This window comes from Oncorhynchus tshawytscha, unplaced genomic scaffold (assembly GCF_018296145.1).
Source record: "Oncorhynchus tshawytscha isolate Ot180627B unplaced genomic scaffold, Otsh_v2.0 Un_contig_7103_pilon_pilon, whole genome shotgun sequence".
NCBI lineage: Eukaryota > Metazoa > Chordata > Actinopteri > Salmoniformes > Salmonidae > Oncorhynchus > Oncorhynchus tshawytscha.
Window position 1 is genome coordinate 881 of NW_024609137.1, and position 72,089 is coordinate 72,969.

At 46.1% G+C, this 72,089-nt stretch overlaps 3 protein-coding genes across 3 annotated transcripts in view; 2 read left to right on the forward strand and 1 right to left on the reverse strand.

Annotated features, from left to right (window-relative positions):
• Positions 1–1,035: 1,035 nt before the first annotated feature.
• On the forward strand, positions 1,036–8,675 carry scpep1 (serine carboxypeptidase 1; the record flags this gene model as incomplete). The annotated part of the gene is made up of 8 exons (XM_042314307.1): positions 1,036–1,108; positions 3,212–3,239; positions 3,728–3,791; positions 4,985–5,069; positions 5,315–5,428; positions 5,917–6,054; positions 7,604–7,767; positions 8,318–8,675. Coding segments are annotated over 8 exons (729 nt in total), but the record flags the coding sequence as incomplete, so codon positions are not given.
• Positions 8,676–12,249: 3,574 nt separating this feature from the next.
• On the reverse strand, positions 12,250–40,815 carry LOC121844325 (cytosolic endo-beta-N-acetylglucosaminidase-like). The gene is given in 15 exon segments (XM_042314305.1): positions 12,250–12,669; positions 12,672–12,852; positions 19,705–19,816; positions 20,225–20,324; positions 22,888–23,030; positions 24,807–24,991; positions 25,972–26,083; positions 28,368–28,474; positions 28,792–28,963; positions 30,120–30,268; positions 32,136–32,290; positions 34,203–34,351; positions 34,573–34,774; positions 36,048–36,127; positions 40,566–40,815. Coding segments are annotated over 15 exon segments (2,163 nt in total). The 5' UTR covers positions 40,682–40,815; the 3' UTR covers positions 12,250–12,469.
• Positions 40,816–56,549: 15,734 nt separating this feature from the next.
• The window catches only part of LOC121844326 (casein kinase I), a gene marked incomplete at its 3' end in the record, with an annotated part of 55,436 nt that continues 39,896 nt past the window's right edge, over positions 56,550–72,089 (forward strand). Inside the window, 1 exon segment of the mRNA XM_042314306.1 lies at positions 56,550–57,076. Within this exon segment, the coding sequence (XP_042170240.1) occupies positions 57,001–57,076 (76 nt within the window).

Here is a 72,089-nt window from a genome sequence, read left to right on the forward strand (position 1 = left end):
GCGTCTCTCTCTCTCTCTGTTGGTACGTCTCTCTCTCTCTCTCGTCTCTCTCTCTCTCTGTTGGTACGCGTCTCTCTCTCTCTCTCTCTCTCTCTGTTGGTACGCGTCTCTCTCTCTCTCTGTTGGTACGCGTCTCTCTCTCTGTTGGTACGCGTCTCTCTCTGTTGGTACGCGTCTCTCTCTCTCTGTTGGTACGCGCTCTCTCTCTCTCTCTCTGTTGGTACGCGTCTCTCTCTCTGTTGGTCTCTCTCTCTGTTGGTACGCGTCTCTCTCTCTGTTGGTACGCGTCTCTCTCTCTGTTGGTACGCGTCTCTCTCTCTCTGTTGGTACGCGTCTCTCTCTCTCTGTTGGTCTCTCTCTCTGTTGGTACGCGTCTCTCTCTCTCTGTTGGTACGCGTCTCTCTCTGTTGGTACGCGTCTCTCTCTGTTGGTACGCGTCTCTCTCTCTGTTGGTACGCGTCTCTCTCTCTCTCTGTTGGTACGCGTCTCTCTTGGCTCTCAAGCCTGGCTGGTGGTTTCCCCAGTAATGCCGATCACAAGGTGTACAGACTGTCTTCTGACCTCCTCAGGCCATTCAGTCGTAAAGGCAGAGCAGTTTATTCGTCTTGTGATGGCTTGAAAGGGGAGCCGTCAAACACAGACCTGTACATCTGGGATGTAGCAGTCTGTTCTCCATCAACCCCAACTGAGGGGGACTTCACTTCATCGGCTCTCGGCACCACAAAAGTAAAGCCTTTCCATTGTCAAAGTCAACGTGTAACAACGATGGTCAAATAAGACTTGGAATATACTCTGCTGTTAGTGATGAATAATAATAATTACCTTTTATGGTGGTAATAATATTAACAGCAATTACAATACATAATGAGAATTTTCTGGTACCCGTTGTAAAATGACTGTTAGTAATGGCATGTTAAAGACTAGTAATTGTGTGTTTGTCTCTCTCACTCACCAATTGTCTACTGTTCTAACACCTCTCTCTCTCTCTCTCTCTCTCTATTGTTCTAACACCTCTCTCTCTCTATCTCTCTCTAGGCTGTAGAAAAAGGAACCCTGAAGTGTAACTTTGCCGGAGTGGCTCTGGGAGACTCTTGGATCTCTCCACTGGGTCAGTATTTACCTCTCTGTCACGGAACCTCCGGACTCCCTCTGTCTACTGTTCTAACATCTTTCTGTCTCTCTCTGTCTACTGTTCTAACATCCGGACGCCCTCTGTCTACTGTTCTAACACATCCTCTCGCCCTCTCTGTCTACGGACTCCCTCTCTGTCTACTGTTCTAACACCTCTCTCTCTCCCTCTCTGTCTACTGTTCTAACACTCCTCTCTCTGTCTACTGTTCTAACACCTCTCTCTCTCTCTGGTCTCTCACGCCCTGTCTCTCTCTGTCTACTGTTCTAACACCTCTTTCAGGTCTCTCCTGTCTACTGTTCTAACACCTCTTTCGTCCCACTGTCTACTGTTCTAACACCTCAGGACGCCCTCTGTCTAGTTCTAACACCTCAGGACGCCCTGTCTACTGTTCTAACACCTTTTCCTCTGTCTGTCAGTTCTAACACCTCTTTCTGATAGCCTCTCTAGGCTGTAAAAAAGAACCGTCAGTGTAACTTTGCCTGAGTGGCTCAGGAGACTCTTGGACGCTCCACTCAGTATTTACCTCAGAGCGAACCTCCGGACGCCCACTCAGAAGAGCATCCGGACGCCCACTCAGAGCGCCCGGACGCCCACTTAGAGCGTCCGGACGCCCACTCAGAGCGTCCGGACGCCCACTCAGAAGAGCGTCAGGACGCCCACTCAGAAGAGCGTCAGGACGCCCACTCAGAAGAGCGTCAGGACGCCCACTCAGAAGAGCGTCAGGACGCCCACTCAGAAGAGCGTCAGGACGCCCACTCAGAAGAGCGTCAGGACGCCCACTCAGAAGAGCGTCAGGACGCCCACTCAGAAGAGCGTCAGGACGCCCACTCAGAAGAGCGTCAGGACGCCCACTCAGAAGAGCGTCAGGACGCCCACTCAGAAGAGCGTCAGGACGCCCACTCAGAAGAGCGTCAGGACGCCCACTCAGAAGAGCGTCAGGACGCCCACTCAGAAGAGCGTCAGGACGCCCACTCAGAAGAGCGTCAGGACGCCCACTCAGAAGAGCGTCAGGACGCCCACTCAGAAGAGCGTCAGGACATGACTTTTCCCTTGTGAATATCAGATAATGTCAGAACATGTCTGATAGAACCTTCAGCAGACAGCTGTTTTAAAAGTCAGACCAGTCTTTACAACACTGTATTGGCCAGAAAGGTCTACTCTTAAAAAACGCCTGAGATTTACCACTAGTGTCCAGTTCAGGCTCACTAACCACACGTGAACACGCTGCGTACCAAATACCACACTATTCCCTATATAGTGTACTACTTACGCCAAGAGCCCTATGGGCCCTGGTGAACCGTAGTGGCCCAACAGGAAACAAGGTGTAATTTGGTACTCCGCTGTTCCCTGTTTGGTCATGTGACTGACTGAACAAACGGTTAATCTACTGCTGCAGGTTTCTCCTTTTGTAAAACCCTGGTCTGGATGGCTCAGTACAGCTTCATGCATGAGGGGGTTGTTGTACTGTTCCGGTCAAAGTCACCAGGGGTGTGTTCATAAGTGCACACCCGTAGCAAACTGTTTTTTGCAATGTGACCAGTGTGTAACCAGTGTGTTCCCTACTGACGGTATAATCCGGGGTAGTGTTCAGGTAGGTCCCCTTTCGGTTTCAGCCCTCGTTCTGCGTTGTTCCACCCCCTGGCTAGCTAACCAGTGTGTTCCCTACTGACAGTATAATCCGGGGTAGTGTTCAGGTAGGTCCCCTTTCGGTTTCAGCCCTCGTTCTGCGTTGTTAGCTAGCCGGGGGGTGGAACCAGTGAGTTCCCTACTGACAGTATAACCCGGGGTAGTGTTCAGTATGGCACCACTGTATTGGATGAGTCCAGGTAGCCCCCTTCCATTTCAGCCCTGGTTGCTTCTGCGTTGTTAGCTAGCCGGGGGGTGGAACCAGTGTGTTCCCTACTGACGGTATAACCCAGGGTAGTGTTCAGGTAGGCACCCCCTGTTTGGTTTCAGCCAGGTAGCCCCCTTCTGCGTTGTTAGCTAGCCGGGGGTGGAACCAGTTTTTGTTCCCACTGACGGTATAACCCGGGGTAGTGTTCTAGGTCCCCTTCCGTTTCTTCTCCTCTTCATCTGCAGACTCTGTTATGACCTGGGGTCCTTATCTGTAACCACGGTGAGTTCCCTACACACACGGTATAACCAGGGGTAGTGTTCATGTTTTTTTTTTAGGTCATTTTGATGTGTTTTACAGCAGTTCTTTCTGCAGACTGGGTTGTTGCACCCCCTACAAAACCAGCTGTGTTTTGGTATAACCTGGGTTCTGTTCAGGTAGGTTTTTCCGGTTTCAGCACGGCCAGAGGTGAACAGTGATGTATGTTGTAATGTAGTTCTTGACCCCCAGTCTCCCCATTTAGCTAACCATGTGTTTTCCCTTCTAGATGACTGCAGACTGGGTTGTTTTAAAGTCTGGAGAGTACAAAATGCAGCTTGTTTTGGTACCTGGGTATTGTAGTTTCAGTGGAACAGGTCCCTCGACTGTCTGCGTTGTTTCCACCCTGGCTCCACAGTACCTAACCAGTGTCTCTGGTATAACCTGGGGTAGTGTTCAGGTCAGGTCCCCTGAAGGTTTCAGCCCTCTGGTCTGTCACTGAGCTGTCGTGGAACAGGGGTGGAAGGCCCAGAGCTCTGGTCTGTCACTGAGAGTGTCGTGGAACAGGTCAGTGTGTTGGTAGGTCACAGAGTGGTGGAACAGTCAGTGGTGTTGGCGTTGTCACACCCCCTGGTGGAACCAGTGGTGTTCCTGAATCACAGAGTGTGGAACAGGTCAGTGGTGTTGGGGTGAATGGCACCACTGTATTGGGAGGTCAGTGGTCCCCTTCAGTGAATCCCATTTTGTTTTGTGTCAGGTCAGTTGTGGTGCCTGAATCAGAACTGCACTGCAAAGCAAACTTCAGTTCTGTGTCTGTCATCTGCAGTGTCGTGGAACAGGTCAGTGGGGGTCCTGTATCAGAGTGTCGTGGAACAGGTCAGTGGGTGAGCTCTGTGTGAATCTGTGTGTGTGTGTGAATCAGTGTCGTGGAACACAGTGGTGTGGTGTGCAGCAATAGTGAAACAGAGTGTCGTTTTCCATGTGTTTGTCAGTTTTTTGAACAGGCACATTTACAGGTCAGTGGTTTGATGTGTTTGAATCACATTCTGGAACAGGTCAGTTCTTGTCTGTGAGACTGTCGTGGAACAGGTGGTGTTTTAAAGTGAATGGAACAGGTCAGCTTGTTTGGTGTTGGTGTGAATCAGTGTCGTGGAACAGGTCAGTGGTGTCAGTGTGTGGGTGTGTGTGTCGTGGAACAGGTCAGTGGTGTGTGATGGTGTGAATCGGGAGTGTGAGAACAGGTCAGCAGCAGTGTGTGTGTGAATCAGGCGGTGGAACAGGTCAGTACCTGAAGGCCACAGAACAGGTCAGTGGTGTGTGTGTGTGAATCACAGTGTCGTGGAACAGGTCAGTCGTGTTGGTGTGAATCACAGAGTGTCGTGGAACAGGTCAGTCGTGTTGGTGTGAATCACAGAGTGTCGTGGAACAGGTCAGTGGTGTGTGTGTGAATCACAGAGTGTCGTGGAACAGGTCAGTGGTGTGTGTGTGAATCACAGAGTGTCGTGGAACAGGTCAGTGGTGTGTGTGTGTGTGTGAATCACAGAGTGTCGTGGAACAGGTCAGTGGTGTGTGTGTTGGTGTGAATCACAGAGTGTCGTGGAACAGGGTCAGTGGTGTGTGTGTTGGTGTGAATCACAGAGTGTCGTGGAACGGGTCAGTGGTGTGTGTGTTGTGTGTGAATCACAGAGTGTCGTGGAACAGGTCAGTGGTGTGTGTGTGTGTGTGAACGCCATGGTCATTCAGCTCCCGTCTGATTTCAGAACACAAACGGAGTCAACTTCTACAACATCCTCACCCAGGAACCTGATGAGGAGATGTCCTCCGTGGCTGGAGAAGGATTCCTCTGTAAGATGCCTTTTCAGTTCCGTCTTAAACGAGAGAATAACAAACAAAAAAAAGGGTTTATTTGAACATCCTGGTACATATATGCAGAAACATACATGAAATATGATGTCATACAATATTTAAAACACAAGTTAAAAAAGTTTTGATACAAATGATACTGTCTGTGAGAAGATGGTCCTTACTAGATTACACCGTCACTTCCTGTTTTTTTAAAATTGGTTTACTTTCCGTGGTCCCTCCCACAGCCCTGCTGATGCGGCACCACATTAGCCCCCTCCACCGCCAATCACTGAGCCAGTTGATGAACGGGCCAATCAGGAAGAAGCTGGGAATCATCCCTCAGAACGTCACCTGGGGAGGTAAGACACTGCTACTGGGTCAAAAAATAGATTCATTTTAAAAAGTGCTTATATTTAATTTAACTTTTTTGGTAACCGACCAAATTCACATAGACGTATGTTTTATAAATCTGTCATTCTACTTGAAAGGAAGTCTAAGAAGTGGTAGATCTATTCTATGTGTGCTATTTCTATGCTTCACATTCTTAAGTTACATTTTGTGCGTCTTGTACACCAGCTTCAAACAGCTCAAATACAGTATTTTTGGTTATGGAAAGCTATTGCACCGTAATTTAGATGTTACAGTGATTATCTACACAATGACTGTTTTGTCACAAACTGAAATTAGGCAAACTATTTAAAAAATATATATATAAATATATATATAAATGTAACCAGGAAATGGTTGCATATTGCACCTTTCTTTAGAAATAAATGTGCCCTCTCTGACCTCTGTCTCCTGCTCCACTTCTCAATCTCTCACCCTCCTTCCCTCTTTCCCCCTCTAGGTCAGGCTGAGGCAGTGTTCAGCAGCATGTCAGGTGACTTCATGAAGTCAGTGGTGGACGTGGTGGATCAGCTGTTGGATGCTGGGGTCAACGTCACCGTCTACAACGGACAGCTGGACCTCATAGTGGACACCATGGGTCAGTGATTCCCCTAGCTAGAGTTGTTTACAGGTCGGAGGGGCACAGAATCATCATGCAACACTTACATTTTGTAGTGAAATCCGTGGAAGCATAAACAGTGGAGGCCGGGGAGGTGTCGTCAGGGCCGGGGAGGTGTCGTCAGGGCCGGGGAGGTGTCGTCAGGGCCGGGGAGGTTACTTTCTGAATGGAATCAGTTAGTAGCAGCTTGACAGGGGCTGATGTGGATCTGGACGGGGGCTGATGTGGATCTGGACATATTATTTTTCATCAGCAGGAATCCGATTGTGGTCTTAATTAAAGTGGTATTGACAGGATGGACTGGAGCACATTAGGAGGAGGAGTTTAGAACAGGAACTCAGGCTGTTATTCCACAGGCTGCGATCCGCCACAGACTGTTATATTCCACAGGCTGGGATCCGCCACAGGCTGTTATATTCCACAGGCTGGGATCCGCCACAGGCTGTTATATTCCACAGGCTGTTATATTCCACAGGCTGTTATATTCCACAGGCTGTTATATTCCACAGGCTGTTATATTCCACAGGCTGTTATATTCCACAGGCTGGGATCCGCCACAGGCTGTTATTCCACAGGCTGGGATCCGCACTATGCATCTGTTGCAAGATCACATTTTTTTTACTGGTTGTCCACTGGTCTCAAAAACAATGATTGACAGGCAGTTTAAACATGTTGAATTCAACCATTATCGGGTTACAATACACATTTGTGAACAGCCATCCACAACAACCACAATCCTTATGGCGCATAGCTAAATGAGAGAGCAGCAGTGTGATTCACATCAATACGCTATGTAGATCTCATAAATGGTATCCGTGTTGCCGTAGACTACACCACTGCTGTCATCCTGACCTCCGTTTATTCAGGTTGGATAACCTTTGGATGCCGACAGCAGTCGCACCATTGGAAGACATAGCTTGGACTGTAGCCTACAAAAGCCCATTCCTGCTCTTTTCTCGCAAATCCATCAAACACATCTGGTGTGTCATCGTGGTTTCTGATTGGTGGTCATCATTTGGCGTGTCATCGTGGTTTCTGATTGGTGGTCATCATTTGGCGGGTCATCATAGTGGTTTCTGATTGGTGGTCATCATTTGGCGTGTCATCGTGGTTTCTGATTGGTGGTCATCATTTGGCGATGGTCATCATAGTGGTTTCTGATTGGTGGTCATTAGGATAGTCATCATAGTGGTTTCTGATTGGTGGTTAGTCTGTCTCAAGTGGAACAAACTTAAACTTACGCCTTTTTTCAATGTTGAAGATTTTTACGCAAACATTATTTCTGAATTTAAAAGTAATCTGAGTGATCTAGTTTTTCAAAAGTATCTGTAGTCATCTGATTATATTTTAGCTGGTAACAGATTATTTTTTATAATCTGTTACACTCCAACCCTGGCTATAGTGAGGTCAACCATTAATCAATATTACCATTAATACATTGACTATTGGTCCCTGATAGACTTTCATACATGAGGATTGTTGATTGGATACAGATGATCAATTGATCACTGATTTTGTCCAATCACAGGTCAGGAGCAATGGGTGAAGCAGCTGAAGTGGGTGGGGCTCCAGAGCTTCAGCCAAATGAAATGGACTGCCCTCAATGACCCTGCCTTCCCGGGGGTGACCGGCGCCTTCTACAAGACCTACAAGAACTTCTCCTTCTACTGGATCCTCAAGGCTGGTCACATGGTGAGGAAACCGAAACATGTGTCCGAAAATCTCTTTTCTTTTCAACATTATATTTATTAGCTTTTCAAACGGGGTCAAGCATCAGAGTTGGTACAGTAATATTGATCTCTCCTTTTCTCACAAAGTGCAACCTTGTTTTACTTCCCTTCATGGGTTTTGAAACAAAATGACTGGTATATGGAAACATCCTCTATAGCCCATGCCTACATAAATCCATTGTTTTTACAATGGTGGAGAGTAGTGAATGAGTGTACACTTCAGGAGGGAGAGATTATTGGGACGTGACCCTAGTGTCGGAGTAGGAAGGTGATGCAGAAGATTGAACCCCAGTATTCAGTCATTATAGCCTTTCATTGGGAATATCTCAATTGCGTCCTCTCTCCTTCTCAAAGCCTGTTGGAGGAGAAGATGAGAGGGGAAGGGCCTCTGGCGTTCTCATCCAATGGGTTTTGAGAAGGAGACAAGGAGAAAGGTTATGCAATTGAGATCCTCCCCTAGTTTCATTTTTGTCTTGCACTCCCATGATTCATTGCTCTCTCTCTGTTACCAGATCCCCTCGGACCAGGGACCCATGGCACTGCAGATGCTGAAGATGATCACACAGCAGGACTAACACACTCACACACTCTCTCACTTAATAACACACACACACGCATACCGCACACACTAGAGCTGGACGATATGGAGACAAACAAATCCAGATTATGATATATTTCCTTTTTTATTTGTTGCAATATTGTTAAATCAGTTATTTTGGGGGGAGGTGTGCTAAAGCCGGACCACATGGACTAAAAGTCCGATCGTGATGAATGTAACTATAGTGTTTAATGGTTAGTTACTTTACATTAGCGAAGAGCTGGCTATCGGGATGAATGGAACTATAGTGTTTTTAATGGTTAGTTACTTTACATTAGCGAAGAGCTAGCTATCGGGATGAATGTAACTATAGTGTTTAATGGTTAGTTACTTTACATTAGCGAAGAGCTAGCTATCGGGATGAATGGAACTATAGTGTTTTTAATGGTTAGTTACTTTACATTAGCGAAGAGCTAATAAGAGCATCTTCTGTAAGATGAGGCAATAAGAGCGTCTGTTAAATGACACATTTTTAAAAGGTCATTCCTTCATCTGCAGGAACCCCTTTTTTTTTATAGTTCTATTGGTCCATTATTAAGTTAGGACTGTGATCGGGAGGCGGGGGTGAGCCAGTTCAGGAAATGAACCATAACGTTGGAGGCCAACCGCCGATAAACCCCACCTTCGCCCTGTCGGACTTTGCTTTCCTGCAGTTCTGTTAACGACGTGTTTGGCAGGCGGGAGAGAAGGACACTGCTAGCTAGGACTCCGTTACACAAGGTGGGAGGCAGCGGTAACTGGTTGGTTGGTAGCTAGCTAGGACTCCGTTACACAAGGCGGGAGGCAGCGGTAACTGGTTGGTTGGTAGCTAGCTAGGACTCCGTTACACAAGGCGGGAGGCAGCGGTAACTGGTTGGTTGGTAGCTAGCTAGGACTCCGTTACACAAGGCGGGAGGCAGGGGTAACTGGTTGGTTGGTAGCTAGCTAGGACTCCGTTACACAAGGCGGGAGGCAGCGGTAACTGGTTGGTTGGTAGCTAGCTAGGACTCCGTTACACAAGGCGGGAGGCAGCGGTAACTGGTTGGTTGGTAGCTAGCTAGGACTCCGTTACACAAGGCGGGAGGCAGGGGTAACTGGTTGGTTGGTAGCTAGCTAGGACTCCGTTACACAAGGCGGGAGGCAGCGGTAACTGGTTGGTTGGTAGCTAGCTAGGACTCCGTTACACAAGGCGGGAGGCAGCGGTAACTGGTTGGTTGGTAGCTAGCTAGCTAGGACACAGAGTTTCGTTCGCCCCTCATCATAATTTTATTTCCCTTTTGACCAACATTTAAATCTCTAGATTAGAATATCATGTGGCCCTCAAGCATGAAGATCAAGGCTAACCTACTTCATGGAGTGATTTGTTTGACAATCAGATGAAAACCAGTCATGATGTTGTGTTCATGGCACATTAAAAGGTCATACATTTTCACAGTTAAATGACATGTCTTCACACAGAAGAGGTCCCATGAAGAAAACATGTCTCCTTATGGAAATCAAATGCCAGTCCAACTGATTCATCCTGGTGCCAGCCCGGAGGGACAGGTAGAGAGTTTTCATAGCAGGAATCAACAACAATGCATAGACTATTACTGTTGACCAGGTAATGGTTCTAGAACAATCCACAGGAACGTTGTGTAGCAAAATTCCCCCAAAGAATGGTTCTAGAACAATCCACAGGAACGTTGTGTAGCAAAATTTCCCCAAAGAATGGTTCTAGAACAATCCACAGGAACGTTGTGTAGCAAAATAACCCAAAACGATTTGGTATGAGGAAGATGTTGTCTGTAATTTTTGTTTTATCGTCCCAGCTCTAGTACATGCACTCACACACACTCTCTGATGCCAGCTGGAATGGCTCCGTCGGATTTAAGGCAATCAGGAAGAATCACCAAATATAACCGACTGCTCAGTCCAGCATCATAGATTGATCTCTATCCCGTACCATTACTGATGACCAACTGCTCAGTCCCTCATCCATACTGTACCATTATCCACCACAAAATCTGCTTCCATACTGGTGCACTGAATAGGGTGCCATTTCAGATGGTGCACTATATCAGTGTTCAGCTCGTCTCTTGCAGCAGTAGCTCTGGTCCAGGGTGTTTTTTTCCCCCCGGCTTCACTCTTCACTATTGGAAGACAAAGATGAGAGAGCAGCTGAAAGACACCCTGCACCAGAGCTACTACAGAGAATACGGACTGGTACTCAAGATCTGTTGATTTAACTGATTGATTTTCTTTGTAAATTTGAGGTGTGAGAACAATAAATACAAGTTTTTTTTTTTCTAAATAGTGTGCCTGTTTCAATGCTTTGGTGGAGATTTGTTGACTAAAATATGAAACTAAGTCTTTAATTCTGTCATACATTTCTAAAATGTCCTTCATGTTGTTTTGTTAAACAGAACTCTGTCAGACCTTCAGTAACCAACATGGAACGCTGCAGTGGGAATGTTATGACTCCAACATGGAACGCTGCAGTGGGAATGTTATGACTCCAACATGGAACGCTGCAGTGGGAATGTTATGACTCCAACATGGAACGCTGCAGTGGGAATGTTATCCAACATGGAACGCTGCAGTGGGAATGTTATGACTCCAACATGGAACGCTGCAGTGGGAATGTTATGACTCCAACATGGAACGCTGCAGTGGGAATGTTATGACTCCAACATGGAACGCTGCAGTGGGAATGTTATGACTCCAACATGGAACGCTGCAGTGGGAATGTTATGACTCCAACATGGAACGCTGCAGTGGGAATGTTATGACTCCAACATGGAACGCTGCAGTGGAAATGTTATGACTCCAACATGGAACGCTGCAGTGGGAATGTTATGACTCCAACAACGCTGCAGTGGGAATGTTATGACTCCAACATGGAACGCTGCAGTGGGAATGTTATGACTCCAACATGGAACGCTGCAGTGGGAATGTTATGACTCCAACATGGAACGCTGCAGTGGGAATGTTATGACTCCAACATGGAACGCTGCAGTGGGAATGTTATGACTCCAACATGGAACGCTGCAGTGGGAATGTTATGACTCCAACATGGAACGCTGCAGTGGGAATGTTATGACTCCAACATGGAACGCTGCAGTGGGAATGTTATGACTCCAACATGGAACGCTGCAGTGGGAATGTTATGACTCCAACATGGAACGCTGCAGTGGGAATGTTATGACTCCAACATGGAACGCTGCAGTGGGAATGTTATGACTCCAACAACATTCAGAACGTTTTTTTAAATAGTATCTTTATTGATGCTTCAATTCATTTAGCATGTGGTGAATAATCTTTTTCTAGATGAAAGGATGCGTAGCGTGCAGTTTAAACGTGTGCTTGCTTTTCTCCTTAGAAAAAATAAAAGGGTGTGTGTCACTTCCTGTCGCGAGGAGACTGGTGCATCCTCTGGAAATCCGTAATGGGAGGGGCCACCGCCTCCTTCGTTCTCCGATTAACGTATTGACACGCTCCTTGACCACTTGGTTTCTGGGTCACGGAGGAGTCGCAGAGGGGAAGGTCTTTTGCCCAAATGGGGTCTCTATGTATCGGAATCTCTATGTTCTGTTTGAAGTATCCTTCCCTTGCTCTGCACCCAGAGCAAGACAATGGACTGCGTTCTGGCTTACTCTCACCTGTCCAGTCCTGCTTGCTCTCCGAGGATTGAACCTGGGGGCACGTTGTAGAGAGCTCAACAATGCACCTTTTTAAAGGCAATGTCCCTGCATCTACTCAGATTGCATTCACAGTAAGGGCTGCAGATGTCTGCTCAATCAGGAATTACCTACAGCGTGCTTCATGTTGGATTCTGGCCTTAATTGCGTTCCCCTAATTGTTCTGGGAAGATAATTATATTTTTTAATACTTTCTTGACTAGAAAAACATGGTTAACTCTATAGGTGACTAGGAGGATCACATCACTACAAACTAGCTTACTGAATCAGGTTATCACTGACTGGACAGGAAGTGGAGTAGCAAGTCCAGTAGTACATCCCAAATGGCACCCTATTCCCTATATAGTGCACTATAGGGAATAGGGTTCCATTTGGGACAGCCAGTACATTGCTACCCTTTCAGTGTCTTATGATTGGTCCGTCCTCTCCTCAGTATAACTGAGACTCCTCCTCCCCCATTGGGACTCAGGAACACGGAACCCCTCCCGGGACACGGGTTCCACCACCAGTTCTAGAAGACCTGGAGGTTCTGGAACCGTCAGCTCAGTCACACGGAATAAGGGGCAGTAGGCTCGGCCAATCAGGGACAGCTTGCCAGATGGGATCCGGGGTCTGGACCCCTCAGCCGGCGCCAGTACACCAGGAAGTGGCGTACGAGTTGGGCAGGGTAGCGCCAGCGCAGGGTGGCGTTGAGATTAAGTTTATTGGCGCCCCTCAGCCACACCACGTCATAGAGACACACACTCTGGACTGGGAGGGGAGGAACGGAGAGGGACTCAGCATCCAGGATCTGGGAGGAGGGAGACAGACAGACATCTTATAAGAAACACGGACACACAAATCAATCACTTTTATAAATGACTAAAATGTACAAACACTTACAACTTATACTGAACAAAAATATAAATGGAACAATTAAAGATTTTACTGAGTTGAAATAAATCAATTCATTAGGCCCTAATCTATGGATTTCACATGACTGGGAATACAGATATGCATTTGTTGGTCACATATATACTATATATCCAAAAATATTTTGGACACCCCTTAAAATTAGTGGATTCAGCTATTTCAGCCACACCTGTTGCTTACAGGTATATAAAATGTAGCACACAGCCAAGCAATCTCCATAGACAAACAGTAGAAGGCAGTAGAATGGCCCGTACTGAAGAGCTCAGTGACTTTCAACGTGGCACCATCATAGGATGCCACCTTTCCAACAAGTCAGTCGGCCCTGCTAGAGCTACCCTGGTCAACTGTAAGTGCTGTTATTGTGAAGTGGAAATGTCTAGGAGCAACAACGGCTCAGCCGCAAAGTGGTAGGCCACACAAGCTCACAGAACGGGACCGCCAAGTGCCGAAACACGTAGCACATAAAAATCTTATCCTCGGTTGCAACACTCACTACCGAGTTCCAAACTGCCTCTGGAAGCAACGTCGTCGGGAGCTTCTTGCAATGGGTTTCCATGGCCGAGCAGCCGCACACAAGCCTAAGATCACCATGCGCAAAGGCAAGTGTCACCTGGAGTGGTGTAAAGCTCGTCGCCATTGGACTCTGGAGCAGTAGACGCGTTTCTCTGGAGTGATGAATTGCGCTTCACCATGGGGCGGCAGGTAGCCTAGTGGTTAGAGCGTTGGACTTGGACCAAAAGGTTGCAAGATCGAATCCCCGAGCTGACAAGGTAAAAATCTGTCGTTCTGGCCCTGAACAAGGCAGTTAACCCACTGTTCCTAGGCCGTCATTGAAAATAAGAATGTGTTCTTAACTGACTTGCCTAGTTAAATAAAGGTAAAAAAAAAAAATCTGGAAGTCTGACGGATGAATCTAGGTTTGGCAGATGCCAGGAGAACGCTACCTGCCCCAATGCATAGTGCCAACTGTAAAGTTTGGTGGAGGAGGAATAATGGTCTGGGGCTGTTTTTCATGGTTCGGGCCCTTTAGTTCCAGTGAAGGGAAATCTTAACAATTCTAGACGATTCTGTGCTTTCAACTTTGTGGCAACAGTTTTGGGAAGGCCCTTTCCTGTTTCAGCATGACAATGCTGAACTTGACTGGCCTGCACATAGCCCTGACCTCAACCCCATCAAACACCTTTGGGATGAATTGGAACGCCGAAAGCTAAGGTAACTCAGTTACCTTAGAAAAGCTAAGGTAACTGAGCTAAACTTAGAAAGCTAAGGTAACTGAGCTAAACGACTACCGCCCCGTAGCACTCACATCCGTCATCATGAAGTGCTTTGAGAGACTAGTCAAGGACCATATCACCTCCACCCTACCTGACACCCTAGACCCACTCCAATTTGCTTACCGCCCAAATAGGTCCACAGACGATGCAATCTCAACCACACTGCACACTGCCCTAACCCATCTGGACAAGAGGAATACCTATGTGAGAATGCTGTTCATCGACTACAGCTCAGCATTCAACACCATAGTACCCTCCAAGCTCGTCATCAAGCTCGAGACCCTGGGTCTCGACCCCGCCCTGTGCAACTGGGTACTGGACTTCCTGACGGGCCGCCCCCAGGTGGTGAGGGTAGGCAACAACATCTCCTCCCCGCTGATCCTCAACACTGGGGCCCCACAAGGGTGCGTTCTGAGCCCTCTCCTGTACTCCCTGTTCACCCACGACTGCGTGGCCACGCACGCCTCCAACTCAATCATCAAGTTTGCGGACGACACAACAGTGGTAGGCTTGATTACCAACAACGACGAGACGGCCTACAGGGAGGAGGTGAGGGCCCTCGGAGTGTGGTGTCAGGAAAATAACCTCACACTCAACGTCAACAAAACTAAGGAGATGATTGTGGACTTCAGGAAACAACAGAGGGAACACCCCCATCCACATCGATGGAACAGTAGTGGAGAGGGTAGCAAGTTTTAAGTTCCTCGGCATACACATCACAGACAAACTGAATTGGTCCACTCACACAGACAGCATCGTGAGGAAGGCGCAGCAGCGCCTCTTCAACCTCAGGAGGCTGAAGAAATTCGGCTTGTCACCAAAAGCACTCACAAACTTCTACAGATGCACAATCGAGAGCATCCTGGCGGGCTGTATCACCGCCTGGTATGGCAACTGCACCGCCCTCAACCGTAAGGCTCTCCAGAGGGTAGTGAGGTCTGCACAACGCATCACCGGGGGCAAACTACCTGCCCTCCAGGACACCTACACCACCCGATGCTACAGGAAGGCCATAAAGATCATCAAGGACATCAACCACCCGAGCCACTGCCTGTTCACCCCGCTGTCATCCAGAAGGCGAGGTCAGTACAGGTGCATCAAAGCTGGGACCGAGAGACTGAAAAACAGCTTCTATCTCAAGGCCATCAGACTGTTAAACAGCCACCACTAACATTGAGTGGCTACTGCCAACACACTGTCAATGACACTGACTCTACTCCAGCCACTTTAATAATGGGAATTGATGGGAAATGATGTAAATATATCACTAGCCACTTTAAACAATGCTACCTTATATAATGTTACTTACCCTACATTATTCATCTCATATGCATACGTAGATACTGTACTCTATATCATCGACTGCATCCTTATGTAATACATGTATCACTAGCCACTTTAACTATGCCACTTGGTTTACATACTCATCTCATATGTATATACTGTACTCGATATCATCTACTGTATCTTGCCTATGCTGCTCTGTACCATCACTCATTCATATATCCTTATGTACATATTCTTTATCCCCTTACACTGTGTATAAGACAGTAGTTTTTTGGAATTGTTAGTTAGATTACTTGTTCGTTATTACTGCATTGTCGGAACTAGAAGCACAAGCATTTCGCTACACTCGCATTAACATCTGCTAACCATGTGTATGTGACAAATAAAATTTGATTTGATTTGATTTGACTGTGAGCCAGCCCTAATCGCTCAACATCAGAGCCCGACCTCACTAATGCTCTTGTGGCTGAATGAAAGCAAGTCCCCGCAGCAAAGTTCCAACATCTAGTGGAAAGCCTTCCCAGAAGAGTGGAGGCTGTTATAGCAGCAATGTTACAACATCTAGTGGAAAGCCTTCCCAGAAGAGTGGGGGCTGTTATAGCAGCAAGCGGGGGACCAACTCCATATTAATGCCCATGATTTGTTTATGAGGTGTTCGACTAGAAGGTGTCCACATACTGTTGGTCATGTAGAGTATCTCAACAGGCTGTATCATATAATTAGACCACATCAGTGCATTTGTTACGATAATAATCTATATAAAGTCCAGTCATTTGTTACGATAATAATCTATATAAAGTCCAGTCATTTGTTATGATAATAATCTATATAAAGTCCAGTCATTTGTTACGATAATAATCTATATAAAGTCCAGTCATTTGTTACGATAATAATCTATATAAAGTCCAGTCATTTGTTAAATTAGATGCACATTTGCTAAAACACTATAAAAGACAGAGATAATGGGAAATCCAATGAGAGATGATCTTGCCCTGTTTGAGGATTTACACACGCTACATTTAGCAGACCGCTTTTTAGAGACCGGTGGGACTTTTTTCCCCCAGAAAATACAGATTGGCTCATCAGATATCATTTCCCAAAACCAACCTTATAGGATTATCGAGGATTTAAGAGCTACTTTAGAAAGGCAAACACATGCCGTTCCGGTGCACATCCAAGTGCTGTCCACCCTTGGGGGGTTTGGCAACGAGCACTTTCACCGGGAACTTGCCGAGCGGCATCTCCCAGCCCTCGATGAGCCGACGTTTCAGATGCAATCATCAGCTAAACAAACAGGTTGAAGTCAAGAGGGGTTTCTTTTCCATCAGGGTTCCCAAATAAGGAACAGAGAACTCGACGGCCCCCACGTCGCCATTAAAAACACCACATCCCAAAACGAGTTCATCGACTGGATGTGAACAGGAAATGCTTCCTCTCTTAATGTGAAAGGTGAAAGGTTATGTGAGGATCAAAAGACGCTGCCGAATGTGGTGGCCAGGTGAAAGGTTATGTGAGGATCCAAAGACGCTGCTGTATGTGGTGGCCAGGCGGAAAGAAGGACTGGTTCATTCTGCTGTATGTGGTGGCCAGGTGGAAAGAAGGACTGGTTCATTCTGCTGTATGTGGTGGCCAGGTGGGAAGAAGGACTGGTTCATTCTGCTGTATGTGGTGGCCAGGTGGGAAGAAGGACTGGTTCATTCTGCTGTATGTGGTGGCCAGGTGGAAAGAAGGACTGGTTCATTCTGCTGTATGTGGTGGCCAGGTGGAAAGAAGGACTGGTTCATTCTGCTGTATGTGGTGGCCAGGTGGAAAGAAGGACTCGTTCATTCTGCTGTATGTGGTGGCCAGGTGGGAAGAAGGACTGGTTCATTCTGCTGTATGTGGTGGCCAGGTGGAAAATACGACTCGTTCATTCTGCTGTATGTGGTGGCCAGGTGGGAAGAAGGACTGGTTCATTCTGCTGTATGTGGTGGCCAGGTGGAAAAGAAGGACTGGTTCATTCTGCTGTATGTGGTGGCCAGGTGGGAAGAAGGACTGGTTCATTCTGCTGTATGTGGTGGCCAGGTGGAAAAGAAGGACTGGTTCATTCTCCTGTATGTGGTGGCCAGGTGGAAAGAAGGACTGGTTCATTCTGCTGTATGTGGTGGCCAGGTGGGAAGGAATTCTGCTGTATGTGGTGGCCAGGACTGGTTCATTCTGCTGTATGTGGTGGCCAGGTGGAAAGAAGGACTGGTTCATTCTCCTGTATGTGGTGGCCAGGTGGAAAGAAGGACTGGTTCATTCTGCTGTATGTGGTGGCCAGGTGGAAAGAAGGACTGGTTCATTCTGCTGTATGTGGTGGCCAGGTGGAAAGAAGGACTGGTTCATTCTGCTGTATGTGGTGGCCAGGTGGAAAGAAGGACTGGTTCATTCTGCTGTATGTGGTGGCCAGGTGGAAAGAAGGACTGGTTCATTCTGCTGTATGTGGTGGCCAGGTGGAAAGAAGGACTGGTTCATTCTGCTGTATGTGGTGGCCAGGTGGAAAGAAGGACTGGTTCATTCTGCTGTATGTGGTGGCCAGGTGGAAAGAAGGACTGGTTCATTCTGCTGTATGTGGTGGCCAGGTGGAAAGAAGGACTGGTTCATTCTGCTGTATGTGGTGGCCAGGTGGAAAGAAGGACTGGTTCATTCTGCTGTATGTGGTGGCCAGGTGGAAAGAAGGACTGGTTCATTCTGCTGTATGTGGTGGCCAGGTGGAAAGAAGGACTGGTTCATTCTGCTGTATGTGGTGGCCAGGTGGAAAGAAGGACTGGTTCATTCTCCTGTATGTGGTGGCCAGGTGGAAAAGAAGGACTGGTTCATTCTGCTGTATGTGGTGGCCAGGTGGAAAAGAAGGACTGGTTCATTCTCCTGTATGTGGTGGCCAGGTGGAAAAAGGACTGGTTCATTCTGCTGTATGTGGTGGCCAGGTGGAAAAGAAGGACTGGTTCATTCTCCTGTATGTGGTGGCCAGGTGGAAAAGAAGGGCTTGTTCATTCTGCTGTATGTGGTAGCCAGGTGGAAAAGAAGGACTGGTTCATTCTCCTGTATGTGGTGGCCAGGTGGAAAATACGACTCATTCATTCTGCTGTATGTGGTGGCCAGGTGGAAAAGAAGGACTGGTTCATTCTCCTGTATGTGGTGGCCAGGTGGAAAAGAAGGGCTTGTTCATTCTGCTGTATGTGGTGGCCAGGTGGAAAAGAAGGACTGGTTCATTCTGCTGTATGTGGTGGCCAGGTGGAAAAGAAGGACTGGTTCATTCTGCTGTATGTGGTGGCCAGGTGGAAAAGAAGGACTGGTTCATTCTCCTGTATGTGGTGGCCAGGTGGAAAATACGACTCATTCATTCTCCTGTATGTGGTGGCCAGGTGGAAAAGAAGGACTGGTTCATTCTGCTGTATGTGGTGGCCAGGTGGAAAGAAGGACTGGTTCATTCTGCTGTATGTGGTGGCCAGGTGGAAAATACGACTCATTCATTCTCCTGTATGTGGTGGCCAGGTGGAAAAGAAGGACTGGTTCATTCTGCTGTATGTGGTGGCCAGGTGAAAAGAAGGGCTTGTTCATTCTGCTGTATGTGGTGGCCAGGTGGAAAAGAAGGACTGGTTCATTCTGCTGTATGTGGTGGCCAGGTGGAAAGAAGGACTGGTTCATTCTGCTGTATGTGGTGGCCAGGTGAAAAGAAGGACTGGTTCATTCTGCTGTATGTGGTGGCCAGTATGTGGTGGCCAAAAGAAGGACTGGTTCATTCTCCTGTATGTGGTGGCCAGGTGGAAAACACGACTCATTCATTTTGCTGTATGTGGTGGCCAGGTGGGAAGAAGGACTGGTTCATTCTGCTGTATGTGGTGGCCAGGTGGAAAATACGACTCATTCATTCTGCTGTATGTGGTAGCCAAGGTCAATGCACGAGCACTGAGGCAGAGAACAATCGGTATTTATCAACGGTTATATCCTACCGGTGTGCCTATAATGCTCTTAGGATTGTTCTAGAAATCTCACTTTTTTTTCTCTATGCTTACGAACATTCTAAATTCCGTATTTTAAAACAGTTTCTAAACAATATTGATAAGTGAGGCCCCAGGCCTAAGAGTCGGGGACAGATATGATTCTGGTGACTGGTAATTCTGTGGTAAGGTCTCTCTCTCTCTCACCATAATCTCTCCGACCCGGCATTTGAAGGGTGTGTCCTTATCTCCTCCATCACGCTGCACGCTCACACACACATCCCTCAGAGCACAGCCCTGCAGCTCCAACTGGGAACACCTGGCACACACACGTTATTACAAACAGTATTACTAGCCTATATCACACACACACACACACACACATCCCTCAGAGCACAGCCCTGCAGCTCCAACTGGGAACACCTGGCACACACACACACACACACACACACGTTATTACAAACAGTATTACTAGCCTATATCACACACACACGTTATTACAAACAGTATTACTAGCCTATATCACACACACACACACACACACACACACACGTTATTACAAACAGTATTACTAGCCTATATCACACACACACACACGTTATTACAAACAGTATTACTAGCCTATATCACACACACACACACACACACACACACACACACACACACACACACATCTCTCAGAGCACAGCCCTGCAGCTCCAACACACACACACACAGGTCTTCTTACCTGACAGTCCATCCGTCTGGGTTCCACTGTCCACAGCTCTGAGAGAACTGTCTCATCAACTGGTGGTCCTCTGTTAAAGCAACAGGCTCAATACTGCTGGCTACACACACACACACACACACACACACACAGACACACACACATCAATAATAATACAACACTTTACAACTCAGGTACAGTGCCTTGCGAAAGTATTCGGCCCCCTTGAACTTTGCGACCTTTTGCCACATTTCAGGCTTCCAACATAAAGATATAAAACTGTATTTTTTTGTGAAGAATCAACAACAAGTGGGACACAATCATGAAGTGGAACGACATTTATTGGATATTTCAAACTTTTTTAACAAATCAAAAACTGAAAAATTGGGCGTGCAAAATTATTCAGCCCCTTTACTTTCAGTGCAGCAAACTCCCTCCAGAAGTTCAGTGAGGATCTCTGAATGATCCAATGTTGACCTAAATGACTAATGTTGATAAATACAATCCACCTGTGTGTAATCAAGTCTCCGTATAAATGCACCTGCACTGTGATAGTCTCAGAGGTCTGTTAAAAGCGCAGAGAGCATCATGAAGAACAAGGAACACACCAGGCAGGTCCGAGATACTGTTGTGAAGAAGTTTAAAGCCGGGTTTGGATACAAAAAGATTTCCCAAGCTTTAAACATCCCAAGGAGCACTGTGCAAGCGATAATATTGAAATGGAAGGAGTATCAGACCACTGCAAATCTACCAAGACCTGGCCGTCCCTCTAAACTTTCAGCTCATACAAGGAGAAGACTGATCAGAGATGCAGCCAAGAGGCCCATGATCACTCTGGATGAACTGCAGAGATCTACAGCTGAGGTGGGAGACTCTGTCCATAGGACAACAATCAGTCGTATATTGCACAAATCTGGCCTTTATGGAAGAGTGGCAAGAAGAAAGCCATTTCTTAAAGATATCCATAAAAAGTGTTGTTTAAAGTTTGCCACAAGCCACCTGGGAGACACACCAAACATGTGGAAGAAGGTGCTCTGGTCAGATGAAACCAAAATTGAACTTTTTGGCAACAATGCAAAACGTTATGTTTGGCGTAAAAGCAACACAGCTCATCACCCTGAACACACCATCCCCACTGTCAAACATGGTGGTGGCAGCATCATGGTTTGGGCCTGCTTTTCTTCAGCAGGGACAGGGAAGATGGTTAAAATTGATGGGAAGATGGATGGAGCCAAATACAGGACCATTCTGGAAGAAAACCTGATGGAGTCTGCAAAAGACCTGAGACTGGGACGGAGATTTGTCTTCCAACAAGACAATGATCCAAAACATAAAGCAACATCTACAATGGAATGGTTCAAAAATAAACATATCCAGGTGTTAGAATGGCCAAGTCAAAGTCCAGACCTGAATCTAATCGAGAATCTGTGGAATGAACTGAAAACTGCTGTTCACAAATGCTCTCCATCCAACCTCACTGAGCTCGAGCTGTTTTGCAAGGAGGAATGGGAAAAAATTTCAGTCTCTCGATGTGCAAAACTGATAGAGACATACCCCAAGCGACTTACAGCTGTAATCGCAGCAAAAGGTGGCCCTACAAAGTATTAACTTAAGGGGGCTGAATAATTTTGCACGCCCAATTTTTCAGTTTTTGATTTGTTAAAAAAGTTTGAAATATCCAATAAATGTCGTTCCACTTCATGATTGTGTCCCACTTGTTGTTGATTCTTCACAAAAAAATACAGTTTTATATCTTTATGTTTGAAGCCTGAAATGTGGCAAAAGGTCGCAAAGTTCAAGGGGGCCGAATACTTTCGCAAGGCACTGTATATCCTGAACTGTGTGTGATATGACTCACTAGGTATATCCTGAACTGTGTGATATGACTCACTAGGTATATCCTGAACTGTGTGTGATATGACTCACTAGGTATATCCTGAACTGTGTGATATGACTCACTAGGTATATCCTGAACATCTCTGTGTGATATGACTCACTAGGTATATCCTGAACTGTGTGTGATATGACTCACTAGGTATATCCTGAACTGTGTGTGATATGACTCACTAGGTATATCCTGAACTGTGTGATATGACTCACTAGGTATATCCTGAACTGTGTGTGAGATATGACTCACTAGGTATATCCTGAACTGTGTGTGATATGACTCACTAGGTATATCCTGAACACCTCTGTGTGATATGACTCACTAGGTATATCCTGAACTGTGTGTGATATGACTCACTAGGTATATCCTGAACACCTCTGTGTGATATGACTCACTAGGTATATCCTGAACTGTGTGTGATATGACTCACTAGGTATATCCTGAACTGTGTGTGAGACATGACTCACTAGGTATATCCTGAACACCTCTGTGTGATATGACTCACTAGGTATATCCTGAACTGTGTGTGAGATATGACTCACTAGGTATATCCTGAACTGTGTGTGATATGACTCACTAGGTATATCCTGAACTGTGTGTGAGACATGACTCACTAGGTATATCCTGAACACCTCTGTGTGATATGACTCACTAGGTATATCCTGAACTGTGTGTGATATGACTCACTAGGTATATCCTGAAGACCTCTGTGTGATATGACTCACTAGGTATATCCTGAACTGTGTGATATGACTCACTAGGTATATCCTGAAGACCTCTGTGTGATATGACTCACTAGGTATATCCTGAACACCTCTGTGTGTGCAGAGTGTAGCATCAGCAGTCTTTAACTCCAGAGAGACAGTGACCCCAGGAGACGGCTTATAGATCAGAGACACAAAGACCCTGGAGGATAGAGGCACCTGGAGAGAAAAGATCCTGGGAGGGGAGAGAGGGAGAAAAGAGGGAGCGATGGGAAGGGGAAGAGAGGGAGAAGAGGGGGAGCGAGGGGAAGGGGAAGAGAGGGAGCGAGGGGAAGGGGAAGAGAGGGAGCGAGGGGAAGGGGAAGAGAGGGAGCGAGGGGAAGGGGAAGAGAGGGAGCGAGGGGAAGGGGGAGAGAGGGAGCAATGGGAAGGGGAAGAGAGGGAGAAGAGAGGGAGCAATGGGAAGGGGAAGAGAGGGAGCGATGGGAAGGGGAAGAGAGGGAGCAATGGGAAGGGGAAGAGAGGGAGAAGAGAGGGAGCAATGGGAAGGGGAAGAGAGGGAGCGATGGGGAAGGGGAAGAGAGGGAGAAAGAGGGAGCGAGGGGAAGGGGAAGAGAGGGAGAAGAGAGGGAGCAATGGGAAGGGGAAGAGAGGGAGCGATGGGAAGGGGAACAGAGGGAGAAGAGAGGGAGAAGAGAGGGAGCGATGGGAAGGGGAACAGAGGGAGAAGAGAGGGAGCGAGGGGAAGGGGAAGAGAGGGAGCGAGGGGAAGGGGAAGAGAGGGAGAAGAGAGGGAGCGAGGGGAAGGGGAAGAGAGGGAGCGAGGGGAAGGGGAAGAGAGAGAGCGAGGGGGGAAGGGGAAGAGAGGGAGCGAGGGGAAGGGGAAGAGAGGGGAAGGGGAAGAGAGGGAGAAGAGAGGGAGCGATGGGAAGAGAGAGGGAGCGAGGAGCGAGGGGAAGAGAGAGGGAGCGAGGGGAAGAGCAAGGAGCGAGGGGAAGAGAGGGAACGAGGGGAAGAGAGAGGGAGCGATGGGAAGAGAGAGGGAGCGAGGGGAAGAGAGGAAATGAGGGGAAGAGAGGGAGCGAGGGGAAGAGAGGGAGCGAGGGGAAGAGAGAGAGGAGCGAGGGGAAGAGAGGGAGCGAGGGGAAGAGAGAGGGAGCGAGGGGAAGCGAGAGGAACCGAGGGGAAGAGAGAGGGAGCGAGGGAGCGAGGGGAAGAGAGAGGGAGCGAGGGGAAGAGAGAGGGAGCGATGGGAAGGGGAGAGAGGGAGCGAGGGGAAGAGAGAGGGAGCGAGAGGGATGGGAAGGGGAGAGAGGGAGCGATGGGAAGGGGAGAGAGGGAGCGATGGGAAGGGGAAGAGAGGGAGCGAGGGGAAGAGAGAGGGAGCGATGGGAAGGGAGAGAGGGAGCGATGGGAAGGGGAGAGAGGGAGAAGAGAGGGAGCGATGGGAAGGGGAAGAGAGGGAGAAGAGAGGGAGAAGAGAGGGAGAGAGGGGAAGGGGAAGAGAGGGAGAAGAGAGGGAGAAGAGAGGGAGCGATGGGAAGGGGAAGAGAGGGAGAAGAGAGGGAGCGAGGGGAAGGGGAAGAGAGGGAGAAGAGAGGGAGCGAGGGGAAGGGGAAGAGAGGGAGAAGAGAGAGGGAGCGAGGGGAAGAGAGCGGGAGTGAGGGGAAGAGAGAGGGAGCGAGGGGAAGAGAGAGGAAGCGAGGGGAAGAGAGAGGGAGCGAGGGGAAGAGAGATGGAGCGAGAGGGAGCGAGGGGAAGAGAGAGGGAGCGAGGGGAAGAGAGAGAGGCCATAGCATTTGAATCCTTAAAGCTGTAAGAGGAATATACAAGCCCTCATGAACACACACTCCCCTACACACTCCCCCCCCACACACTCCCCCACTCCCCCACACACACCCCTACACACTCCCCCACACACTCCCCTACACACTCCCCCACACACTCCCCCCACACACACACCCCCCACACACTCCCCACACACACACTACACCCCCACACACTCCCCTACCTGGCGCAGACTTTAGACAGCATGGAGGGTAGGACGCCCTCTACGAGCAGAGAGCTGCCCCCGCTCCAGGCATCTTCAGGGCAGCCCTGGGTCCTCAGCCAGCCCTCCCCCTCGAGGGTCTCTCTGTAGTATAGGGGTTGCAGCTCCTGGGCATCCAGGTTGAACCAGCTACGATCCACCTCACGCTACACAACCCAGCAGACACACACAGGACAGGTCAGAGGGTAACTACAGGACACGAATAGGACAGAATCCCATCCAATGATACATAGTGCAGTACAATGCATTCCAACGAAGACCCAGATCCTTGTTGTTACTCATAGTGTGACAGTCATGGAATTTTGGATGCATGATAATTGGTCAGCCAAACGACCGCAGTCTCCGTAATAACCACTGAGCACATTTTCTCCCTTCCTCCTCTCCTAACTGCATGTGCTGCCATAGAAATAAAACGAATAGAACAGGCGTCCCCATTCAAGTCAATTATGGCATAATGGGTGGACTGGCAGCCATTGCGAGTGTACCCATAGGAGCAGAGCAGGAAGTGTACCCATAGGAGCAAAGCAGGAAGTGTACCCATAGGAGCAGAGCAGGAAGTGTACCCATAGGAGCAAAGCAGGAAGTGTACCCATAGGAGCAGAGCAGGAAGTGTACCCATAGGAGCAAAGCAGGAAGTGTACCCATAGGAGCAAAGCAGGAAGTGTACCCATAGGAGCAAAGCAGGAAGTGTACCCATAGGAGCAAAGCAGGAAGTGTACCCATAGGAGCAGAGCAGGAAGTGTACCCATAGGAGCAAAGCAGGAAGTGTACCCATAGGAGCAAAGCAGGAAGTGTACCCATAGGAGCAGAGCAGGAAGTGTACCCATAGGAGCAGAGCAGGAAGTGTACCCATAGGAGCAGAGCAGGAAGTGTACCCATAGGAGCAGAGCAGGAAGTGTACCCATAGGAGCAGAGCAGGAAGTGTACCCATCAATATGTGCTGTGATTTGTTGATACAACTCAAATACATTATATTGCATGAGCCACATCAGTTAACATCATTTGAATGAAAATTCTACATTATCATGGAAAGTATTGCATCACAATACCCAGGCAGCCATGGTGGGGGCAATTTTATGAATATTCTAGACATAGAACCCGTCCTCTGATTGGTTGACTCACTCACCTGTCCCCTCCAGTAGAGGCTGGTCCCAGCACCCTGGCAGAAGGAGGAGACGAAAGGGAGGGGCGACGAGGGCCGGTGGACATACAGGAAGTCAGACAGAAGAGACCAGAACCTGCAGACAGGAAACAGGATGTGACATTGTAGGATACGACATAGGAGGGTCACTTTCGACTGTGGCTATGCTACGTGTGGTATGAGTGAGCGCTTTTATAAGAGAGAAAATATAGTATATTTTATTAGTTTATTCAACAGGGTCCAGGGACCATGTATAACAAACATGGCACCAGATGTTAGCATCAGATGTTAGCGCCAGGTGTTAGCGCCAGGTGTTAGCTACATGCCTTGTACTCATCTAAAGTCCTTAGATAGACAGCATCACTTCATATTTCCCAGAGGCATTTAAGGTGTGGCGTTCGATAAAACATCCCACTACATTAGTAGACACTAGACAAAACAACCACAGCGCTACATTAGACAAAACAACCACAGCGCTACATTAGACAAAACAACCACAGCGCTACACTAGACAAAACAACCACAGCGCTACACTAGACAAAACAACCACAGCGCTACACTAGACAAAACAACCACAGCGCTACACTAGACAAAACAACCACAGCGCTACATTAGACAAAACAACCACAGCGCTACATTAGACAAAACAACCACAGCGCTACATTAGACAAAACAACCACAGCGCTACATTAGACAAAACAACCACAGCGCTGCACTAGACAAAACAACCACAGCGCTACACTAGACAAAACAACCACAGTGCTACACTAGACAAAACAACCACAGCGCTACACTAGACAAAACAACCACAGCGCTACATTAGACAAAACAACCACAGCGCTACACTAGACAAAACAACCACAGCGCTACATTAGACAAAACAACCACAGCGCTACACTAGACAAAATCCCCAAAACAACCACAGCGCTACACTAGACAAAACAACCACAGCGCTACACTAGACAAAACAACCACAGCGCTACATCAGACAAAATCCCCAAAACAACCACAGCGCTACACTAGACAAAACAACCACAGCGCTGCACTAGACAAAATCCCCAAAACAACCACAGCGCTGCACTAGACAAAATCCCCAAAACAACCACAGCGCTGCACTAGACAAAATCCCCAAAACAACCACAGCGCTGCACTAGACAAAATCCCCAAAACAACCACAGCGCTACATTAGACAAAACAACCACAGCGCTACACTAGACAAAACAACCACAGCGCTACACTAGACAAAACAACCACAGCGCTACACTAGACAAAACAACCACAGCGCTACATTAGACAAAACAACCACAGCGCTACATTAGACAAAACAACCACAGCGCTGCATTAGACAAAACAACCACAGCGCTACACTAGACAAAACAACCACAGTGCTACACTAGACAAAACAACCACAGTGCTACACTAGACAAAACAACCACAGCGCTACACTAGACAAAACAACCACAGCGCTACATCAGACAAAATCCCCAAAACAACCACAGCGCTACACTAGACAAAACAACCACAGCGCTGCACTACACAAAATCCCCAAAACAACCACAGCGCTGCACTAGACAAAATCCCCAAAACAACCACAGCGCTACATTAGACAAAACAACCACAGCGCTACACTAGACAAAACAACCACAGCGCTACACTAGACAAAACAACCACAGCGCTACACTAGACAAAACAACCACAGCGCTACATTAGACAAAACAACCACAGCGCTACATTAGACAAAACAACCACAGCGCTACACTAGACAAAACAACCACAGTGCTACACTAGACAAAACAACCACAGTGCTACACTAGACAAAACAACCACAGCGCTACACTAGACAAAACAACCACAGCGCTACATCAGACAAAATCCCCAAAACAACCACAGCGCTACACTAGACAAAACAACCACAGCGCTGCACTACACAAAATCCCCAAAACAACCACAGCGCTGCACTAGACAAAATCCCCAAAACAACCACAGCGCTGCACTAGACAAAATCCCCAAAACAACCACAGCGCTGCACTAGACAAAATCCCCAAAACAACCACAGCGCTACATTAGACAAAACAACCACAGCTACACTAGACAAAACAACCACAGCGCTACACTAGACAAAAACAACCACAGCGCTACACTAGACAAAACAACCACAGCGCTACATTAGACAAAACAACCACAGCGCTACATTAGACAAAACAACCACAGCGCTGCATTAGACAAAACAACCACAGCGCTACACTAGACAAAACAACCACAGCGCTACACTAGACAAAACAACCACAGTGCTACACTAGACAAAACAACCACAGCGCTACACTAGACAAAACAACCACAGCGCTGCACTAGACAGTAAAAGCAGCAGAAGTTCATCTCACTTGTCCTGTTCCTTCCTGAAGTCATTCTTGTCTGGGATGGACTCGTACACCCAGCCTGGAGCAAAGATGGCTGTGGAGAAGTCGTGTTTACGAATCATCTCCAGAGCCTGGGGAGGGAGGGACTGGTGTTTATATATTGTTACGAGCACACACCACTTTATGATCACACACACACACACACTCACACACTCACACACAATAAATTCCACTTCTTTAAGAAGACACACGCACGTACCTGTGACTAAGCACTGACACACACACACCCCACCCTTCTCCCACCATCTCCCCCCCCTCCCTCCCCAACCCCCCTCTGACCCCCCTCAAACCCTCCCCCTCACCCTCCCCCTCCGACCCCCCCCTCCTCCTACCCTCCGACCCTCCCCTCCGTTCTCCCCCCCTCCGACCCGACCCTCCCAGTTCTAACCTTATTAGTCTCCAACTTCCCCCCCACCACCTCTCCCCTGGCGAACACGTCCACCCCAACAAAGATGTCCGCCAGCCGGCCCTGAGCAGCTGAGTAGGCCTTCATTCCCTCCAGGTTCTGCTCTGTCCAGTTATAGTTGGTGAAGATACCATCACACGCTGAGAAAAACACTCTGAGAGAAGGGGGGAGTGGAGAGAGAGAGAGAGAGTTGAAGGGGGGAGTGGAGAGAGAGAGAGAGAGTTGAAGGGGGAGTGGAGAGAGAGAGAGAGAGAGTTGAAGGGGGAGTGGAGAGAGAGAGAGGTGAAGGGGGAGTGGAGAGAGAGAGAGAGAGTTGAGGGGGGAGTGGAGAGAGAGAGAGAGAGGTGAAGGGGGAGTGGAGAGAGAGAGAGAGAGTTGAAGGGGGGGGGAGAGAGAGAGAGAGAGAGAGAGAGAGAGTTGAAGGGGGAGTGGAGAGAGAGAGTTGAATGAAGGGGGAGTGGAGAGAGAGAGAGAGAGTTGAAGGGGGAGTGGAGAGAGAGAGAGGTGAAGGGGGGTGGAGAGAGAGAGAGAGTTGAAGGGGGAGTGGAGGAGAGAGAGTTGAAGGGGGAGTGAGAGAGAGAGAGGTGAAGGGGGGGGGAGAGAGAGAGAGAGAGTTGAAGGGGGAGTGGAGAGAGAGAGAGAGAGTGAAGGGGAGTGGAGAGAGACAGGTGAAGGAGGGAGTGGAGAGAGAGAGAGAGAGAGAGAGGTGAAGGGGGAGTGGGAGAGAGTTGAAGGGGGAGTGGAGAGAGAGAGGTGAAGGGGGGGGAGAGAGAGAGAGAGAGAGAGGTGAAGGGGGGAGTGGAGAGAGAGACAGGTGAAGGGGGAGGGGGGAGAGAGACAGGTGAAGGGGGGAGAGAGAGAGAGAGAGAGAGAGAGAGAGAGGTGAAGGGGGAGTGGAGAGAGAGTTGAAGGGGGAGTGGGAGAGAGAGAGGGGGGGGAGAGTGGAGAGAGAGGTGAAGGGGAGTGGAGAGAGAGAGGTTGAGGGGGAGAGAGAGAGAGAGAGAGTTGAAGGGGGAGGGAGAGAGAGAGAGAGAGAGAGAGAGAGAGTTGAGAGAGGGAGTTGAAGGGGGAGTGAGAGAGGTTAAGGGGGAGTGGAGAGAGAGAGAGAGAGAGAGGGGGAGAGAGAGAGAGAGAGAGAGATGAAGGGGGAGTGGAGAGAGAGAGAGGTGTAAATTATCTCCTTATCTTCCCTATCCACATTTTCCAGTCCCTCACCTTCTCACCTCCTCTCCCCCTCCCCCCCTCACCTCCTCTCCCCCTCCCTCACCTCCTCTCCCCCCTCCCTCACCTCCTCTCCCCCGTCCACCTACCTGTTGGATGGGTTGAGTTCATTCTGCCATTTGAGCTGTCCGTTCTCCAGAACAGAGTCATACCACAAAACCATACTACCAGGGACTCTCTCGTGCATCTGGTCCGTCAGATAACGTAGAAACAGAGGAGTGTTCTTGACAGCAGTCTCCTAATTACACGAGAGGAGACGGAGGGCAGGGAACATACACGTTATCAATCATCGATGTGTTTCCCAATGGCCCCCTCTGTCTCCTACAGGAGGCTGTAGACAGGGAGGGTGTAGACATGGAGGCTGTAGACCTAAAGGAGACTTGTCATTGTTGACGTTCTGGGTTCAGCACAGTAATATAGGTCAGTATACTGTAGGACAGCAGATAACAGGGAGGCTGTCGACCTAAAGGAGACTTGTCATTGTTGACGTTCTGGGTTCAGCACAGTAATATAGGTCAGTATACTGTAGGACAGCAGATAACAGGGAGGCTGTAGACCTAAAGGAGACTTGTCATTGTTGACGTTCTGGGTTCAGCACAGTGTGCAGACACCTGATGAGGTCATTACTGCTGTTTCTACCATACTGCTTTAGCCTGTACACTCCTTTCAGAAGTAAACAAGTGTCTACAGGTGAAGAGGTGTAAAGACTGACTGTGTCCCCAATGGCACCGGATTCACTATATAGGGCACTACTTATAGGGAATAGAAGGGGAATATAATGCACTAGTTATAGGGAATAGAGGGGGAATATAGTGCACTACTTATAGGGAATAGAAGGGGAATATAGTGCACTACTTACAGGGAATAGAAGGGGAATATAGTGCACTAGTTATAGGGAATAGAGGGGGAATATATAGAGCATTAGTTATAGGAAATAGAGGGGGAATATAGTGCACTAGTTATAGGGAATAGAGGGGGAATATAGTGCACTAGTTATAGGGAATAGAGGGGGAATATAGTGCACTAGTTATAGGGAATAGAAGGGGAATATAGGAATAGAGAGGGGAATATAGTGCACTAGTTATAGGGAATAGAGGGGAATATAGTGCACTTAGTTAGGGAATAGAGGGGAATATAGTGCACTAGTTATATGGAATAGAGGGGAATATAGTGCACTGCACTGAGTTATAGGGAATAGAGGGGGAATATATAGTGCACTAGTTATAGTTATAGGAAATAGTGCACTAGTTATAGGGAATAGAGGGGAATATAGTGCACTAGTTATAGGGAATAGAGGGGAATATAGTGCACTAGTTATATAGAAGGGGAATATAGTGCACTAGTTATAGGGAATAGAAGGGGAATATAGTGCACTAGTTATAGGGAATAGAAGGGGAATATAGTGCACTAGTTATAGGGAATAGAGGGGAATATAGTGCACTAGTTATAGGGAATAGAGGGGAATATAGTGCACTAGGGAATAGAAGGGGAATATAGTGCACTAGTTATAGGGAATAGGAATAGCACTAGTTATAGGGAATAGGGGAATATAGTGCACTAGTTATAGGGAATAGTGCACTAGTTATAGGGAATAGAGGGGGAATATAGTGCACTAGTTATAGGGAATAGAGGGGGAATATAGTGCACTAGTTATAGGGAATAGAGGGGGAATATAGTGCACTAGTTATAGGGAATAGAGGGGGAATATAGTGCACTAGTTATAGGGAATAGAGGGGGAATATAGTGCACTAGTTATAGGGAATAGAGGGGGAATATAGTGCACTAGTTATAGGGAATAGAGGGGGAATATAGTGCACTAGTTATAGGGAATAGGGGGAATAGTTATAGGGGAATATAGTGCACTAGTTATAGGGAATAGAAGGGGAATATAGTGCACTAGTTATAGGGAATAGAGGGGGAATATAGTGCACTAGTTATAGGGAATAGAGGGGGAATATAGTGCACTAGTTATAGGGAATAGAGGGGGAATATAGTGCCATTTTTCAACGCACCCACAACATAATGAAAACCAACGTCTCTATAGCACAGCAATAGACAAAGAGTTTAGTGTAGAATAACAAATTGTTTAAAGTTATAAAACTCACACCGAGAGGGTTCTCGATGTTGATCAGCCAACCATCGAAGCCGTAACAGTGGGCTATCTGAACCAGCCTATCAGCTACGGCCCTGTAAGACTCCTCCTCTTTCAGGAAGACCTCGCACATCTTCCCCCCGTCCGTCCACTCAGTGATGAAGGTGCCTGGAGAACAAGCCAATCACAGCCGTCGATCAGTCACTGTGGAACTCAAACAGACCAATCAGCAGTGTGACTTTAAGGCCGTCAGATCGGCACCTATATTCTCAACGTGAGCCCTTTCAGTACTGAAGAAGGCAAACGTCCCAACCGTTTCCGATATGAATCCAACACCTAGAATATAATCTGTTTGATATAGAAGGCTTGTGTTCTCTCTCCTGTACACTGTGTAAACTATTAGAATGTCATCTGTTAGGTTCAACCCCTTATACTGTACATCTCACTGTATATGACCTGAGTGTAGACAACACTTCCTCTGAGTGTAGACAACACTTCCTCTGAGTGGTAGACAACACTTCCTCTGAGTGGTAGACAACACTTCCTCTGACTGGTAGACAACACTTCCTCTGAGTGGTAGACAACACTTCCTCTGAGTGGTAGACAACACTTCCTCTGAGTGGTAGACAACACTTCCTCTGAGTGGTAGACAACACTTCCTCTGAGTGGTAGACAACACTTCCTCTGAGTGGTAGACAACACTTCCTCTGAGTGGTAGACAACACTTCCTCTGAGTGGTAGACAACACTTCCTCTGAGTGGTAGACAACACTTCCTCTGAGTGTAGACAACACTTCCTCTGAGTGGTAGACAACACTTCCTCTGAGTGGTAGACAACACTTCCTCTGACTGGTAGACAACACTTCCTCTGACTGGTAGACAACACTTCCTCTGAGTGGTAGACAACACTTCCTCTGAGTGGTAGACAACACTTCCTCTGACTGGTAGACAACACTTCCTCTGAGTGTAGACAACACTTCCTCTGAGTGTAGACAACACTTCCTCTGAGTGGTAGACAACACTTCCTCTGAGTGTAGACAACACTTCCTCTGAGAGTAGACAACACTTCCTCTGAGTGGTAGACAACACTTCCTCTGAGTGGTAGCCAACACTTCCTCTGAGTGGTAGACAACACTTCCTCTGAGTGTAGGCAACACTTCCTCTGAGTGTAGACAACACTTCCTCTGAGTGGTAGACAACACTTCCTCTGAGTGGTAGACAACACTTCCTCTGAGTGGTAGACAACACTTCCTCTGAGTGTAGACAACACTTCCTCTGAGTGTAGACAACACTTCCTCTGAGTGTAGACAACACTTCCTCTGAGTGGTAGACAACACTTCCTCTGAGTGGTAGACAACACTTCCTCTGAGTGGTAGACAACACTTCCTCTGAGTGGTAGACAACACTTCCTCTGAGTGTAGACAACACTTCCTCTGAGTGTAGACAACACTTCCTCTGAGTGTAGACAACACTTCCTCTGAGTGTAGACAACACTTCCTCTGAGTGGTAGACAACACTTCCTCTGAGTGTAGACAACACTTCCTCTGAGTGGTAGACAACACTTCCTCTGAGTGGTAGACAACACTTCCTCTGAGTGGTAGACAACACTTCCTCTGAGTGGTAGACAACACTTCCTCTGAGTGAAGGCAGAGAACAGACTGGTGGAAACCAGTAGTGTACAATAATGTACTACATACTGTAATACTGTACCACTTTCACACTGCTGGGCCGGCCAGAATGAACCTAACCGTGATGACTTGAATATTTGGACATTTCAGCATGCTTGACGACACATTACCAGGCCCACTTAGACCCTACAGCTGGGGTTCGGCTCGGTTCGGCTCGGTACTGTGAAAAGATATATAACTACAAGGGTATTATTGACTCCCAATAATCTCTGCTTTCTCCTGAAGTGTGCACTTATTCACTTCCCTTCATGGATTTGACAGGAAATGACTCCCCTCTCTACCCCCATCTCTATACCAATCCAATGTTTTCCCATTCGTGGGGAGTAGTGAACAAGTACACACTTGTTCAGGAGGAAAGAGAGGTTATTGGGACGTGGCCCCGTTGAGTCTCACCCAGGACGATGACTCCGTGTCTGTGAGCAGCGTTGGTCCAGACGGACGGGGGGATGGTCACCGTGTTGTGGCTGAAGTAGTTAAACACGTCGATGTACTGCCAGTGGTAGAACACATAGGGAGCATCCGACTCTGCTCCCTGCAGAAACCTGAGGGGAGAGGTCAGGGGTCAAAGGTGAGAGGGAATTTAGTCGTACCACTTAGCAAAACACTTTTAATCCAAAAAAGGGACTTCCAACACAATGAGTACGTTGTTATGTGAGAATTTAGTAATAGCCTATCGTAGAAGAGTCATGAGTGTGCAAACAAAGTCTACTGTGGCAGTTCATTGTTTCACAGGTGAGAGTTCAGAGGTGAGAGGTCAACCTACCTGTCATCCAGGTATCCGCCCATCATGTCGTGACTCACCAGAGTCCGGTGCGGCGTGCTGGCCAGAGAAGGCTCCCGATTGGCCAGGGGCACCGTCGCCACGTTGAAAGGGTTGGCCTCGCTGCGTTTCCACGACAACAGCTCCTCCAGGGACTGAAGGCCGGAGCTGATTGGCTCGGTGGTGTCCGGGTCATAATGCTTAGCTGTAAAGGGAAAGGCACAGATTGGTTCGTTCTTTGTGCTTTAGGTAACATTTGAGTTTTCACTGAATACGGTTGATTACTGTGTCTTCAGGTCGGCATGGCGACCAAACAACCTGGGTGAGCAGAACGAACAGGGACAGTATTACTATAACCTGAGTGTTAGAGCTATTTCATCATTCCACTGTCCTGTCATTTCCTAAGGATAAAAACCCTTCTGAAACTCAGAGGCTCTGTACTGTTAGACAGTCTATATTATGTACTGTTATACAGTCTATACAGTCTATACTCTGTACTGTTATACAGTCTAGTCTATATTCTGTACTGTTATACAGTCTATATTCTGTACTGTTATACAGTCTATATTCTGTACTGTTATACAGTCTATACAGTCTATACTCTGTACTGTTATACAGTCTATACAGTCTATATTCTGTACTGTTATACAGTCTATACTCTGATACAGTCTATACAGTCTATATTCTGTACTGTTATACAGTCTATACAGTCTATACTCTGTACTGTTATACAGTCTATACTCTGTAGACAGTCTATACTCTGATACAGTCTATACTCTGTATACAGTCTATACTCTGATACAGTCTATACTCTATAGACAGTCTATACTCTGTAGACAGTCTATACAGTCTATATTCTGTACTGTTATACAGTCTATACTCTGTACTGCTATACAGTCTATACTCTGTACTGTTATACAGTCTATACTCTGTATACAGTCTATACTCTGTACTGTTATACAGTCTATACTCTATACAGTCTATACTCTGTATACAGTCTATACTCTTATACAGTCTATACTCTGTATACAGTCTATACTCTGTAGACAGTCTATACTCTGATACAGTCTATACTCTGATACAGTCTATACTCTGTATACAGTCTATACTGCTATACACAAGTCTATGTACTGCTGATACAGTCTATCTATACTGTACTGATACAGTCTATATTAGTACATACAGTCTAGTAGATACAGTCTATATTCTGTACAGCCATACAGTCTATACCTGTAGACACAGTCTATTAGTACTATATACAGTCTACAGTCTATACAGTCTATATTACAGTACTATATTAGTACCTGATACAGTCTATACAGTCATGTACTGTACCATACTGCTATACAGTCTATATTATGTACTGTATACAGTCTACCATATATGTACTCTATAGTACCATACAGTCTATACTCTATAGACAGTCTATACTCTGTAGACAGTCTATACTCTGTAGACAGTCTATACCCTGTACCAACCTGGCAGAGACGAGGCTCCATACTTGATGACTTCATGAACACTTCTCAACTCAACTGGCTCATCCAAGCAAGACTCCAAACTGGTGAAATATGAATGACAATACATTTAGAATGTACAGTACAGTACCATACAGTACAGTACCATACAGTACAGTACCATAGAATACAGTACCATAGAGTACAGTACCGTACCATAGAGTACAGTACCATACAGTACAGTACCATAGAGTACAGTACCATACAGTACAGTACCATACAGTACAGTACCATACAGTACCATACAGTACAGTACCATACAGTACAGTACCATACAGTACAGTACCATACAGTACAGTACAGTACCATAGAGTACAGTACCATACAGTACAGTACAGTACCATAGAGTACAGTACCATACAGTACAGTACAGTACCATAGAGTACAGTACCATAGAGTACAGTACAGTACCATACAGTACAGTACAGTACCATACAGTACAGTACCATACAGTACAGTACCATACAGTACAGTACCATACAGTACAGTACCATACAGTACAGTACCATACAGTACAGTACCATACAGTACAGTACCATACAGTACAGTACAGTACCATACAGTACAGTACCATACAGTACAGTACCATACAGTACAGTACCATACAGTACAGTACCATACAGTACAGTACCATACAGTACAGTACCATACAGTACAGTACCATACAGTACAGTACATACCATACAGTACAGTACCATACAGTACAGTACCATAGAGTACAGTACCATACAGTACAGTACCATACAGTACAGTACAGTACAGTACAGTACAGTACAGTACCATACAGTACAGTACAGTACCATACAGTACAGTACCATACAGTACAGTACAGTACCATAGAGTACAGTACAGTACCATAGAGTACAGTACAGTACATAGAGTACAGTACAGTACCATAGAGTACAGTACCATACAGTACAGTACCATACAGTACAGTACCATACAGTACAGTACCATACAGTACAGTACCATACAGTACAGTACAGTACCATACAGTACAGTACAGTACCATACAGTACAGTACCATACAGTACAGTACCATACAGTACAGTACCACAGAGTACAGTACCATAGAGTACAGTACAGTACCATACAGTACAGTACCATAGTACAGTACAGTACCATACAGTACAGTACCATACAGTACAGTACAGTACCATAGAGTACAGTACAGTACCATAGAGTACAGTACCATAGAGTACAGTACCATACAGTACAGTACCATACAGTACAGTACAGTACCATACAGTACAGTACAGTACCATACAGTACAGTACAGTACCATACAGTACAGTACCATACAGTACAGTACCATACAGTACAGTACCACAGAGTACAGTACCATACAGTACAGTACAGTACCATACAGTACAGTACCATACCATAGAGTACAGTACCAGTACAGTACAGTACCATACAGTACAGTACCATAGAGTACAGTACCATACAGTACAGTACAGTACCATAGAGTACAGTACAGTACCATAGAGTACAGTACAGTACCATACAGTACAGTACAGTACCATACAGTACAGTACAGTACCATAGAGTACAGTACAGTACCATAGAGTACAGTACAGTACCATAGAGTACAGTACCATACAGTACAGTACCATACAGTACAGTACAGTACCATACAGTACAGTACCATAGAGTACAGTACCAGTACATACAGTACAGTACAGTACAGTACCATAGAGTACAGTACAGTACCCATACAGTACCATACAGTACAGTACCATACCAGTACAGTACAGTACCCATACAGTACAGTACAGTACCATACAGTACCATACAGTACAGTACCATACAGTACAGTACAGTACCATAGAGTACAGTACCAGTACCATACAGTACAGTACAGTACATACAGTACAGTACAGTACCATAGAGTACAGTACCATAGAGTACAGTACAGTACCATAGAGTACAGTACAGTACCAGTACAGTACAGTACCATACAGTACAGTACAGTACCATACAGTACAGTACAGTACCATAGAGTACAGTACAGTACCATAGAGTACAGTACCATAGTACAGTACAGTACAGTACAGTACCAGTACCATACAGTACAGTACCATAGAGTACAGTACCATACAGTACAGTACCATAGAGTACAGTACAGTACCAGTACAGTACAGTACCATAGAGTACAGTACAGTACCATAGTACAGTACAGTACAGTACCATAGAGTACAGTACAGTACCATACAGTACAGTACCATAGAGTACAGTACAGTACCATAGAGTACAGTACAGTACCATAGAGTACAGTACAGTACAGTACCATAGAGTACAGTACCATAGAGTACAGTACCATAGAGTACAGTACCATAGAGTACAGTACAGTACCATACAGTACAGTACCATAGAGTACAGTACAGTACCATACAGTACAGTACCATAGAGTACAGTACCATACAGTACAGTACCATAGAGTACAGTACAGTACCATAGAGTACAGTACCATAGAGTACAGTACCATAGAGTACAGTACAGTACCATAGAGTACAGTACAGTACCATACAGTACAGTACCATAGAGTACAGTACAGTACCATAGAGTACAGTACCATAGAGTACAGTACAGTACCATACAGTACAGTACAGTACCATACAGTACAGTACCATAGAGTACAGTACAGTACCATAGAGTACAGTACAATCCACAGAGTACAGTACAGTACCATACAGTACAGTACCATAGAGTACAGTACCATACAGTACAGTACCATACAGTACAGTACCATAGAGTACAGTACCATACAGTACAGTACCATACAGTACAGTACCATAGAGTACAGTACCATACAGTACAGTACCATACAGTACAGTACCATAGAGTACAGTACAGTACCATAGAGTACAGTACAGTACAGTACCATAGAGTACAGTACAGTACCATACAGTACAGTACCATAGAGTACAGTACCATAGAGTACAGAACCGTACCATAGAGTACAGTACCATACAGTACAGTACCAGTACAGTACCATAGAGTACAGTACCATAGAGTACAGTACAGTACCATACAGTACAGTACCATAGAGTACAGTACCATAGAGTACAGTACAGTACCATACAGTACAGTACCATACAGTACAGTACCATAGAGTACAGTACCATACAGTACAGTACCATAGAGAACAGTACCATAGAGTACAGTACAGTACCATAGAGTACAGAACAGTACCATAGAGTACAGTACAGTACCATAGAGTACAGTACAGTACCATAGAGTACAGTACCATAGAGTACAGTACAGTACCATAGAGTACAGTACAGTACCATAGAGTACAGTACAGTACCATAGAGTACAGTACAGTACCATACAGTACAGTACCATAGAGTACAGTACAGTACCATAGAGTACAGTACCATAGAGTACAGTACAGTACCATAGAGTACAGTACCAGTACAGTACAGTACCATAGAGTACAGTACCATAGAGTACAGTACAGTACCATAGTACAGTACAGTACCATAGAGTACAGTACCATACAGTACAGTACCATAGAGTACAGTACCATAGAGTACAGTACCATAGAGTACAGTACCATAGAGTACAGTACCCAGTACAGTACCATACAGTACAGTACCATAGAGTACAGTACCATAGAGTACAGTACAGTACCATAGAGTACAGTACCATAGAGTACAGTACCATAGAGTACAGTACCATAGAGTACAGTACCATAGAGTACAGTACCATAGAGTACAGTACCATACAGTACAGTACAGTACCATAGAGTACAGTACAGTATCATAGAGTACAGTACCATAGAGTACAGTACAGTAGCATAGAGTACAGTACCATAGAGTACAGTACCATAGAGTACAGTACCATAGAGTAGTACAGTAGCATAGAGTACAGTACAGTACCATAGAGTACAGTACCAGAGTACAGTACCAGAGTACAGTACAGTACCATAGAGTACAGTACCATAGGGTACAGTAGCATAGAGTACAGTACAGTACCATAGAGTACAGTACAGTACCATAGAGTACAGTACCATAGAGTACAGTACCATAGAGTACAGTACAGTACCATAGAGTACAGTACCATAGAGTACAGTACCATAGAGTACAGTACAGTACCATAGAGTACAGTACCATAGAGTACAGTACCATAGAGTACAGTAGCATAGAGTACAGTACCATAGAGTACAGTACCATAGTACAGTACAGTAGCATAGAGTACAGTACAGCATAGAGTACAGTAGCATAGAGTACAGTAGCATAGAGTACAGTACCAAACAGAGACCATGGGTGAAGCCAAGCATGGATTTAAAATTCAGTAGTGTATTCCTTTCAACCATTTCATTTATCATTGCATGTGATTGATGAAATCATTATGTTTATTCTAGCTGCTGTAAAATGTGGGTTGTGTGCTCTGTGAACTTAAACAACTCTACTTATCAGCGGCCCAGAGGGAGGCCGACACAACCTACGAAGTGGCGGCTGTCAAAAAAAAAGTTACCCTGTGGTTTCCGTTTTTGACAACTTGCTCTCGATCTGATCCTCTCCTTCGTCTTCTGTCTTTCTCCTCCGCAAAGACCCATCCTCCTGATGCTCAGTAGTCAATGCACCGTCCATGGTGAGAAATATGAGTTAGAAGTCTATGACTGAACGGAAGACATAAACATGCATCAACGGCAGGATGTTGCATTGCTCATGTTCGGGACAGAGCGCGAAAGAAACATTTCCTTGTTTCCTGCGATTGGCTGCAGTTGTGATGTTGTTCAAAGCGTGTGCTTCGACCAACGAATGACAGCTGAGATAAGGCGATCACGTGGAAGGTGTTTTTTGACAGCGACTGCCGTTAGTCGTGCTGTTGGACAGAAAACCCGGCATGGTCATTTGGCTCTGGTGGATTTTTGATCTCATACCGGCCACTAGATGGCAATATAAACCCCCTTGTCATACTGACATGCCAGTCATTCAAAAGGTCACGTAAACACAGTGTATAAAACATTAAGAACACCTTCCTAATATTGAGTTGCACCCCCCCCCTTCTGCCATTAGAGCAGCCTCAATTTGTTGGGGCATGGACTCTACAAGCTGGCCCATGTTGACTCCAATGCTTCCCACAGTTGTGTCAAGTTGGCTGGATGTCCTTCAGGTGGTGGATCATTCATGTCATAGAAAGAGCAGGTGTTCATAATGTTTTGTCCACTATAATTAGATATAATTATAGTGGGATTATTGTGTCCAAAAATCATAATTGCTGGACCTGCCAACAGAGTGACCTACCCAGCAAACACACCAACGTTGTTTGGACGTTGCCTGCACATTGTGGGCCTCACAATAACCCTCATCATCATCACTAGTGGTTGCCTGTGAAATGAAAGATGATCTCTTGGGTGTTCCTAATCAGTCTAGCTGGGGGAGTGTAGGCTACTAGTCACAGCTATTAACTATTTAAAAACGTGTAATTAACCCGCTTTAATTTAGGACAGATTTTTTTTTTAAATAAAAAAAATGTATTTAACTTGGGAAATCAGTTAAGAACAAATTCTTATTTACAAATGACAGCCTAGGAACAGTGGGTTAACTGCCTTGTTCAGTGCCAGAACAACAGATTTTTACCTTGTTGGCACGGGGATTCAATCTAGCAACCTTTCGGTTACTGGCTCAACGCTCTAACCACTAGGCTACCTGCCGCCCCAGATGCTCTAATTAGATTGAATTAGAGAGTTTATCAGTCACATGTACAGGGTTGACCATGTAATTACAGGGTACAGTGACAATCTTACGCTCTGAGGTCCAACAATACAGAGCTAAGTGGAATAAAAGTGATATCGAGAGCCACGTACAGTTAGTGTATTCAACGTAAAATAGCTAGGTGAGACAAACACATATCACAGCCGTAGCAAGTACATTGTACAAGTACATACTCAGTAAAGTAGCCATCAGCTAAGTCAGAGCTAGTAAGAGGGGGAAGAAAGGCTTTTTAATTAAAAAAAACATTTTTGGAGGGGTTTGGGGTGAGGAGAGGCTGCGAGTCGGGGTGCTGTGGGATTATTTAAGATACTCTTTGAAGAAGTAGGGTTTCAGATGTTTTCAGAAGATGGACAGGGTCTCTGCTGTCCTAGCGTCAGGGGGAAGCTGGTTCCACCATTGGGATGCCAGGACAGAGAAGTGCTTGGACTGGGCTGAGTGGAACCTGCCCTCCTGTAGGGCTGGGAGGGGCCAAGAGACCAGAGGTGTCAGAACAGAGTTCTCAGGTTGGGGTGTCAGGTCTGAGCATCATGGAAGAGGTGTCAGAACAGAGTTCTCAGGTTGGGGTGTATCTGAGCATCATGGAAGAGGTGTCAGAACAGAGTTCTCAGGTTGGGGTGTATCTGAGCATCATGGAAGACAATAATAATCAGACATCTCAAGCCCCCATCAAAGGTTTGGTATAAATCTGTCTAGTGTTTAGTTTTTAACTCATGGGACTCTGTTGGCTGACTTTATCTTTTTCTTTTGCACTTGTGCCAAAACACACAAGGTCCCTTGAGAAAACACTCTCATAGTCTATTCACCATAGAACCCAGCCCCAGCATGCATTTGGACTGTCAGGTATAGACACCAGAATTAACTATGAAGGATGCAGGAATGTATGGGGACTCGGGCTGAGTCCCAAATGGCACCCTATTCCCGTATTCAATGTACAACCCTACATGGTCTAAAGGGCCCTACATGGTCTAAAGGGCCCTGCATGGTCTAAAGGGCCCTACATGGTCTAAAGGGCCCTACATGGTCTAAAGGGCCCTCCCTACATGGTCTAAAGGGCCCTACATGGTCTAAAGGGCCCTGCATGGTCTAAAGGGCCCTACATGGTCTAAAGGGACCTCCCTACATGGTCTAAAGGGCCCTACATGGTCTAAAGGGACCTCCCTACATGGTCTAAAGGGCCCTACATGGTCTAAAGGGCCCTACATGGTCTAAAGGGCCCTACATGGTCTAAAGGGCCCTACATGGTCTAAAGGGCCCTCCCTACATGGTCTAAAGGGCCCTACATGGTCTAAAGGGCCCTACATGGTCTAAAGGGCCCTCCCTACATGGTCTAAAGGGCCCTACATGGTCTAAAGGGCCCTCCCTACATGGTCTAAAGGGCCCTGCATGGTCTAAAGGGCCCTCCCTACATGGTCTAAAGGGCCCTACATGGTCTAAAGGGCCCTCCCTACATGGTCTGTGGGGAGATATACATTAGAATATCTGTGTCCAAAATGGCACACTATTCCCTACATAGTGCACTACTTTTGAGAGAGAGAGAGAGAGAGAGAGAGAGAGAGAGAGAGAGAGAGAGAGAGAAAGAGAAAGAGAAAGAGAGAGTGAGAGAAAGAGAGAGAGAGAGAGAGAGAGAGAGAGACAGAGAGACAGAGAGACAGAGAGAGAGTGTGTAACTACTGTGTAACTACTGTGTAACTACTGTCTCCTTGTACAGTGTGAGTTGGATGTGTTGTTACAATGTGTCTCCCTCTGATCTCCTCTGCAACTACCTGCAGCAACAGCGGTTTGAATGTTTACTTCAAAATGTTGCTTGACTGGTGGTAAAGCTATTAGCTGGCCAAAATTAGGCTACATGAAAAGCACAATACTGTTAATATAACCGGTTTTATAACAGGTTTTCAGTGAATTTATGTCAATCATGAAGCTCATCTGCATGTCCTGCGGTGCAGAAAAATTCTCATCAACAAAAGAGTGATCAAATTAAGATCCTACATTTCTACCTGGCAGTGTGTTTGGTTCTGCCAGCACTTTGAGAGGGTTTACAAGGGAGTGCGTATTGTTTTGGTTAACAAGGGAGTGCGTATTGTTTTGGTTAACAAGGGAGTGCGTATTGTTTTGGTTTACAAGGGAGTGCGTATTGTTTTGGTTAACAAGGGAGTGTGTATTGTTTTAGTTTACAAGGGAGTGAGTATTGTTTTGGTTTACAAGGGAGTGCGTATTGTTTTGGTTTACAACAGGAAACGTATTGTTTTGGTTTACAAGGGAGTGCGTATTGTTTTGGTTTACAACAGGATGCGTATTGTTTTGGTTTACAAGGGAGTGCATATTGTTTTGGTTAACAAGGGAGTGCGTATTGTTTTGGTTTAAAAGGGAGTGCATATTGTTTTGGTTAACAAGGGAGTGCGTATTGTTTTGTTTAACAAGGGAGTGAGTATTGTTTTGGTTTAAAAGGGAATGCGTATTGTTTTGGTTAACAAGGGAGTGTGTATTGTTTTGGTTTACAAGGGAGTATTGTTTTGGTTTACAAGGGAGTATTGTTTTGGTTAACAAGGGAGTGAGTATTGTTTTGGTTTAAAAGGGAGTGCGTATTGTTTTGGTTAACAAGGGAGTGCATATTGTTTTGGTTAACAAGGGAGTGAGTATTGTTTTGGTTAACAAGGGAGTGCATATTGTTTTGGTTAACAAGGGAGTGAGTATTGTTTTGGTTTACAAGGGAGTGCGTATTGTTTTGGTTAACAAGGGAGTGAGTATTGTTTTGGTTTACAAGGGAGTGCATATTGTTTTGGTTAACAAGGGAGTGCGTATTGTTTTGGTTAACAAGGGAGTGAGTATTGTTTGGGTTTACAAGGGAGTATTGTTTTGGTTAAGAAGGGAGTGAGTATTGTTTTGGTTTACAAGGGAGTATTGTTTTGGTTAACAAGGGAGTATTGTTTTGGTTAACAAGGGAGTGAGTATTGTTTTGGTTAACAAGGGAGTATTGTTTTGGTTAACAAGGGAGTGAGTATTGTTTTGGTTAACAAGGGAGTGCATATTGTTTTGGTTAACAAGGGAGTGCGTATTGTTTTGGTTTACAAGGGAGTGAGTATTGTTTTGGTTTACAAGGGAGTGCATATTGTTTTGGTTAACAAGGGAGTGCATATTGTTTTGGTTAACAAGGGAGTGCATATTTTTTTGGTTTTACAACAGGATACGTATTGTTTTGGTACAGCGCGCTAATAGACTTCCAGCGCATTGGATTCAACGTGACTGACGGAGTACTTTCATTATGTAATGTCTGTGTGTCAAGCCAAGCCGAGGAGCCATGTGACAGTCTTGTATTGCATAGAAGGCTATGGCCGTGAGATACCCGTGGAATTAGAATACTTAGAGCAGTGGCCTCAGGCATTGGTTACCTTATAGCCAATCAGCATGTACGATCAGAGAGTATCAGTGCGTGTGGTGTAACCAAGGTGATCGAATTTCATGCTGACCCCCTTCTTGAAACACACCATCCAGGGCCAGGAACAATGGCCAACATGCGCACACACACACACACACACACACACACACACACACACACACACACACACACACACACACACACACACACACACACACACACACACACACACACACATACATATATACATACATACATACATACACACACACACACACACACACTACACAGACAGATGTCCAAGGCTGTATATGTAATGTCAACAGTACTGTAGTTGTTGTTGAGCTTGTTGTTGACTTGTCCATTCACTCTGAAGCTCTAAAACAACCTGTTGGTTGATTGGTCAACACGACATTTACAAACCTCCACATTTTAGAGTTAGTTTTTGCATGAACAGGGTGTGTAAAGTAAGCACAACTAAGATGATCTAGGTTTTAGGACAAACAAGTCAATTGAATGGACATTGTATGATTTGAATGGACATTGCTAAGATTTGAGGAACAGAGAGAGTAGCTTTAAATTCATGCCTTTGGGCAGGAATGACAAATCATCTCGTTCAATGTCGTTATGTCCTATACTGCAACGCGTCTTAGTTCCTCGACAGCTTGTAAAACCTTGCAGAAGGCAGCATGTTTCAATGTGCAAATCAGAACACTTACCTTACAAAACAAATGTCTTCTTCTAAATGTGTGGCTCAGAGAGCAGAGGACAAAAGGGAGGTCTGAATCCACAGAGCAGGAAACTGAGTCTACACACTGGGGACCAGTTTAGCATATTCATTCAGTTCAGTCATTACTTTATTACTCTTTAGGCCATCCAGTAGAATACAAATTAATTAGTCCAACGGTATCTATGGCGATTATTTTAGTAAGTGTTTCTTCCTTCACAAAAAAAAACATACTTCTGGATTAAATCGTTATTACAATGAATTCCAACTAAATTAATCCATATTGCTTTGTTCTCTAAATGCAGGAGACAATATATATCCTTTAGCCATGTGGTCTATGTAACCACCTTCTATATCAACTCTGATTGGCCTGTGAATACAGGAAATAATCATGATGTAACCACCTAAATTAATCCGTATTGCTTTGTTCTCTAAATGCAGTAGACAATACAGTGGGGCAAAAAAAGGATTTAGTCAGCCACCAATTGTGCAAGTTCTCCCACTTAAAAAGATGAGAGAGGCCTGTAATTTTCATCATAGGTACACTTCAACGATGACAGACAAAATGAGAAAAAATCCAGATAATCTCATTGTAGGATTTTTTATTAATTTATTTGCAAATTATGTTGGAAAATAAGTATTTGGTCAATAACAAAAGTTTATCTCAATACTTTGTTATATACCCTTTGTTGGCAATGACAGAGGTCAAACGTTTTCTGTAAGTCTTCACAAGGTTTTCACACACTGTTTGCTGGTATTTTGGCCCATTCCTCCATGAAGATCTCCTCTAGAGCAGTGATGTTTTGGGGCTGTTGATGGGCAACACGGACTTTCAACTCCCTCCAAAGATTTTCTATGAGGTTGAGATCTGGAGACTGGCTAGGCCACTCCAGGACCTTGAAATGCTTCTTACGAAGCCACTCCTTCGTTGCCCGGGCGGTGTGTTTGGGATCAGTGTCATGCTGAAAGACCCAGCCACGTTTCATCTTCAATGCCCTTGCTGATGGAAGGAGGTTTTCACTCAAAATCTCACAATACATGGCCCCATTCATTCTTTCCTTTACATGGATCAGTCGTCCTGGTCCCTTTGCAGAAAAACAGCCCCAAAGCATGATGTTTCCACCCCCATGCTTCACAGTAGGTATGGTGTTCTATGGATGCAACTCAGCATTCTTTGTCCTCCAAACACGACGAGTTGAGTTTTTACCAAAAAGTTATATTTTGGTTTCATCTGACCATATGACTTTCTCCCAATCTTCTTCTGGATCATCCAAATGCTCTCTAGCAAACTTCAGATGGGCCTGGACATGTACTGGCTTAAGCAGGGGGACACGTCTGGCACTGCAGGATTTGAGTCCCTGGCGGCGTAGTGTGTTACTGATGGTAGGCTTTTTTACTTTGGCCCCAGCTCTCTGCAGGTCATTCACTAGGTCCCCCCGTGTGGTTCTGGGATTTTTGCTCACCGTTCTTGTGATCATTTTGACCCCACGGGGTGAGATCTTGCGTGGAGCCCCAGATCGAGGGAGATTATCAGTGGTCTGTATGTCTTCCATTTCCTAATAATTGCTCCCACAGTTGATTTCTTCTAACCAAGCTGCTTACCTATTGCAGATTCAGTCTTCCCAGCCTGGTGCAGGTCTACAATTTTGTTTCTGGTGTCCTTTGACAGCTCTTTGGTCTTGGCCATAGTGGAGTTTGGAGTGTGACTGTTTGAGGTTGTGGACAGGTGTCTTTTATACTGATAACAAGTTCAAACAGGTGCCATTAATACAGGTAACGAGTGGAGGACAGAGGAGCCTCTTAAAGAAGAAGTTACAGGTCTGTGAGAGCCAGAAATCTTTCTTGTTTGTAGGTGACAAAATACTTATTTTCCACCATAATTTGCAAATAAATTCATAAAAAATCCTACAATGTGATTTTCTGGATTTTTTAAATCTCAATTTGTCTGTCATAGTTTAAGTGTACCTATGATGAAACGTACAGGCCTCTCTCATCTTTTTAAGTGGGAGAACTTGCACAATTGGTGGCTGACTAAATACTTTTTTGCCCCACTGTATATCCTTTAGCCATGTGGTCTATGTAACCACCTTCTAATATAAACTCTGATTGGTCTGTGAATACAGGAAATAATCATGATGTAACCACCTTCTATATCAACTCTGATTGGTCTGTTGGATACAGGAAATAATCATGAAGTGGGGATAATTTTTGTGACATCACTACTGTGAATGGACCATAAGAAAATCCTCTAAAACAATGTGTCCAGCCTTCTGCTCTGTGTGTGTGTGTGTGTGTGTGTGTGTGTGTGTGTGTGTGTGTGTGTGTGTGTGTGTGTGTGTGTGTGTGTGTGTGTGTGTGTGTGTGTGTGCGTGCGTGTGCGTGCGTGCGTGCGTGCGTGCGTGCGTGCGTGCGTGCGTGCGTGCGTGCGTGCGTGCGTGCGTGCGTGCGTGCGTGCGTGCGTGCGTGTGTGTGTGTGTTCACAATTCATGTGCACACTTTCATTTTAATTAGGGCATTTTAATTTAATCATGGTGGTAATATCAAAGCTCTGTACTAAACCCATTGTGTGTGTTGGCAGAGCCAGATTAAACAGACAGCAGCTGTACTCTCTGGGGATTATATCCTACTTTGTCCCAAATGGCATCCTATTCCCTGTATAGTTCACTACTTATGACCAGGGCCCATAGGGGCCTCTGGGCTTAGGTCAAATTTAGTGCACTATACAGGGAATAGGGTGCCATTTGGGACACAGACATATATCTGCTGGAGCAGAATGGATCCGGATGATCACTCTAAATTCACTTAGAGGGAAGGGAAAGCCGGGCCGGGAAGCACAGAGGAAACACAGTATCACATGCTGACAGCCGTGGGTAATAGAACTGTTATTCCTATTGAAGTCATTCCTATTGAAGTAATTCCTATTGAAGTTATTCCTATTGAAGTTATTCCTATTGAAGTCCCTGGCAGCCGTGGGTAACAGAACTGTTATTCCTATTGAAGTTATTCCTATTGAAGTCCCTGACAGCCGTGGGTAATAGAACTGGAAGTTATTCCTATTGAAGTCATTCCTATTGAAGTCATTCCTATTGAAGTCATTCCTACTGAAGTCATTCCTATTGAAGTTATTCCTATTGAAGTCCCTGACAGCTGTAGGTAATAGAACTAGAAGTCATTCCTATTGAAGTCATTCCTATTGAAGTCCCCTGACAGCCGTGGGTAATAGAACTGGAAGTTATTCCTATTGAAGTCATTCCTATTGAAGTCATTCCTATTGAAGTCATTCCTATTGAAGTCATTCCTATTGAAGTCCCCTGGCAGCCGTGGGTAATAGAACTAGAAGTTATTCCTATTGAAGTCCCCTGGCAGCCGTGGGTAATAGAACTGTTATTCCTATTGAAGTCATTCCTATTGAAGTCATTCCTATTGAAGTCCCCTGGCAGCCGTGGGTAATAGAACTGGAAGTTATTCCTATTGAAGACCCCTGGCAGCCGTGGGTAATAGAACTGTTATTCCTATTGAAGTCATTCCTATTGAAGTCATTCCTATTGAAGTCATTCCTATTGAAGTCCCTGACAGCCGTGGGTAATAGAACTGGAAGTCATTCCTATTGAAGTCATTCCTATTGAAGTCCCTGACAGCCATGGGTAATAGAACTGGAAGTTATTCCTATTGAAGTCATTCCTATTGAAGTCATTCCTATTGAAGTTATTTCTATTGAAGTCATTCCTATTGAAGTCCTCTGACAGCTGTGGGTAATAGAACTGGAAGTCATTCCTATTGAAGTTATTCCTATTGAAGTCATTCCTATTGAAGTCCCCTGACAGCCGAGGGTAATAGAACTGGAAGTCATTCCTATTGAAGTCATTCCTATTGAAGTTATTCCTATTGAAGTTATTCCTATTGAAGTCATTCCTATTGAAGTCATTCCTATTGAAGTCCCTGACCGCCGTGGGTAATAGAACTGGAAGTTATTCCTATTGAAGTCATTCCTATTGAATGTCCTGGCAGCTGTGGGTAATAGAACTGGAAGTCATTCCTATTGAAGTTATTCCTATTGAAGTCATTCCTATTGAAGTCCCCTGACAGCCGAGGGTAATAGAACTGGAAGTCATTCCTATTGAAGTTATTCCTATTGAAGTCATTCCTATTGAAGTCCCCTGACAGCCGAGGGTAATAGAACTGGAAGTCATTCCTATTGAAGTTATTCCTATTGAAGTCATTCCTATTGAAGTCCCCTGACAGCCGAGGGTAATAGAACTGGAAGTCATTCCTATTGAAGTCATTCCTATTGAAGTTATTCCTATTGAAGTTATTCCTATTGAAGTCATTCCTATTGAAGTCATTCCTATTGAAGTCCCTGACAGCCGTGGGTAATAGAACTGGAAGTTATTCCTATTGAAGTCATTCCTATTGAACTCCCCTGGCAGCCGTGGGTAATAGAACTAGAAGTTATTCCTATTGAAGTCATTCCTATTGAAGTCATTCCTATTGAAGTCCCCTGGCAGCCGTGGGTAATAGAACTAGAAGTACCCTGGCAGGCTTCAATAGGACGACAGGCAGGCAACACACACACTTTCACACGTGGTAGGTAGATCAGCTAAGGTGTGGTAGGTAGATCAGCTAAGGTGTGGTAGGTAGATCAGCTAAGGTGTGGTAGGTAGATCAGCTAAGGTGTGGTACGTTGATCAGCTAAGGTGTGGTAGGTAGATCAGCTAAGGTGTGGTAGGTTTCAGCTAGGTGTGAAGTTGATTCAGCTAAGGTGTGGTAGGTCATTCAGCTAGGTGTGGTAGGTAGATCAGCTAAGGTGTGGTAGGTAGATCAGAAGGTGTGGTAGGTAGATCAGCTGGTGTGCTAGGTAGATCAGCTAAGGTGTGGTAGGTAGATCAGCTAAGGTGTGGTACGTTGATCAGCTAAGGTGTGGTAGGTAGATCAGCTAAGGTGTGGTAGGTTGATCAGCTAAGGTGTGATACGTTGATCAGCTAAGGTGTGGTAGGTAGATCAGCTAAGGTGTGGTAGGTAGATCAGCTAAGGTGTGGTAGGTAGATCAGCTAAGGTGTGGTACGTTGATCAGCTAAGGTGTGGTAGGTAGATCAGCTAAGGTGTGGTAGGTTGATCAGCTAAGGTGTGATACGTTGATCAGCTAAGGTGTGGTAGGTATCTGAAGGGTTTCACAGACAATGTGCCACATATAGATGTCATATTAACCCAGGTTTTACGTAACAGGCCAAGTCAACCAGTTTGAATACTTATAACACATCCTTTCCTTGAAGCGATCTCTGATCTGACATGGATGGATGGACGCAAGGTATGTTGACAAACCTCTCTCCCAGAACCACAGGAGAGAACCACAGGAGAGAACCACAGGAGAGAACCACTGGAGAGAACCACAGGAGAGAACCACAGGAGATCAACCACAGGAGAGAACCACTGGAGAGAACCACTGGAGAGACCCACAGGCGAGAATCACTGGAGAGAACCACAGGAGAGAACCACAGGAGAGAACCACGGGAGAGAACCACGGGAGAGAACCACAGGAGAGAATCACTGGAGAGAACCACTGGAGAGAACCACAGGAGAGAATCACTGGAGAGAACCACTGGAGAGAATCACTGGAGAGAACCACTGGAGAGAACCACGGGAGAGAACCACAGGAGAGAACCACAGGAGATCAACCACAGGAGAGAACCACAGGAGAGAACCACTGAAGAGAACCACAAGAGAGAACCACAGGAGAGAACCACAGGAGAGAACCACTGAAGAGAACCACTGGAGAGAACCACAGGAGAGAACCACTGGAGAGAACCACAGGAGAGAACCCCGGGAGAGAACCATGGGAGAGAACCACAGGAGAGAATCACTGGAGAGAACCACTGGAGAGAACCACAGGAGAGAATCACTGGAGAGAACCACTGGAGAGAATCACTGGAGAGAACCACGGGAGAGAACCACAGGAGAGAACCACGGGAGAGAACCACAGGAGAGAACCACAGGAGATCAACCACAGGAGAGAACCACAGGAGAGAACCACTGAAGAGAACCACAAGAGAGAACCACAGGAGAGAACCACAAGAGAGAACCACAGGAGAGAACCACTGGAGAGAACCACTGGAGAGAACCACAGGAGAGAACCACTGGAGAGAACCACAGGAGAGAATCACTGGAGAGAACCACTGGAGAGAACCACTGAGGACAGGGGAGAATGACCATCTACTTCCAGGCATGATTTGTCTTATTTGAATAGACCTGTTTTCTCCCCCCTGATTTGCTTTGGGGTCTGTGTTATTAAAGAATAACATCAACTGCCAACACCAGGATGACTCATAACAGCCCAGTCCTCATGCCTGGCTGGTTGTGTGAAGCCTCGCTCGCTCACTGACTGAGACATTTGAATCTCCTCAGTTACATCTGGCCCAAATGACACCCTAGTCCCAATCCCTATACACTACCCGTATGGGCTCTGGTCAAAACCAGTGTAATGCATATAGAATATAGAATATGCATATAGAATATGCATATAGAATAGGGTGCCATTCTGACAGTTTGATTGAGCGGTTGATTTACCCAGCATGCCCTGGTCTTTTAAAGTGTTGGAGCCTGGAGGGGCGAGCTGAGTCATTGCTCCGGCGACGTCACGGCTACGTCATGACAACATGTCCTGACAGATACTTCCTACACCAGATGGACTGACAGATTCAAGTCTTATCATAGTACGGGTGGATGACTGTGAACTGTTACTTGAATGAAATAGACGTCATGATAGGACAGTAGTACTGGATATAAGTGGGGTTGTTTTCGGACACTCCCATACCTCCTCCTCCTTTGCTCATTTCTTTTTACACCTCTCGATGTCCCTTCCTAGAAGCCATGATTGTAAAAAGTCAATCATTGGATAACTGGAGTGATAAGTGGAGTTTGTGCCTCTTGGTTTCCACCCAGTTATGTCAGAACTAACAGAGGGCATTGATCATGTGTGTAATGAGAGGTCCCATGGGGGGGTTCTCTGGCACTAACTGAGCGGCTGTGAAATGAGACTATTAACTTGTTGGTTGTATTCCTGAGCAGGCAAAGCAGGGTGGAGAAGTATATTGACAGAGAGGGCTGAGAGATGTTACTAAGAACTAGGAGCAGCAGGGAAACTTCTGTGTAAATATTTAGTATAGTTTGTACTTTTCCGTTGGTGGGGTGAGGGCAAATGAGGGCATATAAAATAAAATAAAAATGTTATTTGTCAAATGCTTAATAAACAACAGGTGTAGACTAACAGTGAAATATTTCCTTACGGGTCCTTCCCAACAACGCACAGAGACAAATAGAGAATTAATAACACAAGGAATTAATACACAATGAGTCATGATAACTTGGCTATATACACGGGGTACCAGTACCAGTCCGATAGATATCGACCAAGAGGTAGATATGTACATATAGGTAGGGGATGAAGTGACTAGACAACAGGATAGATAATAAACAGTAGCAGTATGTGATGAGTACGAGGTAATTGAGGTAGATATGTACATATAGGTAGGGGATGAAGTGACTAGACAACAGGATAGATAATAAACAGTAGCAGTATGTGATGAGTACGAGGTAATTGAGGTAGATATGTACATATAGGTAGGGATGAAGTGACTAGACAACAGGATAGATAATAAACAGTAGCAGTATGTGATGAGTACGAGGTAATTGAGGTAGATATGTACATATAGGTAGGGGATGAAGTGACTAGACAACAGGATAGATAATAAACAGTAGCAGTATGTGATGAGTACGAGGTAATTGAGGTAGATATGTACATATAGGTAGGGGATGAAGTGACTAGACAACAGGATAGATAATAAACAGTAGCAGTATGTGATGAGTACGAGGTAATTGAGGTAGATATGTACATATAGGTAGGGGATGAAGTGACTAGACAACAGGATAGATAATAAACAGTAGCAGTATGTGATGAGTACGAGGTAATTGAGGTAGATATGTACATATAGGTAGGGGATGAAGTGACTAGACAACAGGATAGATAATAAACAGTAGCAGTATGTGATGAGTACGAGGTAATTGAGGTAGATATGTACATATAGGTAGGGGATGAAGTGACTAGACAACAGGATAGATAATAAACATAGCAGTATGTAGGGATGAAGTGACTAGACAACAGGTAGATAATAAACAGTAGCAGTATGTGATGTACATAGGTAGGTACATATAGGTAGGGATGAAGTGACTAGACAACAGGATAGATAATAAACAGTAGCAGTATGTGATGAGTACGAGGTAATTGAGGTAGATATGTACATATAGGTAGGGGATGAAGTGACTAGACAACAGGATAGATAATAAACAGTAGCAGTATGTGATGAGTATGAGGTAATTGAGGTAGATATGTACATATAGGTAGGGGATGAAGTGACTAGACAACAGAATAGATAATAAACAGTAGCAGTATGTGATGAGTACGAGGTAATTGAGGTAGATATGTACATATAGGTAGGAATGAAGTGACTAGACAACAGGATAGATAATAAACAGTAGCAGTATGTGATGAGTACGAGGTAATTGAGGTAGATATGTACATATAGGTAGGGATGAAGTGACTAGACAACAGGATAGATAATAAACAGTAGCAGTATGTGATGAGTATGAGGTAATTGAGGTAGATATGTACATATAGGTAGGGGATGAAGTGACTAGACAACAGGATAGATAATAAACAGTAGCAGTATGTGATGAGTACGAGGTAATTGAGGTAGATATGTACATATAGGTAGGGGATGAAGTGACTAGACAACAGGATAGATAATAAACAGTAGCAGTATGTGATGAGTATGAGGTAATTGAGGTAGATATGTACATATAGGTAGGGGATGAAGTGACTAGACAACAGGATAGATAATAAACAGTAGCAGTATGTGATGAGTACGAGGTAATTGAGGTAGATATGTACATATAGGTAGGGGATGAAGTGACTAGACAACAGGATAGATAATAAACAGTAGCAGTATGTGATGAGTACGAGGTAATTGAGGTAGATATGTACATATAGGTAGGGATGAAGTGACTAGACAACAGGATAGATAATTAACAGTAGCAGTATGTGATGAGTCAAAAGAGTTGCTGTAAAAAGGGTCAATGCAGATTTTTTTTTTCATTTAACTGGGCAAGTCAGTTGATAACAAATTCTTATTTACAACGACTGCCGACCTGGGGCAATTGTACACCCCCAATCACAGCCAGGTGTGATACAGCCTGGATTTGAACCAGGGACTGTTCTGAGATGCACTGAGATGCAGTGTCTTAGACCGCTGCGCCACTTGGGAGCCCCTAATAGCTACCCAGATAGTCTGGGTAGCTATTAGTTAAACCATTTAACAAACTATTTAGCAGTCTTATGACTTAGAGGTAGAAGCTGTTCAGGGTCCTGTTGGTTCTAGACTTGGTGTATCGGTACCGCTTGCCGTGGGGTAGCAGAGAGAACCGTCTATGACTTGGGGGTAGAAGCTGTTCAGGGTCCTGTTGGTTCTAGACTTGGTGCATCGGTACCGCTTGCCGTGGGGTAGCAGAGAGAACCCTCTTCAACAACAACTGTGTATGTAGACTGGTAGATATGATATCTATGTGTACCAGGGTCGTCACTATCAGACAATTGGAGAATGGTGTTTGGTATTTTATTAGGATCCCCATTAGCTGTTGCGAAAGCAGAAGCTACTCTTCCTGGTGTCCACACAAAACATGACATAATACAGAACATTAATAGACCAGAACAGCTCAAGGACAGAACTACATGAAAAAACATTGAAATGCACACGTAGCTTAAATGACAGTGGGCGTGGGTTCACTCTGAGAACAATTTGTGTTTCCTTTGTAATTTTTTTTTGTGTGTGTTTCTTATTTTGTACCACTTCTCTTGAACCAGGAAGTGTTGCTGTGTGGAACAGGCTGACAGGATGTTGTTATTCAAGTGATGCTGTCGTGTTTTTATGCCTTTCCTGTTTTAACCAGATACACAGACTGGGGTTTACACACAGGTGTGCGTCCCAAATGGCACCACATTACTTTTGACCTAAAGTAGTGCACTATTTAGACTATTTAGACTATGATAGGGTTCCATTGGGGTTACACAAACAGGGAATCCGGTTTCACCTGGTTTTACAGGCCATCTCTCCATTTCCTTGTCATCCCATGCCTAAAGACACACCCAGACTCCCTGATTGATCAACATGTCCTTTTTAATGTTTACAAAGAGATTAAGATTGAGATTTTTATGTTTTAAATTATATATTTGTCTTATTTCTTATGGAGGCCTACTATTACACAATGTCGATTAATTAAATACATCAAAAAATAACTGTAGATTGATGTGTGTCTCAATATACTGTGCAATAATTTCATCTCAACATAAAAGTTTGTTGTAGAGGTTATTAAAAACGACAAAACACACACTGTGAACATGACAGTTAGATAATACTCATGCTAGCTTTTACATGTCATGCTGGACAAAGGAAATTGATTCAACCCTGGCTTTGTTGTTATTGTGTCAAGGCAAGCCCTTCCCAGCCCCAGCTCCCCTCCCCCATGCCAGATATTTGCCATGGCCAGCCGTTGCTACGGGAAGTGACGACACAGACGTAACAACAGATTGCTGAACGACGAGAAGTCGCATATTAACTATGTGGAAAAAGCCAGACGCAGAGACAGTGGGTGAAAGAACATAGCAACAACAAAAAATACAAGGGCAACGTCTTCAAAATCCATCTTCATCTTCGGGAAAAGCAATTCGGGATGATATAGAAAATAGCAAGAGCATAAACTACACATGTTAAGCTTCAAAATAAACCCAGTATTATGATTTTATGACATTAGGATTGTTTTAAAAAGAGAGGTGAAAGATAGTTTGTTGGATTGTAGCTAGGGACAGTGTTACTATATCCGGATAGATAGACTACGGGAAGCAGAAAGAAGAGAAAAAGAAACCGTTTCTGGAAATAATTTTGCCTTTAAAAAATATATTTGGACTAAAACTTTCTTGGACTTTTGCCTGAAACATTTTTTTTTTGGTGGATTTTGAGCTAGCTTGCTAGCTATAAATTGTCAATCATGGAATTGAGAGTGGGAAACCGATACAGACTGGGCAGAAAAATTGGAAGTGGTTCGTTTGGAGATATTTATTTGGGTAAGTTTCTAATATAAAACAGTTAATAGTATTTATTTTCCTCATCTGTTATTTTAGCTTTTTAAAATTGTTTATAGCAAGCTTACATGGCATTTGCTAGCTGGTAATAACTCCAACATTAGACTCGATCCAACGTCAGCTGTTCCGTTTTCACCAGCTGATTCTAGCAAACGTTGGAACAAATTGTACAAATTGAATGTAAACTTATCAATGCGCAGATATATATATATATTTTTTTATCAGAGTATATCTATGAGATACTACACACGTCAATTGTTCTTGTTGGTGATTTATAAACCACCTTCATTTGGGTGATCATAACCACTAGCTAAGCCAGCTGGAAAGGTTTTGAGTCCAATTGCTGTCGACCTTTTTGTCAAGCTACAGAGACATATAACGTTTGGTTGTGCAGAGAAGTCAACCAGGAAGCGGTCTGTCTGTAACAATAAGCTAAGTACCAAAGCTGAATATAGTGTCTCTAAATGTCCAATTTGACTGATAACTCACGATCTGCCAGAGGCAATGGCTGACTTGACATATATTGTATTGACTGATCTCTCAACATGTTCACCACCGGTATTATAATATAACTGTGTGTAATGCATTTCAGTTGTTATCAGTCCCTCTTGAAAACGTTAACGAGATGGAACTGCGCGGAACACTATTTTCACTGGAGTGTTGTTGTATCAGCTATCTACTCCAATATCTATTGACTGTCGTCGCTACTAGTTGTCAGATTGGACATGTTATGACATGTTCTGGTGGTTTGTATGTAGTGTATGGATGAAAGTGCTGCTGGTCATCCCTTTCGACTCAGCTGAGAACAAACTGGCCTCTGGTCCAGGTGGATAGGGGCCTAACAAGTTGATAAGACATTATCAAATAAAATGCATGGACATTACAAACTGTCCTTGGCCTAACCTAGATACCATGATGGATGGTATTTTGTCTGTTTTTCATTGATTATTTTCCTTCATTCAGCTTCAGCTGATTCATTGGGGATGAGATAGAGCAAGGTCATGTTTGTGACACAGAAACTGATGCAGGCCTGTGTGTGTGTGTGTCCAACTTCCATCAGGGTAGGTTATGATGAGGGCTCATACCCTCACTTACCTCATATATTTGTTTTACTTGCAAACAACAACTGGGCTAGACCTAGTTGGATCACTTGTTACTCTGGTTTTAACAACACTGTAAACCAAACTAGATTAAAAATGACAACATTATTGTAAAATAATAGACATTTTCTTTTGCAGAGCGTTTTGTTACAGTGTGCACTATTGAATATGCCTCCTAGCCACGTCTTATTGCGCTGAAAGGACTGGATAATTAGCTATATATTAAGGACTCCACCACCTTGCCCACTGACAGGCTTCAGGGCCTATCCAATTCTTTCTGCCCCAGGCTACATGAAGCACTAATGTGTAGGAGTCTAGGGGTTGATTTGGAATCAGCCAGCAGTGTAGGAGTCTAGGGGTCAGCCGGCAGTGTAGGAGTCTAGGGGTCAGCCGGCAGTATAGGAGGCTAGGGGTCAGCCGGCAGTGTAGGAGGCTAGGGGTCGATTTGGAATCAGCCAGCAGTGTAGGAGTCTAGGGGTCGATTTGGAATCAGCTAGGGGTCAGCAGTGTAGGAGTCTAGGGGTCAGCCGGCAGTGTAGGAGTCTAGGGGTCAGCCGGCAGTGTAGGAGTCTAGGGGTCAGCCGGCAGTGTAGGAGGCTAGGGGTCGATTTGTCAGCCAGCAGTGTAGGGTCTAGGGGTCGATTTGGAATCAGCCAGCAGTGTAGGGTCTAGGGGGTCAGCCGGCAGTGTAGGAGTCTAGGGGTCAGCCGGCAGTGTAGGAGGCTAGGGGTCAGCCGGCAGTGTAGGAGGCTAGGGGTCAGCCGGCAGTGTAGGAGTCCTAGGGGTCAGCCGGCAGTGTAGGAGGCTAGGGGTCAGCCGGCAGTGTAGGAGGCTAGGGGGAGGCAGTGTTGAGGAGCAGGGGCTGTATTGTCCTGGGCCAGGGTTGAGGCAGGGGTCAGCCGGCAGTGTAGGAGGCTAGGGGTCAGCCGGCAGTGTAGGAGGCTAGGGGTCGATTTTGAAATCTGTCTGTAGTTTGTCATGATTGACCGCCGACCTTGCCCCTTATTGTCCTGGAGACAGTGTTGGAGGAGCAGGGGCTCTATTGTCCTGGAGCCAGTGTTGAGGAGCATGGGGCTCTATTGTCTTGGAACCAGGGTTGGAGGAGCAGGGGCTCTATTGTCCTGGAACCAGGGTTGGAGGAGCAGGGACTCTATTGTCCTGGAACCGGGGTTGGAGGAGCAGGGGCTCTATTGTCCTGGAACCAGGGTTGAGGAGCAGGGGCTCTATTGTCCTGGAACCAGTGTTGGAGGAGCAGGGGCTGTGTTGTCCTAGACTAGTGCACTGGTGGTCTTTGTCTGGTGTGGTCCTCTCAGTCTCTGGTGGGGTGTTGGGCTGAGTGTGAATATATATACAGACCAACACTGTCTTTGAGACAAACTAGACTTGCTGCGGTATGAGTTGTCTACTAATGCTTTCCCTCTGTGTTCAGGTTGGAGTCAGAACAGAACAGTGTCTGGTCTCCCGAGTGGTGCGGTGGTCTAAGGCATTGCATTGCTGTGCTAGCTGTGCCGCTAGAGATTCCGGGTTCGAGTCCAGGCTCTGTCGCAGTCGGCCGCAACCGGGAGACCCATGGGGCGGCGCACAATTGGCCCAGCGTCGTCCGGGTTTGGGGAGGGTTTGGCCGTTGTGTCCTTGTCGCATCGCGCTCTAGCGACTCCTGTGGTGGGCAGGGAGCATGACAGCTGACATGGTCGCCAGGTGTACGGTGTTTCTTCCGACACGTTGGTGCGACTGGCTTCCGGGTTCAGTGGGCATTCTGTTAAGAAGCAGTGCGGCTTGGTTGGGTTGTGTTTCGGAGGACGCACTGCTCTCGACCTTCGCCTCTTCCGAGTCTGTACGGGAGTTGTAACTACCAATTGGATACAATGACATTGGGGAGAAAAAGGGGTAAAAAAGAACAGTGGCTGTCCTCTGTGTTCAGGTTTGGGGTTGTGTTCGTTTGGGCACAAAGCAAAAATGTGTTATTGGACAGCTACATATAGAACCTCCTAGTTTCGCCCAATTTTCTAACGCTTCGTCCTTCGTGCCAACTGAACAAGACCCAGGTTGTGTTGTTCTGCTGGAGACTCTGACTGTTGTCTCCAGTGTGTCTGTCAGGACTGCTGGTGTCTTGTGTAGGTCACCACCATTACCTAGTTATATAATATGACCGTAATGTGTCTCTGTTGCAGAGCGACGCAGAACAATGATAACACTGGTGTGTTGGTGTCAGTGACTGTGTCATGACACCGGGTGCTTCCCAAATCCACATTTCACACTATTCCCTATATTGTCCACTACTTTTGACCACAGCTCTATGGGCCCTGTTCAAAAGTGGTGCACTATATAGGGAATATAGTTAAATTTGGGACGTGGCCTGTCTCACATTGATGAGAGGAAGCCATTCTAGACTATAGAGAAACACCCCTGGTCTTTAATAAGGGCGTAGGCAGCCTGGCAGCTCACACACACAGAAGTGATGTTCAACCTGTGGCGATGTGAGCGATCTCTTTATTGCATGTTTGTACAGTACATCCCCGTTGGTAGATTAGCTGCTCTCACAGCAACAGCTGTACCTGTGGAGAAGCCAGCCTACATGCTGCTTACAATGTGTTGCTGTCAGATGTGTCTTCTTGGTGGAGGGCTGAATTTCACTCCCTCTTGTGTAGCGTTGTAAAATTCAGGTTATTTCCCCTAAATTGCCTTATTTCATCATCGGCTTCCAGGAATCTTCCAACTAGATTCAGAACGCTTGACCTGAGCTCTGACTTTCTCAGCCTTCACCCGAGCTCTGACTTTCTCAGCCTTCGCCCGAGCTCTGGCGTTCTCAGCCTTCGCCCGAGCTCTGGCGTTCTCAGCCTTCGCCCGAGCTCTGGCGTTCTCAGCCTTCGCCCGAGCTCTGGCGTTCTCAGCCTTCGCCCGAGCTCTGGCGCTCTCAGCCTTCGCCCGAGCTCTGGCGCTCTCAGCCTTCGCCCAAGCTCTGGCGCTCTCAATTCTGAACTTGAAAGAAAGAAATCAAATAGTTTACTCTTCCTTAACTAGTTGACCCTTTAGTTGGGGTCAGAATGGAAGACCTGTCCCTTACCTCATTCACACACAACATTCCTTTTCCCTGTGAGAACTGTGTGTGTGCGTGCGAACTGTGTGTGCTTCTCTTCGTGTCTTGCACGTTGTAACAGAACACTCAACCAAAGCCCCTGTTGTAAGATGTATGTGATGTAATGATGTCGCAGTGTGCGTACCAAACGGGCCCCCTATTCCCTATGTAGTGCACTACTATTGACCAGGGCCTACATAGGGAATAGGGTGCCATTTGCGGACACGGAGAAGGGCAGAACAGAGATGTCCTTGGAGCCAGAGAGTTATTGTTACAGCCAGCTGCTCTTAATGCCCTGTTCAGACACAACTACCTGATCCATCGCCATTGGCTGAGTCCCAAATGGCCCCCTGTATGGTCATAAGCAGTGCACTATTTAGGGGAAAGGGTGCCATTTGGCACTAAGCTAATAAGTATCCTGTTCAATGCTTGTTTTCTCTCTTACAAACCCCTGTAGCTGTTTGCTTTCATGTGTAGATAGAAGATGGATGGAAGGCCGCTCACTCTGGTTCACTTCATACAATGGTGTAATCATGTTCTATCCCCTGTGTGTGTGTGTGTGTGTGTCTTTGTGTGTGTGTGTGTATGTGTGTAATGGTGAGTGTGTATGTCTCTGACTGTATGTGTGTGTGTGTGTTGAGGTAATCATGGTTTTGAACACAGCTGGAATCTCTTAAGGGTCTCGGTAGCGTGCTGTGTTCTGTTCTGTGGTCCTGGTCCTGTAAAGACCCGGTGTGTATGTGTGTGTGAGTGTGTGTGTTGTTATAGGCAACGAGACGTGAGGATGAGGTCAGTGTTTGGCCTGTGATTGGAGAACTGGGATGTAGTTCAACAGGGTGACACTTTCTCAATGTGCATCCCAAAGGACACCCTATTCCCTATTTAGTGCACTACTTTTAATGGCCCTGATTCAAAGTAGTACACTATATAGGGAATAGGGTGCACCCAACATTGCAGCTGTGCAGAAACATACTATACTAGTCAACCCCCCCCAAAAAATGCATTTGATATTATTTTGAGTCCTCTCTGTATGTGTTGTGGGAAGCTGTCCAGGAAGTGTAGTAAGACAAGCTAGAACGTATGTTCTCCGTGAGGATCCCATTGGCTTACACTAGGTGGAGGCTGTATCACTGAACCAGGTTGTAACTGGATTAGATGAGGGCTGGCTAAAACCAGCCAGTGAATTAGAGCCAACTAGGCTGCTTATTGACAAGCAGTTTGTGTTATTTGGTTTGGGCTGGCTGGCCTTTTGGTATAGCCTCCCGAGTGGCGCAGTGGTCTAACACACTGCATCTCAGTACCAAGAGTACCTGGTTCAAATCCAGGCTGCATCACATCTGGCTGTGATTGGGTGTCCCATAGGGCGGCGACACAATTGACCCAGTGTCGTCTGGGTTTGGCTGGGGTAGGCCGTCATTGTAAAATAAGAATTTGTTCTTAACTGACTTGCCTAGTTAAATAAAATAAAGGCATTGATCATCTATCTGTTTTAGGTTATGTAAAATGTATTATAAACAAATTATGTACATCACCTTTCTCCTGAGAAACAAGAATAAGTGTTATGGGTCATGAATAAGACTAGGAGTTGTTGGTTTTGTGACAGGTTTACTTGAAAATGGCTGATGTAATATTTGTCTGTGTCAGGATGTTGTCCCAGCCCTAGTGTTGGCTCTAGAGCCCAGTCTATCTGCATGTGTTTGGCTTTGGCTAGTGACAACCAATCAACTCAGCTGGGACACCAACCAACCAATAGAGAGCAGAGAACTCTGCTGGAACACCAACCAACCAATAGAGAGCAGAGAACTCGGCTGGAACACCAACCAACCAATAGAGAGCAGAGAACTCGGCTGGAACACCAACCAACCAATAGAGAGCAGAGAACTCGGCTGGAACACCAACCAACCAATAGAGAGCAGAGAACTCGGCTGGAACACCAACCAACCAATAGAGAGCAGAGAACTCAGAGCTGGAACACCAACCAACCAATAGAGAGCAGAGAACTCGGCTGGAACACCAACCAACCAATAGAGAGCAGAGAACTCGGCTGGAACACCAACCAACCAATAGAGAGCAGAGAACTGGAACACCAACCAACCAATAGAGAGCAGAGGCTGGAACACCAACCAACCAATAGAGAGCAGAGAACAACCAACCAATAGAGAGCTGGAACACCAACCAACCAATAGAGAGCAGAGAACTCGGCTGGAACACCAACCAACCAATAGAGAGCAGAGAACCAACCAATAGAGAGCAGAGAACTCGGCTGGAACACCAACCAACCAATAGAGAGCAGAGAACTCGGCTGGAACACCAACCAACCAATAGAGAGCAGAGAACTCGGCTGGAACACCAACCAACCAATAGAGAGCAGAGAACTTGGCTGGAACACCAACCAACCAATAGAGAGCAGAGAACTCGGCTGGAACACCAACCAACCAATAGAGAGCAGAGAACTTGGCTGGAACACCAACCAACCAATAGAGAGCAGAGAACTCGGCTGGAACACCAGTGTTTACAAACTCCTGACAGAAATTCTAACAATCATCCATCTCTCTCCCCCCCAGTCCCTCCACCACTAACATAATGTGTTGTTAAGTGATCTTTAAAACGCTGTTGCAACATTACCTGGCATCGCTCCAACTCCTAGTCTGTAAATCAGTGACTAAACTCACACGGTGTGTTCATCTACTTAAAGGACTTGTATAAAGTTGTCCGAGCTCTTCACACCCGGGGAAGCTGACCTGTTGTGCCCCTACTTTGAGAGTTGGGAATGTGTTTGTGTGCAAGCATTGAGGCTGGTGGGTGTTTTGCACTCGAGTTCTGGTCTCCAAGGTTTTACACCAGGTCTGGGATCTGTGCTGGTACATAGCTATGGTGTGTTTCAGCAGGTGTACTGTACATGCCAGTGTTATGCTCTGGGGCTTGGGCTGATCAATACCACATGCTTGTCCCCAGCCCCCCCCTCCAAGTTCTGTGCAGTGGAACAACATAGCCCTGCTCTGTAAAACCTGCCAAGAAAGAGAGGAGCTCACAGTCTCTGTTTTCCTGACCAGACCAGAGGTCTATAATCACCACCAGGTGGTTGAGACCTCTCCCCCTATAGGTCTGTTCTCCTGACCAGACCAGAGGTCTATAATCACCACCAGGTGGTTGAGACCTCTCCCCCTATAGGTCTGTTCTCCTGACCAGACCAGAGGTCTATAATCACCACCAGGTGGTTGAGACCTCTCCCCTATAGGTCTGTTCCTGACCAGACCAGAGGTCTATAATCACCACCAGGTGGTTGAGACCTCTCCCCTATAGGTCTGTTCTCCTGACCAGACCAGAGGTCTATAATCACCACCAGGTGGTTGAGACCTCTCCCCTATAGGTCTGTTCTCCTGACCAGACCAGAGGTCTATAATCACCACCAGGTGGTTGAGACCTCTCCCCTATAGGTCTGTTCTCCTGACCAGACCAGAGGTCTATAATCACCACCTGGTGGTTGAGACCTCTCCCCTATAGGTCTGTTCTCCTGACCAGACCAGAGGTCTATAATCACCACCAGGTGGTTGAGACCTCTCCCCTATTGGTCTGTTCTTCAGAGGTCTATGTCACCAGGTGGTTTATCTCCTCCTGACCAGAGGTCTATAATCACCACCAGGTGGTTGAGACCTCTCCCCTTAGGTCTGTTCTCCTAACCAGACCAGATGTCTATAATCACCACCAGGTGGTTGAGACCTCTCCCCTATAGGTCTGTTCTCCTGACCAGACCAGAGGTCTATAATCACCACCAGGTGGTTGAGACCTCTCCCCCTATAGGTCTGTTCTCCTGACCAGACCAGAGGTCTATAATCACCACCAGGTGGTTGAGACCTCTCCCCCTATAGGTCTGTTCTCCTGACCAGACCAGAGGTCTATAATCACCACCAGGTGGTTGAGACCTCTCCCCCTATAGGTCTGTTCTCCTGACCAGACCAGAGGTCTATAATCACCACCAGGTGGTTGAGACCTCTCCCCCTATAGGTCTGTTCTCCTGACCAGACCAGAGGTCTATAATCACCACCAGGTGGTTGAGACCTCTCCCCCTATAGGTCTGTTCTCCTGACCAGACCAGAGGTCTATAATCACCACCAGGTGGTTGAGACCTCTCCCCCTATAGGTCTGTTCTCCTGACCAGACCAGAGGTCTATAATCACCACCAGGTGGTTGAGACCTCTCCCCCTATAGGTCTGTTCTCCTGACCAGACAGGAAGGTGTTTCGTCCTCTTTCTGTTGTTGTCACGTGCCGTTAGAGGGAGGACAAAGTTCCTGTAAACTGAAGGTTTTACTTGGCTTCATGTTGTACATGTTTCAGCTGCATCTGAATGGCATTCTCTCTCATTGTATTCATATTATCCAATTGAAGACGTTTAGCAAAGTTAACAATCTATCACGCTAATCTTTGACAATGACCTAGGTAAGTCGTGTTTTTTTTTTACTTTGAGAAGTGGCCAACATTTACAAAACATCGATGCAGTTTTAGTGTGTTTGTGTTCAATGTTTGGACACGTGGTGGTTTTACTAGACTGACGTTGGAGTTCCCCCCCCCCTCCCTTTCCTCACTCTGATTGCATAGCATAACATGACATGCTATGGGCTCTGATTACCACCCAGCCCTGTGGATCTCTGTGTTCCTCTACGCATGGATGACATGATTGCAGATAGTCTATCCAGCCAACAGCCCCTCTGCCCCAACTGAGTCCCAGAACAGGGAGAGATAAGCAGGGACAGGGAAGAGACTAGGGGGGGTTGGGGGATAAATAAGGGCCAGCTGCCTCCAGGCTATGAAGAGAGAGGGAAGGAAGAGAGGAGTAGAGAGACTGTTGATCTGGCTGGCTGAATAAAGCTTTACTTTCTACCCTTCTTGAAATAAGCAGCTCAGTGTTGAGAAATAAGAGGGGTTTTGTTAGCCAGTCAATTGGTGTAACGCTCCTGTCCATTTCACACAGTGAAACAAGTGTCAAACTGTCATACCAGCTTCAGTTACCCTCAACACACTCCATCTCCTCCTCTGTCCTTCTCTCCCCTCTGTCCTGTCTTTCCAGCTCTCCTCTTCCCTCCTCTCCATTATATTACACCACCACCACAGCAGGAACCCATTATATTACCACACCACCACCACAGCAGGAACCCATTATATTACACCACCACCACCACAGCAGGAACCCATTACACCACCACCACCACAGCAGGAACCCATTTATATTACACCACCACCACCACAGCAGGAACCCATTATATTACACCACCACCACCATTACACCACCACCACCACAGCAGGAACCCATTATATTACACCACCACCACCACAGCAGGAACCCATTATATTACACCACCAACACAGCAGGAACCCATTATATTACACCACCACCACAGCAGGAACCCATTATATTACACCACCACCACCACAGCAGGAACCCATTATATTACCACCACCACCACCACAGCAGGAACCCATTATATTACACCACCACCACCCACCACAGCAGGAACCCATTATATTACACCACCACCACCACAGCAGGAACCCATTATATACACCACCACCACAGCAGGAACCCACACCACCACCACAGCAGGAACCCATTATATTACACCACCACCACCACAGCAGGAACCCATTATATTACACCACCACCACCACAGCAGGAACCCATTTATATTACACCACCACCACCACAGCAGGAACCCATTATATTACACCACCACCACAGCAGGAACCCATTATATTACACACCACCACCACAGCAGGAACCCATTATATTACACCACCACCACCACAGCAGGAACCACCACCACAGCAGGAACCCATTATACCACCACCACCACAGCAGGAACCCATTATATTACACCACCACCACCACAGCAGGAACCCATTATATTACACCACCACCACAGCAGGAACCCATTATATTACACCACCACCACCACAGCAGGAACCCATTATATTACACCACCACCACCACAGCAGGAACCCATTATATTACCACCACCACCACCACAGCAGGAACCCATTATATTACCACCACCACCACCACAGCAGGAACCCATTATATTACACCACCACCACCACAGCAGGAACCCATTATATTACAGCAGGAACCCACCCACCACAGCAGGAACCCATTATATTACACCACCACCACCACAGCAGGAACCCATTATATTACACCACCACCACCACAGCAGGAACCCATTATATTACACCACCACCACCACAGCAGGAACCCATTTATATTACACCACCACACAGCAGGAACCCATTATATTACACCACCACCACCACAGCAGGAACCCATTATATTACACCACCACCACAGCAGGAACCCATTATATTACACACCACCACCACAGCAGGAACCCATTATATTACACACCACCACCACAGCAGGAACCCATTATATTACACCACCACCACAGCAGGAACCCATTATATTACACCACCACCACCACAGCAGGAACCCATTATATTACACACCACCACCACCACAGCAGGAACCCATTATATTACACCACCACCACCACCACAGCAGGAACCCATTATATTACACCACCACCACAGCAGGAACCCATTATATTACACCACCACCACCACAGCAGGAACCCATTATATTACACCACCACCACCACAGCAGGAACCCATTATATACACCACCACCACCACCACCACCACAGCAGGAACCCATTTATATTACACCACCACCACCACAGCAGGAACCCATTTATATTACACCACCACCACCACAGCAGGAACCCATTATATTACACCACCACCACCACAGCAGGAACCCATTATATTACAGCACCACCACCACAGCAGGAACCCATTATATTACACCACCACCACAGCAGGAACCCATTATATTACACCACCACCACCACAGCAGGAACCCATTATATTACCACCACCACCACCACAGCAGGAACCCATTATATTACACCACCACCACCACAGCAGGAACCCATTATATTACACCACCACCACCACAGCAGGAACCCATTTATATTACACCACCACCACCACAGCAGGAACCCATTATATTACACACCACCACCACAGCAGGAACCCATTATATTACACCACCACCACAGCAGGAACCCATTATATTACACCACCACCACCACAGCAGGAACCCATTATATTACACACCACCACCACAGCAGGAACCCATTATATTACACACCACCACCACAGCAGGAACCCCACAGGAACCCATTATATTACACCACCACCACCACAGCAGGAACCCATTATATTACACCACCACCACCACAGCAGGAACCCATTATATTACACCACCACCACCACAGCAGGAACCCATTATATTACACCACCACCACCACAGCAGGAACCCATTATATTACACCACCACCACCACAGCAGGAACCCATTATATTACACACCACCACCACCAGCAGGAACCCATTATATTACACCACCACCACAGCAGGAACCCATTATATTACACCACCACCACAGCAGGAACCCATTATATTACACCACCACCACCACAGCAGGAACCCATTATATTACACCACCACCACCACAGCAGGAACCCATTATATTACACCACCACCACAGCAGGAACCCATTATATTACACCACCACCACAGCAGGAACCCATTATATTACCACAGCAGGAACCCACCACCACCACAGCAGGAACCCATTATATTACACCACCACCACAGCAGGAACCCATTATATTACACCACCACCACAGCAGGAACCCATTATATTACACCACCACCACAGCAGGAACCCATTATATTACCCACCACCACCACAGCAGGAACCCATTATATTACACCACCACCACCACCACAGCAGGAACCCATTATATTACACCACCACAGCAGGAACCCATTATATTATACCACCACCACCACAGCAGGAACCCATTATATTTAACCAGAAACCGTGGATTGATGGCAGCATTCGTGTGAAACTGAAGGCACGAACCACTGCTTTTAATCAGGGCAAGGTGTCTGGTAACATGACTGAATACAAACAGTGCAGCTATTCCCTCCGCAAGGCTATCAAACAAGCTAAGCGCCAGTACAGAGACAAAGTAGAATCTCAATTCAACGGCTCAGACACAAGAGGCATGTGGCAGGGTCTACAGTCAATCACGGACTACAGGAAGAAACCCAGCCCAGTCACGGACCAGGATGTCTTGCTCCCAGGCAGACTAAATAACTTTTTGCCCGCTTTGAGGACAATACAGTGCCACTGACACGGCCTGCAACGGAAACATGCGGTCTCTCCTTCACTGCAGCCGAAGTGAGTAAGACATTTAAACGTGTTAACCCTCGCAAGGCTGCAGGCCCAGACGGCATCCCCAGCCGCGCCCTCAGAGCATGCGCAGACCAGCTGGCCGGTGTGTTTACGGACATATTCAATCAATCCCTATACCAGTCTGCTGTTCCCACATGCTTCAAGGGCCACCATTGTTCCTGTTCCCAAGAAAGCTAAGGTAACTGAGCTAAACGACTACCGCCCGTAGCACTCACATCCGTCATCATGAAGTGCTTTGAGAGACTAGTCAAGGACCACATCACCTCCACCCTACCTGACACCCTTGACCCACTCCAATTTGCTTACCGCCCAAATAGGTCCACAGACGATGCAATCTCAACCACACTGCACACTGCCCTAACCCATCTGGACAAGAGGAATACCTATGTGAGAATGCTGTTCATCGACTACAGCTCGGCATTCAACACCATAGTACCCTCCAAGCTCGTCATCAAGCTCGAGACCCTGGGTCTCGACCCCGCCCTGTGCAACTGGGTACTGGACTTCCTGACGGGCCGCCCCCAGGTGGTGAGGGTAGGCAACAACATCTCCTCCCCGCTGATCCTCAACACTGGGGCCCCACAAGGGTGCGTTCTGAGCCCTCTCCTGTACTCCCTGTTCACCCACGACTGCGTGGCCATGCACGCCTCCAACTCAATCATCAAGTTTGCGGACGACACAACAGTGGTAGGCTTGATTACCAACAACGACGAGACGGCCTACAGGGAGGAGGTGAGGGCCCTCGGAGTGTGGTGTCAGGAAAATAACCTCACACTCAACGTCAACAAAACTAAGGAGATGATTGTGGACTTCAGGAAACAGCAGAGGGAACACCCCCCATCCACATCGATGGAACAGTAGTGGAGAGGGTAGCAAGTTTTAAGTTCCTCGGCATACACATCACAGACAAACTGAATTGGTCCACTCACACAGACAGCATCGTGAGGAAGGCGCAGCAGCGCCTCTTCAACCTCAGGAGGCTGAAGAAATTCGGCTTGTCACCAAAAGCACTCACAAACTTCTACAGATGCACAATCGAGAGCATCCTGGCGGGCTGTATCACCGCCTGGTATGGCAACTGCACCGCCCTCAACCGTAAGGCTCTCCAGAGGGTAGTGAGGTCTGCACAACGCATCACCGGGGGCAAACTACCTGCCCTCCAGGACACCTACACCACCCGATGCTACAGGAAGGCCATAAAGATCATCAAGGACATCAACCACCGAGCCACTGCCTGTTCACCCCGCTGTCATCCAGAAGGCGAGGTCAGTACAGGTGCATCAAAGCTGGGACCGAGAGACTGAAAAACAGCTTCTATCTCAAGGCCATCAGACTGTTAAACAGCCACCACTAACATTGAGTGGCTACTGCCAACACACTGTCAATGACACTGACTCTACTCCAGCCACTTTAATCATGGGAATTGATGGGAAATGATGTAAATATATCACTAGCCACTTTAAACAATGCTACCTTATATAATGTTACTTACCCTACATTATTCATCTCATATGCATATGTTGATACTGTACTCTATATCATCGACTGCATCCTTATGTAATACATGTATCACTAGCCACTTTAACTATGCCACTTGGTTTACATACTTATCTCATATGTATATACTGTACTCGATATCATCTACTGTATCTTGCCTATGCTGCTCTGTACCATCACTCATTCATATATCCTTATGTACATATTCTTTATCCCCTTACACTGTGTTATAAGACAGTAGTTTTTTTGAAATTGTTAGTTAGATTACTTGTTCGTTATTACTGCATTGTCGGAACTAGAAGCACAAGCATTTCGCTACACTCGCATTAACATCTGCTAACCATGTGTATGTGACAAATAAAATTTGATTTGATTTTGTACTGTTAATTCTGTTGGTAACCAGTTTATAATAGCAGTAAAGCACCTCGGGGGGGAGGGGATATAGCCGTGTCGAGTCTGAGAATAGCCCTTAGCGGTGGTATCTTGGCCACATACCACATCTCCCCGGGCCTTATTGCTTCAATAGGTCAGGTTGTAGCTAGTTCCTAGTTTGATTCCTTAAGGGATGTCTGAGCATGTCTACACACACACCCCTGCAGTATGGGCAGGAGTAGGAGTGGAGCGTTCCCTGCTCAATCTGTCAAGACGTATCACATTCCTGTTAAGATAACCCACACCCTGACCGGCTCCCCTAAAACGGAGTCTCATGTTCACTTCATGCCTACAGAATCCCTAGCCAAGATAACCCACACCCTGACCGGCTCCCCTAAAACGTTGTTTCAAGTCATGCCTACAGAATCCCTAGCCAAGATAACCCACACCCTGACCGGCTCCCCTAAAACGTTGTTTCAAGTCATGCCTACAGAATCCCTAGCCAAGATAACCCACACCCTGACCGTTTTGTGTTTATAGCGAGCGAGAGCATCTAACCTCCTAGCCGTTCTTCTTTATGAGTTGGCGCTGAAGGAGAGGTGTTCTTGTTCTGTTGCATGTTTCTGTGTT